Source organism: Garra rufa, chromosome 15 (assembly GCF_049309525.1).
Source record: "Garra rufa chromosome 15, GarRuf1.0, whole genome shotgun sequence".
Lineage (NCBI taxonomy): Eukaryota > Metazoa > Chordata > Actinopteri > Cypriniformes > Cyprinidae > Garra > Garra rufa.
Window position 1 is genome coordinate 12854152 of NC_133375.1, and position 72089 is coordinate 12926240.

At 34.8% G+C, this 72089-nt stretch overlaps 2 protein-coding genes across 5 annotated transcripts in view; both read right to left on the bottom strand.

Annotated features, from left to right (window-relative positions):
• msi1b (musashi RNA binding protein 1b) overlaps window positions 1-2402 on the bottom strand; it is a 28532-nt gene extending 26130 nt beyond the window's left edge. The window contains exons 1-4 of one of the 4 annotated variants that reach the window (XM_073818674.1): window positions 2173-2402; window positions 1889-1929; window positions 1116-1197; window positions 906-990 (exon numbers count right to left, since the gene is read on the bottom strand). In XM_073818674.1, the coding sequence (XP_073674775.1) occupies window positions 906-990; window positions 1116-1197; window positions 1889-1929; window positions 2173-2303 (339 nt within the window). In that variant the 5' untranslated portion in view covers window positions 2304-2402. The remainder of the gene's footprint in view (window positions 1-905; window positions 991-1115; window positions 1198-1888; window positions 1930-2172) is intronic. The other 3 variants (XM_073818672.1, XM_073818673.1, XM_073818671.1) reach the window with 3 other exon arrangements.
• A 12114-nt stretch (window positions 2403-14516) lies between these two features.
• Window positions 14517-54218, bottom strand: lzts1 (leucine zipper, putative tumor suppressor 1). Its single transcript, XM_073819073.1, has 6 exons — window positions 54073-54218; window positions 19787-20278; window positions 18273-19121; window positions 17741-17929; window positions 17087-17281; window positions 14517-16987 (listed from the first exon to the last, which is right to left on the bottom strand). Exons 2-6 carry the CDS (start codon window positions 20138-20140, stop codon window positions 16400-16402), a joined length of 2175 nt encoding a protein of 724 aa, XP_073675174.1. The 5' UTR covers window positions 20141-20278; window positions 54073-54218; the 3' UTR covers window positions 14517-16399.
• Window positions 54219-72089: the final 17871 nt, after the last annotated feature.

Below are 72089 nucleotides of genomic sequence, written 5' to 3' on the forward strand. Positions count from 1 at the left end.
CTTTTCCAGTCTCTTGCCTGTGTGAAATCTACAACTCATTTTCACTGGCAAACTGAGGATTTTTGAAGTACAGAAACACGCAGTTTCGTTGTGGTTTGCCGTGCACTACCTGTTGCCATAGTGCGAGGCGGTTTTTCACTCAAATGGGGAACTGGTGCAAACTTTCAGAAGAGGGAGAGAGAGAGATGAGAAAGTTTTTTTCTTTTCCTTCGAGCCTCACCCTCCCTCCCCACTGACCCCCTGGGGGGGTGACTCCACTGTTGTCATGGCAACCAACGGGCACCATTGTCCCAGGACCCGCCTGCTCTGCACAGCGACAAAGACTCTCACAAATAGATGCAGCGCAACACAAAACCTCGCATCAAAGTTTCCTATTGCGAACCGAGTCTACTACTCCATTTTGAAGCGAAATCATGTTTGTTTGATTTATCAGATGCATGTCAGATGAGATCATTCATAAACAAGGCCTAAGGGGCCTTGTACACCTGCACTGAAGCATCACAGGATTCAAAGCCTGGTTTCCACAAGGGAAAAATCTGAATTCCGCCTGAGTCTAATGTGTTTGGTGAGCACTCTTGAGACAAGGCACCACAAAGGCTTCCCAGCAACTCCCAGCATACCCTGTTCGGGTCCCCTAGTTACCATAGCGATTGACACAGAATAGGAATGCTTCCCTGACAACCTCATTGAGAAACGGCTGAGATGGGAACTTTTTCTCGCTCTCTCTCTCTCTCTCCAAATCTTCCCGAATTGTTTGACCAAAACCCAAAGTGAAAAGGAATGAAACCTCACATGCATAGCCAGCATCTGTGACTTTGATTACCACCATATCATGACATTTCAGTCAGTCAGAGTGCGCTAGCACTCATTAAATCTAAATAAAATGAAAAATGAGTCAAACTCACAGTTTTCGAATCCAGCTCGTGTCTGGTCTGGGCCAGGACTTTGTCCACGCCAGCTTGGTCGACGAATGTGACAAATCCGAAACCCCTAGTGGAAACGGAGATCAAAATTACAACACCTCCACCCATTTGTGTAAAACAGACAATACAGGCAATAATAAAAGGCTTTGTATGTTTGTTGTCGCTTCCCAGTCAGGTTGGTTGTTCCCTTACCTCGAGCGTTTTGTAACTGGATCTCTCATCACCATGCTCTCTTTCACTTCACCAAACTTGCAGAAGTAGTCTTTCAGACCCTCTGAGAAATCAGGAGAAGATGAATTAGTTCACAACATTGTGGGAAAAACCTTGATTATTCAATGATGCCCTCAACGGTGAATGGATGACATCACCAGTGGAGATGATCTAAGGTGAGGTCACCGTCACATAGCGAAAGTCTGTTTACGCTTTAATGGTGTATTTTGGATTTCTAAAAACAAAAAATCTCTAAACAGCCACAATTACGATCCTTTAGTGAAAAGAAGGTGCTTGCTATGCAAGCTGATAAAGACTAGTGAAAATGTTCATCTGTTAGATGATCATAATAGCTGGCAGAATCAGATGACAGGAAGGCTATTAAGAGTTCTGTGCTGTGAACAATACCTCTGCGTAATACAAAACAACAATGTGTCCTACATACTGAGGACAGCCTACAGCATGACAGCAGTTGGTGAAACTTTCTCCATTCACTCAGCTAAACCTGTTGTATAGGCTTTGCACAAAGGATCAAGGCAAATTACAGAGCAACCCAGAGTTTTTTTTTTCTCTTCCAGGGCTACTTGCTTATTAGTTGCTTGCATATGGTGAAACATTCATCATTAGCTATACCATCTAATCTACTTGACTTGTTTCAGTCATTTCTACTCACAATTTCATTGATTTTACTCTAGCTACTGTGTAGTTTACTCGCAGTATATGAATCAGATCTCTCTTAGTAAAGAGTTACTCACCTTGCGTAGTCTGCCAGCTCAGACCACCAATGAACATTTTGCTGTGAAAACAAGACAAACAAGTGATCAACAAGTGCGTGTAAATCAGAAGAGCCGCGTCCAGATCTTCCGAGATTCAAAATAACGGCAGTGATTCTTCAATGATTCAAACTCATCCGAGTGGATGAGAGGTGCGCTGGACACCGCCAAAACACGATTCCCTCTTTGTTGAGTTACTTTTCAATTGATTATTGTATCTGTCCTATGTGTAAGTTTTAAGATTTGAGGAAAGATTTTTTTTTTACCAGGGGTCGTGCGGTGAGTCCGAGGAGGACAGGTTACTTTGGCTGCCTTCCGACTCCATTGCGCGGCTGTGTATCCCGTCCGAGTACGGTGCGAGAAAGGAGGCAGAAAGTGTGGAGAGGGGGATTGGCATGGGGTGAGTTAGAGCTCAAAGCCCAAAGACTCCACCTCTCTCTTGGTCCAGTCCCGGCGTGAAACACGGGAGCCCTCGAGAACTGACCGGGAGTCAGTGGATTTACCTTCCTCCGTGACACGAATGATGACATCAGAACTGAAACGACTCTGCATCACGTTAACTGTTAGAGCTGACAGTCTGTGTCTGTTTGTATCGATTCACCGATGTGCAGAAGTAACCGTGGTTATTCATTCATTCATTCATTCATTCATTCATTCATTCATTCATTCATTCTTCATTCGAATTATTTTATTAAAGAGTATGTATTAATTAATTATTTATTTGCATTGCTTTGTTTACTAGTGAACATGTGTTTATTTATTTATTCGAATTATTTTCATTAAAGAACATTTATTTATTTGTAAACACTGCTTTATTTACTAATGAAAATTAATTTATTTATTAGAATTATTTCATTAAAGAACATTTATTTATTTGTTCGAATTATTTTATTAAAGAACATTTATTTATTTGTAAACACTGCTTTATTTACTAATAGAAATGTATTTATTTATTAGAATTATTTCATTAAAGAACATTTATTTATTTATTATAATTATTTTATTAAAGAACATTTATTTATTTGTAAACACTGCCTTAATTACTAATGGAAATTAATTTATTTATTAGAATTATTTCATTAAAGAACATTTATTTATTTGTTCGAATTATTTTATTAAAGAACATTTATTTATTTGGAAACACTGCCTTATTTACTAATGGAAATTTATTTATTTATTAGAATTATTTCATTAAAGAACATTTATTTATTTGTTCGAATTATTTAATTAAAGAACATTTATTTATTTGTAAACACTCCTTTATTTACTAATGAAAATTTATTTATTTATTAGAATTATTTCATTAAAGAACATTTATTTATTTATTATAATTATTTTATTAAAGAACATTTATTTATTTGTAAACACTGCCTTAATTACTAATGGAAATTAATTTATTTATTAGAATTATTTCATTAAAGAACATTTATTTATTTGTTCGAATTATTTTATTAAAGAACATTTATTTATTTGTAAACACTCCTTTATTTACTAATGAAAATTTATTTATTTATTAGAATTATTTCATTAAAGAACATTTATTTATTTGTTCGAATTATTTTATTAAAGAACATTTATTTATTTGTAAACACTGCCTTAATTACTAATGGAAATTAATTAGGGGTGGGCATAGATTAATTTTTTTAATCTAGATTAATCTAGATTAAATCTTGGAATTAATCTAGATTAATCTAGATTAAAATGGCTAATTTGAATTCTGCTGAAGGCATTCAGAATATGTGTGCTACCCAAATAATGACTAAACATGTTACACCATACTTTTATTTTGACAGGTTGCCGTGAAGTTTCTGTGTATACAGTATGACATGATGCGAGTTTTCTCAAATGAAATGGTATAAGATAAGTGACACTCACAGCAGTTTTGGAGATTGCGTTTATCTGTTCATGTCAGATGCAAATGCCAAAAATTACCGGGAGCGTCACGTGTGTTTCAGTATGCGTGTAGTAAAAGCGCGTCTCCACCATTCATACTATGAATTTCATACATACAGCTAGGCAAACGGAACATACCGGATTCATATTAAAACGGTCTTTTTGCATTTCAGTTTTCACAGACACTAGTCCATATCGCGATTTGAATTAAGTGACAGACCATATTTGATTTATGAATCCAAAAAACGACGAATTTACGTGGCATTTCGCGCTATAGTAGATTCGGTTTTTATGAATGGAGGACGACGTGATCCCGTCTGTGTTTTGGCGGAGGAGACATAAACGCGCGACCATATTCTATAGTCTTTGGTATATATCCGCGTTAAACTATCAAGGTGAAAGTCATCATAGCTTGCGTAGTTTAGTCCCAGCTCCCAACCCAATTTTGAGAATAGATTAACGGCGATATTTTTTTTATCGCCCGATAAAAGTCTCACGTTAACGGCCCACCACTAAAATTAATTTATTTATTAGAATTATTTCATTAAAGAACATTTATTTATTTGTTCGAATTATTTTATTAAAGAACATTTATTTATTTGTAAACACTGCTTTATTTACTAATAGAAATGTATTTATTTATTAGAATTATTTCATTAAAGAACATTTATTTATTTATTCGAATTATTTTATTAAAGAACATTTATTTATTTATTCGAATTATTTTATTAAAGAACATTTATTTATTTATTCGAATTATTTTATTAAAGAACATTTATTTATTTGTAAACACTGCTTTATTTACTAATAGAAATGTATTTATTTATTAGAATTATTTCATTAAAGAACATTTATTTATTTATTCGAATTATTTTATTAAAGAACATTTATTTATTTGTAAACACTGCCTTATTTACTAATGGAAATTTATTTATTTATTAGAATTATTTCATTAAAGAACATTTATTTATTTATTCGAATTATTTAATTAAAGAACATTTATTTATTTGTAAACACTCCTTTATTTACTAATGAAAATTTATTTATTTATTAGAATTATTTCATTAAAGAACATTTATTTATTTATTATAATTATTTTATTAAAGAACATTTATTTATTTGTAAACACTGCCTTAATTACTAATGGAAATTAATTTATTTATTAGAATTATTTCATTAAAGAACATTTATTTATTTGTTCGAATTATTTTATTAAAGAACATTTATTTATTTGTAAACACTGCTTTATTTACTAATAGAAATGTATTTATTTATTCGAATTATTTCATTAAAGAACATTTATTTATTTATTCGAATTATTTTATTAAAGAACATTTATTTATTTGTAAACACTCCTTTATTTACTAATGAAAATTTATTTATTTATTAGAATTATTTCATTAAAGAACATTTATTTATTTGTTCGAATTATTTTATTAAAGAACATTTATTTATTTGTAAACACTGCCTTAATTACTAATGGAAATTAATTTATTTATTAGAATTATTTCATTAAAGAACATTTATTTATTTGTTCGAATTATTTTATTAAAGAACATTTATTTATTTGTAAACACTGCTTTATTTACTAATAGAAATGTATTTATTTATTAGAATTATTTCATTAAAGAACATTTATTTATTTATTCGAATTATTTTATTAAAGAACATTTATTTATTTGTAAACACTGCCTTATTTACTAATGGAAATTTATTTATTTATTAGAATTATTTCATTAAAGAACATTTATTTATTTATTCGAATTATTTCATTAAAGAACATTTATTTATTTGTAAACACTGCTTTATTTACTAATAAAAATTATTTATTTATTTATTAGAATTATTTCATTAAAAACATTTATTCATTTATTAGAATTATTTTATTAAAGAACATTTATTTACTTGCTTATTCAAATTATATTATTACAGAACATTTATTTATTTGTAATATAAATTATTTGCTTTATTTACTAGTGAGCATTTACTTATTTATATATTTATTTATAAACATTGGTTTATTTAGTAGTGAAAATATATTTATTTATTCAAATTATTTTACTAAAGAACATTTATTTATTTACTTATTCGAATCATTTTATTAAAGAACATTTGTAAACATTGCTTTATTTACTGATAAAATCGTTTTTATATATTTACTTAAATTATTTTATTAAAGAATATTTATTTATTTGTAAGCATTGTTTTATTTACTAGTGAAAATTTATTTATTTATTTAAATTATTTTATTAAAGAACATTTATTTATTTGTAAGCATTGTTTTATTTACTAGTGAAAATTTATTTATTTATTTAAATTATTTTATTAAATACTATTTATTTACTTATTAATTTATTATTTATTTATTTGTAAACATTGCTTTATTTACTAGTGAAAATGTATTTATTTATTTATTAGGATTTTTGTATTAAAGCACATGTATTTATTTACTTTCTTACTTATTCAAATGATTTAATTAAAGTACATTTATTTATTTGTAAACATTGCTTTATTCACTAGTGAACATTTACTTATTTATATATTTATTTATTAACATTGGTTTATTTACTAGTGAAAATGTTTTTATTTATTCCAATTATTTTATTAAAGAACATTTATTTATTTATTCAAATTATTTTTTTCAAAAATATTTATTTATTTACTTATTCAAATTATTTCAAGAACATTTATTTATTTATTTATTTGTAAACGTTGCTTTATTTACTAGGGAAAATGTATTTATTTATTTATTCAAATTATTTTTTAAGAACATTTATTTATTTATTTATTTACTTAATCCAATTATTTTATTAAAGAACATTTATGTAGTTATTAATTTGTAAACATTAATTTTTTTACTAGTGAACATTTATTTATTTGTTTGTTTGTTTGTAAACATTGCTTTGTTTTGTAGTGAAAATGTATTTATTTATTCAAATTATTTTATAAAGAACATTTATTTAATAATTTATTTACTTACTTATTCTAATTATTTTATTAAAGAACATTTATTTGTTTACTTATTTGTATACAACGCTTTATTTTCTAGTGAACATCTATTTATTTATTTTAAATTAAACATGTATTGATTTTTTTTTTATTAGTTATTTATCTTATTATTTATTTGCATTTTATGTATTAATTTCAAAGTACTTAAATGACACAAAGTTAAATGCATACAAAATTACCAAAGCGTCAATAACAAAAGTGTCAGGGAAAAGCCACAATAATAAAATAAAAATAAAGTAGGCCTATCAATAATAATAATAATAATAATAATAATAATAATAATAATAATAATAATAATAATAATAATAATAAAGAAAACAACAACCAAACAATAATATTAGAATAAACAAACAAACAAACAAATAAATACATTTTAGCAAGATATTATTGAATATTAACCCCTGGTTTAACAGACAAGACTTAAGCCTATATACAGTCCTAGACTAAAATGTAAGTCTGAGCTGTTTCAACTGAAAGAAACTTGCACTGACTAATAATCTTAAAATATAGCAGTGCCTTTGTTCTGTCTCAAGATGCACACCAGTAATGTTTTTTTTTTTTAAACATGTTTATAAAAATGACTTAAATTTCCTAATTGAACTATGGCCTAATCCTGGCTTAGTCTAAGCCCTGTCTGTGAAACCGGGCCTAAGAGTTATAACATTAAACCAATGAAACGTTGAAATGAATTTCATGCACAAATGCCCTCCTCTATAGTACCTGCATTTGATTTCTGACAGTTTAGAAAAACAAAAAATGAAAGTTGAGAGTTTTCCTCAGAGTATGTCTCTCTTATATCTCTTACTTTAAAACAATAAAGTTGGAAATTTGCCTCTATCTCAACATCACCAGAATCACAGACTCCTTCTTTTCAAATCATGTTTGTACGTGTTTGACTTTTCTTTTGAGGATCTGTCTCTGATTCTGATAAATCAAACTTTCTGTTTAGTTTCCCGGTAACATTCCAGGTTCCTTTGATTTCCACTTTCATTTTCCCAATGGTGTGATTAGGTTTTTTGTGATTTGGTTTTGTTCAGCAGAGCTGTTCTGAAACTGATCTCTCTCTCTCTCTCTCTCTCTCTCTCTCTCTCTCTCTCTCTCTCTCTCTCTCTCTCTCTCTCTCTCTCTCTCTCTCTCTCTCTCTCTCTCTATGCCATTTTCTTTCTTTCTGACACCTGTTGATGAAACTGCTCTGGTGGAAACACAGTCCACTCTGACCTTCTCTCCAGGGGAAGCCCATATCAGCACAGCATATCACCATCACTATAACAACAATTTCACAAATAGAGATGCAGTTAGCAGGAGTTTTCTTTCTTTACAGATCCAGTGACCCCCCACCCAGAAACTCAGAGACCCCCAGTATAAAAAAAATATCATTTTCAGTCACACTTCATCATGAATTTTATTAGGAACATTAACAGTTTTACATGATGTAGGTTTAAAATGAAACATTTTTCATGAAAATTATGGCTTGATACACACATTATTTCCACTTCCTGTTATTTGTAACCAGAACATGGTTTAAAACTACATTTGATGAGTTTGGTCAGATTTCAGTTCTCCATACAAGTCACAGTAGTATAATCTTTTCAAATTGTCCCTTATCCAAACGCTGACTGTGTGCAGTGTGAGCAGGTGGTATCGGGGGCCATCTTAGATCAATACAGATTTATCTGGCCGTATGGCCTAATTTGACATGTATGAGAGGTGGTAAAAGGCCACTGCACATTGCCAAGTGGCTCTCTACAACTAGCCAGATCTTCTGGAGATTTATATGTCATAATAGGATTGTGGGTAAGCGGTGCTTGGCTGTGTGAATTTATGTGCCTGATTTGTCTGCCCCACTCATAGCACTCATTCTATCTAATTCACACACTTAAGGGCCTGCAGTGGACAAATGTAATTAGAGCGGAACATAAACATATTAACTTTAGCACAATATACTATAATATAAATAATATTATAAAACGGTTAGTTCCATTCCTCAATTCTGATTGGTCAGCAGCTGTGTTTTATTCACGATACAGCACGGCTATGACCGCTTCACTCAACGTTCTGTGTATCATTGAACCTCCTTAGCAACCACCCTTAGCAACGTAAACAAAGCTTTAGCAGTTAGGGACTACTTTTTACAGCGGAAGGCAGTTAATGATTTTACTTTATAAAAAAAACGTACAACCTAATATATATATATATTAATATATATTTTTGATATTAATGTTTTTATTGTGTGGTAACCATTTTATAAAAGCAATAAGGTACTTGAGGCCGTGCTGTATCGTGAATAAATCACGGCTGAAGGGGTTGCAGGTACTCCGCTTCGCGTCGTGCCTAACAACGCCCTTCAGCCGTGATTTATTCACGATACAGCACGGCCTCTCGTACCTTATTGCTTAAATAAATGTTTTCTGAGCAGCAAATCAGAATATTAAAATGATTTCTGAAGGATTGTGTGACTAGAGTAAAGGTTGTAAAAAAATCGACTTTGAAATCACAGGAATAAATTACATTTTAAAATATATTAAAATAAAAAGCAGTTATATTTCAAATATTTCAGAATTGTACTATTTTCGCTGTACTTTTAATAAAATAAATGCAGGTTTGGTAAGCTGAAAAGGGTTCTTTAAAAAAACATTAAAAATCCTACTGTTCAAAAACTTTTGACTGGTAGTGTGTGTGTGTGTGTGTGTGTGTGTGTGTGTGTGTGTATATATATATATATATATATATAGACACAAAATATTAGATAAATTATAACAAATTAAATGCATTCTAAAAATTTGACTTCCTTTAGAAGTCAAATTTTTAGAATGTCAAACTGTTAAGATTTTATTATGCAAAACAAAGAGATTTATTTAGACAAATGTAGATTTCTTAAGTTCTTGAAGTTGCTTCAAGTATGTGGCATATAAATATGTTCCTTAAATACTTAAAGTAGCTGAAAAGGAATACCTTCAATCTTTTAAGTTGCATTTAATTTGTTATAATTTATATATTTTGTATTTATTTCTCAATTATAATGTTTATATATATCTATATATCTATATATCTATATATCTATATCTATATCTATATCTATATATATATATATATATATATATATATATATATATATATATATATATATATACGCTACCAGTCAAAAGTTTTTGAACAGTAAGATTTTTTATGTTTTTTAAAAGAAGTCTCTTCTGCTCACCAAGCCTGCATTTATTTTATCCAAATTCCAGCAAAAATAGTAAAATTTTTAAATATTTCCTATCCTAAAGAAAGATATATATATACAGACTCCAAGCTTTTGAATAGTATAGTGTATAATGTTACAAAAGCTTTTTATTTCAGATGAATGATGATCTTTGGATCTTTTTTTTATCCTTTTAATCTAAGAATCCCCCATAATATACTTAACTGTTTTAAATATTGATAATAACAATAATAATAAATGTTTCTTGAACGGCAAACCAGCAAATTAGAATGATTTCTGAAGTGTGACACTGAAGACTGGAGTAATGATGCTAAAAATGTAGATTTGATCACAGGAATAAATTACGTTTTAAAATATATTCAAATAGAAAGCAGTTATTTTAAATGGTAAAAATATTTCACAATATTACAACTTTTGCTGTATTTGGGATCAAATAAATGCAGGCTTGGTGAGCAGAAGAGACTGACAGTAGAAACAGTAGAAATCTTACTGTTCAAAAACTTTTGACTTGTAGTGTATATATAATGCTTGTTTATTATTTGAAGAGGTAAATTATCAAATGCTTAATTCATTGAAATACTTGCAAATACTTTATTGAGAAATAGCTTATTCTCCCGCCCACATTAATGTGAGTAATATACAAATAAACCAATGTTAATATTTGTATGGGATATGATTTTATAGCTAGTGTGTTGCTGATTTCTTCATGGAGTCTCAAAATGTTGCTGAGGTTTTAGTCAGCATGTTCACTGCTTATGGCTGAGTCTTAAGTATTTAATTAGTGCCAGCCATGGCTAATCTCTTTCTACAGCACACACACACATAAACACACACACACACACACACGCGCACACACCTCAACATGTGACCCCATCACCGATCACTACAGGATTACCCAACCTCTCTAGCACGCTTAACCACATGGTAGCCTAGTGTACAGAGGAGGACTTGTATGAGCCACACTACTGCTTTAAATACATAGTGCACTGTTGCTCTAAATAGTGCTGTTATCTGTGTGTTTCTAAAGACACAGTATAAAATAGCTGAGAATTTCTGTGCATAAAGATAAAAATAACATATGCAAACAAGGTTTTAATGTACTAGTCAATGAAAAAAACTTTGTTGTCTAAATGTTTGTTGAACTTGGACATTTTAAAAAAGAAGTCTGTAGACTACAGCAGTGTTGTTTGCAGTCAAAGCATCTTAACTAAGTATGTAAATACTTCTATATATAGTGTATTTTTTATTAAAACTGTATGTCACAGTCAGACAGGATCAATGCTTCGTTTCTATCATTTCCTCCACTAGAGGGCAGAATCTCGTATCAACTTGAACAACTTCAGAGATTTGTTCTCAATTACAGAATGTTAGTGGATTAGTGCGCTCTCTAGTGGAAGAGTCAGAAACACCTGAAATACTAGTAAACAACGAGTAAAGTAACGAATTACTGTTTAATTGACAAGAAAATATCTACTAGTTACTTTTTCAAATAAGTAACGCCAGTTACTTTTCTCCCACATTTATTGATTAAAAGCTCCCCTGTTCCCATGTTGAGAGAAATTGTGAGGAGCTAAAATGTTAATTTAGTTCTAGAATAAATGTGAACATGCATTAATTAATCTCACTCACTAAAAAAACAAAAAAACAAAAAAAAACCAGATACAGTATTCCTCAAAATGAATAAAAACAGTGGAATTCAACGCAAACCTGCAATAATTAAATAAGTTAAATAATACAAATATCCTTTCTGTATTTAATCCCATTTTATTAACCAATGTCGGCCTTCGATGATCCAATTCATCTATTCTAATAAGCAAAAACGACTTAACATTTGTTTTCCTTTTTTTATTGCTGAAGAGTTGACATTTTTTCTTCCGCGGTCTACTGTACAGACGTCAATTTACTTACAATTTACTTCTCTAAGCCTGAGGCTTTTAGTGTGAAAAGGCTTTTACCAATTATATATTAAAAACAAACAAGCAAGGGAGTAACTTAATATTGTAATGCATTACTTTTAAAAGTAACTTCCCAACACTGCTTTTGAAACTGAAACTACACTAACTATAGAAATACAGCATACTAGAAATACAAATCTGTAATAAACGACTTCACGAAAAAATACTAATATAGGCTACACAATGTACCTTAAGTAAATTTAAGCAACCAAGACTTTAATAATAATAATAATAATAATAATAATAATAATAATAATAATAATAATAATAATAATAATAATACATTTTTGGAGCATTTTTCATTAATGTCTTGTATTTTACACAACATTTGTGTTTTTTTTTTCAGTCGGTTACAGGACTAAAAATGTATAAAGTCCTGATAATGAGCTACTTTTATTTTGTAACTTAGCAATATTTGCATACAAGCTTCCTGTCTTTGGTTTGGCGGGCTGTTTGGATTCCGCTTGACAGCGGAACAGTAAACATGACATCCACGTGGAGGAACAAGAAAGAGGAACCGCCTCCAAACAAACGGTTTGTAATCATTTCAGAAAAGCCAGTCATGTTTATTTAATGAATATAATTTCATGTATCCATGCAGATAAAGACTTAAGTCAGTGAATTCTGGTCTCGTTTTGGGCTCATTTTGGCATTTATTGTTTGATTTTGGCCAATGGTTGTAGATAGGTTACATTACTATGCTGCACACTTAAGAAATCATGTGCGTTCATCATGGTTCATGTCATGAATCAGTCACACAGAGGACAATACTGAGCAGCACTTTAGAGGAGATGGAGCAAAAATACATTTTATACAATACTATGCTCAGTCTGGGTCAGTGTAATAACGTACTTTTGCCACAAGATGGCGGCTACACAATATGAATTAGGACAAGCTTAGACAAAATTCTCATTGTCATCATAAACTACTGATAAAATTAATTTGCCAAACAGTGTTAACATACTTGACTATGGTTTTTTGATACACTACCAGTCAAAATTTTTTGAACAGTAAGATTCTGCTCACCAAGCCTGCATTTAAATGTAGCAAAAGCAGTAATATTGTTTAATGTACCATTTTAAAATAACTATACTTCCTATTTTAAAATGTAATTTATTCCTGTGATCAAAGCTACATTTACAGCATCATTACTCCAGTCTTCAGTGTCAGATGATCCTTCAGAAATCATTCTAATATGCCAATTTGCTGTTCAAGAAACATTTTTTTTATTATTATTATCAATATTTACAACAGTTGAGTACATCCCCCCCCCAGGATTCTTTAATAAATAGAAATATCCAAATATCAACATTTATCTGAAATAAAAAGCTTTTGTAACATTATAAACTATGCCATTCAAAAGCTTGGAGTCAGTATACATTTTTATTTAAGAAATGAAATTAGTACTTTTATTTAGCAAGGATACTTTAAATTGATCAAAAGTAACGGTAAAGACATAAATACTGTTCGGTAACGGTAAATACTGTTCTTCTGACCTTTCTATTCATCAAAGAAACCTGAAAAAAAAATCTAATCAGCTGTTTTCAACATAATAATAATAATAATAATAATAAATGTTTTTTGAGCAGCAGATCAGAATATTTAAATGATTTCTGAAGGATCATGTGACTGAAGTAAAGATGCTACAAATTCAGCTTTGAAATCATAGGAATGAATTACATTTTAAAATATATTCAAATCGAAAACAGTTATTTTAAATAGTAAAAATATATCAATTTTTTTTTACTGTTTTTGTACTTTGGATCAAATAAATGCAGGCTTGGTGAGCAGAAGAAACTTCTTTAAAAAACATTAAAAATCTTACTGTTCAAAAACTTTTGATTTAATTAAGTTGTAGTTCTTGTGTTTCTCTTTCCAGTGGTCATTCAGCAGGTGTTCATCATTAATGGTCAATCATCACATGATGATTTCCTTAACTCCAACACTGTGTCAAAGCTACTTGAACACACTGTAGTGTGGAAACACATGAACACTGAGCAGCGCTTGTTTAACACTGGGGAATATTACATAAATCTTACCTGTTTCATTCACGTAAGTCTGATGCATATGAATCACATTAAGTTTATTAATATGTTTATATTAAAACTATGTAATCCAAATGCATGGAAAAACTGCATGTAATTGAATTACATAAAGTTTATGTTTAGACCGAAACTTTTTTTTGAGTGTACACACATACTTCTAAATGTGTTTTAGCTGCACAACTTTTGTGTTATTTTGTGTTGAATGGACCTGAAGATCGTTGGAAATTGCTGCTACATTTATCTGCTTTTTGAGATGATGCAACATAATTCCATTTCTCTTTATTCTCTCTGGTAGCACGAGAATGCTAAATGCGGGATCAAATGCAAACAAATACAACAAAGAAGCTTATTTGTCTTTTTTGACTTGCGTACCTGTGTTGCAGATTGATGTCATCATCCCCTCTAGCAGTTGCATCGCTTTTACCAACTTTGCTATTGAATATTGTTTAGGCATCGTCCCATATGTCAACTATAAAATAACAGATTGAAAACCAACTGCAACATTATTCAGAAAAAAATCTTAATTTATTTAATTAAAATAAATAAGAAATATACAACACATACATGCATTCAAATGCACCGAGAGACAGCCTTACATCCCACAACCACCCTGTACCATCAATAATATGATTATCAGTTTGTTGTTATCAAATCAAGACTCCTGGAAGCTCTAGGGATGATAACTCACAAGGCAGCTTTTTGGAAGTTGTTGTATGATGAAACATTGGGTAACAAATTTGCACAATGAAAAACGGAAACAGTCTCAGTGCTGCCCACCTCAATCTATCTGTTTGCTGTTTTAAACAACATTGCTAGGAAAAGTCCTGTGAATTGATAAAGAAAGTATTGTATTACATCAAAGTGCTATAAAGGAGAACACACTACTCTGTGATGGCCACCTTGTTTCATCACCTGGTTTTCTCCAGTGAATGTAAAAAGAACTTGTTTCATTTGTGTATAACATACCGTTGTACCGCCAGGCTTCTCCTAGCTAGACAAAATCGTTTTGATAGCATTTTGGAATGATACCCAATTAAATTTCTGTACTTCTACGAAGTGTAAAATGGATCACTGTAGGAGTTTTAAAAGAATAAATATGAGTGAACAACGTTTGTGGCTTTTAAAGAAAACATCCACTTTCCTTGAATGTAAAACAAAAGTACAAAAGAGTGAGTAAAGTAATTGTAGTTTTCCTATACAAATCAGACATGTCTGCGAGTGAAAGTGACTTGACCATACTTCAGCAGAAACTGTACAATGTCTATGGTTCAACGTTGATAGTATAGTACTGGTAGCACAAGAGTTCAGTTAAAAAGCTGCAAAGGAAGTATGAAATACTTTAGATGAACAATGAAATCTGTATCTGGACATTTGTGAACAGTGCATTTGCATTTAACATCATATCGTCTCCCTGTATGAGCCACTATATTCCTCTACACAGATTGTTTCTATGAGCCCATCTGCCAAGACATTGGTGATAAAGATTCTTGTCATATAAAAAGAAAGAGAGAGTGCAAAGCTAGCAATTACAGCAAATGAAACATTCATATCACTTTTTCACCCTGTAGTGAGACTGTACAATTGTTTGAGGTTTAGGCAAGAAGCGCTGGATTGTTTGAATTAGTGGGAGGTAAAGCATTCAGTTGGATGTGCACAGATTAAAGGTGCTGTAAGCAATGTTAGCCATTCTGGAATTTCTGCTGAATTAATCTCTAATTTAGACTTGCACAAGCTTTTCGTAACTCTTACCATTGTAATCAGAGATTAGCAGGAAAACAATAGCGCATCTTATTGTTGCCAAGCTAAATGCTAACGAAATCGTATTCTTGCATGGTGAACCAACAACTGTCAACTGCTTATGAAACTTAATGTGGTGCTTAACTTGAATTATTTAAGTTAAATTATACAGGTCTTCAACTGCCAAACTCCTAGACACCTGCTTCCTATTCACTGCCTGCTCTATGAATGCACAAAATGACTGACAGGCAGAAAATGCTTAAATGGCTAAACAAAGAATCTGACCGTGGTCAGTTATTTTGAGTTTACAGAGTTTGCGGGTGCCACAGAAACAGATGTGATGGTTTATGGGAACACTAATTCAGACAAGTAAGAGTGTCATTCTAATAAACAAAATTGCTTACTGCACCTTTAATAGAAAGTTATTCAAAAATGCACATGGCTAACATCCTACGATTTTAAGTTAAGTGGTTGATTTAAAAGGAGAAAAGATTGGGTGGTATGTACAAGTGACGTTACACTCTTGAGTTTCTTAAGACATCTTAAAATCTCCTGTGACATCTTGTTTCTTCCCTTTACTCCACCCACTAGTACATTCACCCTTTTAAGACCATTCGGTTAATTGTGAAAACATTCCTCGTCTATGACCTTATATCTCTGTGGCTACAATTTTATCAAAGTTCAGGTCAGAGCTATGGCTGTCCATGTCAATCTCTGGCCGACTGTCCATCTCCGCCGTCAACTCCCTCAGAATCTTCTCCAAGTCCTTGTTCTTTCTGTACATCTGTAGGTAATTGTACTGCAACTGCTTTTGGTATCTGATTACTTTGTCTTTCTCTTTATTCCATGTTTGTCTCTCCTGCTGGAAGCTGTTTATCATCTTATGTTTCTTTTGCTTCTCTTCCTTCAGTTCCCCTCTCAGCCTCTCTACCTCCTTCTGTAGGGCATCCAAGTCTGCAGTCCCTCCATTATGATTCAGTGTTTTACTGGCACTTGTTCCATCCTGGGCTTTGGATTTGGCTTGACCAGTCCCAAAGGCCTCCATTCGGGCTTGGCTTATCTGCAGTTGCAGCTGTTGCTCCTCAACTTTGGCTCTCATGGTCATTAGCTGCTGTTGCTCCTCTTTGGCCATTGCTAAGTCCTGCTTCATGCCCTTGATGTCCGTTTCCAGCATGTTCACTTTCTCTCTGAGGAGGTCAGCTTCGTTCTTCTTTCTTTGAAACTCATTTTTAGATACCTTTTTTAAAAAAAAAAAAAAGGAAAATATCAAAGTCAGTTATATGAGATGGTACAGCATGCAGTAACAAATGTTAAAGTAATATCAGTGAACACTGACCTCAACCTCAGCACTCCGCTGGTGAAGTGCTTCCTCAAACTCCTTGATCTTCTTTTCCAGTTCTTCCATCTTGCATCTGGAATCCTTCAGAGAGGCTTTGAGACTGACAATCTCACTGAGTTTGTTTCCGACATCAGCCTGGGAATCCCTAAGTTGTTGCTTTAGCAGAGAAATCTCACCTGACTTCTGGCACACCTACACAAATAAAAAATCATGAACATATATGTGTTAAGTAGTTTATGTAACAAGTGCATTGATTTTCATTATATTCACATTTTTCATTATATGATGTTCCAAACGTGAGTTCAGGAGGAGCCTAATCATTATGAGCCTATATAAGCAGCACTCATTGCACCGTCCCAGGGTCAATTCTTCCAGCATCCCTCCACCTCCCCATCTCCTCCTCTATTGCTTTTATTCTCCTTCTAGGTTAGGGGTGCCCAAACTAGGTTATGGAAGTATGGCCTTTCATGACAGAATGTGGGCACCCCTGCTCTAGGTAGTACCACAATAGGGGGTTGAAATCTGAGCTCAAGTTGAGCCTCAGGTTCGAGCCTCCATTGAGGACACTGAGCCAAGTTCGTTTACCATTAACCGTCAGGACTGGATGGGCAGGCAAACAAGTCAAACAACAATAAATTCTTAGGGACTAACCTCCCACTGTGTCTCTTCTAGAGTGGGTACTAGGTTTTTCTGGCTCTCATAGATTTGGAGTCGGCTTTCTGCAGTGTCACGGTCCCGGTTAAGCTGGTCCACCTCCTCCTGCAGACGTTCCTTGTCCTGTTGAAGCTGTATCACCTGAAGCTGCAATAACTGTTGGGCTCTCAAAGCCCTCTGAGACACCTGCAGGTTACACAAACCATCATTAAGATCTGCCTGGATAAAGGTGAATAGTGTACTTCAGGGGTTCTCAAATCTGTCCCACAAGATCCATTTTCCTGCAGAGTTCCCACCCTAATCAAACACACCTAAACAAGTTCACTAGAAAGTTACAGGAAGGTGAGTTTGGTCAAGGTTGAAGCTAAACTTTGCAGGAAAATGGATCTTGTGGGCCAGAGTTGAGAACCCCTGGAATACTTGGTTAAACCGTCAAGCCAAGATAAGGCACTATTATGGCTTTTGCAATCAAACTAAACTTCATATATTCACATTCCCTTCAAACCTATGAATATTGTAAACCACTTACTTGACGGAGTTTTGTAGAACAGCGTTGTTTCAACCCCTGCATCTCCTCAGCACAGTAGCGTTGCTTCTCTTCAAATAGATGACACGTGTCTGTCTCCTTCTCCTCAAGGCTAGTTTGTAACTCCGCCAACTCGGTTTCACGTTCTAGAAGCTTCCGCTCCAGCTGCTGTATCAGCGATTCATCCATTGAAAGTGGTGATCGAACACAGCCCCCAGTAGATGATGGTTTTGTTGGGCTTTGCTCTGAAATTGTAAACCTGTGTTCCAGAAGCAGCTCTTGGTTTCCAGAAAAATCCATCTTTGGCTCAGTAGATGAAACCGTTAGTGCTGCAGCAGTTATTTCTCTGTTCATATTTATTGCTGCCGCCACACTTTCACTCAGAACACCAATGGATCTTGTATTGACATTCGTCGACTCACCATTTCTGTTTGTATCACAAAATCCATTGGTCCAACTGTTTCCACCATTAGTCCCACTAAACATCCAACTGGATCCAGAGTTTCCATTCATCCCTGCTACACCCCCCTGTGGGTTCTGAGATGTGTCCATGTTTTGGGCAAGGCCTCCATGTCGTGCCATGTGGTTAGTTGAAGTGCTTAGGTTGTCCATCTGGCTGCTGCCACTGGTGCTGTGAGTGGGCAGGCTGGACATAGAGTTCCTTCCAGAGTCAGAGAAGGTACCAGAATTTGTCTCCAGCTTGGGATCCTGAAGATCTTTTAGCCTGTCTATAGGACTAATTCTTTTGCCCAGAATAGTGCTCAAGTTGTTATGAGTCTCCACCGAGGAACTGCTGCTTCGAGGAAGAACAGGCTTGAAGGCGGTGGGTCGAATTAAAGCATTCTCTATACTCTAAAAGAAAGAGGACAAAAAAAAGTTAGATGAGTGTTTTTGTGATTTGGAGTGCACTACGACCAAGTGATCATTCACTCATGCTTATGGCAGGATGCTCTTCATCTTAAAACCTATTGATCAGATGCTCTCAAAGCAATTACTCTCACTCGAACTGCCAGGACAATTTCAACAACATCAAGAATCCTTCTTTCTTATTCCACTCCTTTTTTTCCCAGCTATTTCCTCTTACATATGGTTATGTTTAACCCATGGTTTAGCATTAACTTCCTGACCTAGTACAACTGGGCTCATTTTCCTAGCTAGATACTTCATAAATAAGGCTATTCAGGGAAAGAGGTGCTTGCCTGCTTGCAAGTGCCACACCGCCATTGGACCGAATCTCTGGAGAGATCAATGCATTCTTACCTCGTCAATCTGGAGGTTTAATTAAATGGAGCAGACACTGCTAAGCTCTTAGTGAAAGTGTCAGGGACTGTTGGGGATTACTTAACATCAACTATACTTGACTGTTGTTTGATTTTGTGTGATAACAATGGCAGGGGGATGGGCCTTCTTTTGGTTTTGGCTGCTTTAAAGCGAACTGCTTCCAAAGCTTCCATTTTGCTTTATTATTACCGTAATACACAATACGCTTTGTTTATTCTATGGCTAACTCTAGTTACCTTTTCTAGTTTTCCAGACAGTGGAACTAATTCTGGTGGCCCTCCTCTCCTGTCCATCTCATTGTCCATCTCAGCTGTTCTTCCTTGACTGTCTTCAGCTGTATTACTGTTAGCAGTTCGGGGCTTGTTGCTGACCTTGATGTAAAAGAAGTCGTCGTTTTTGCCTGAATGATAGCTGACTTTTGAGTTGTTGTTGGTGCTGCAGTGGTCCTGAGAGAAGCCATACTTCAGAAGGCCATCCAAGCTACGGCCTGTTTTCTTAGACTGAAGCCCCTTTTTGACTTTGTTTTCAGAGGCTTTGCAGTGTTTGCTGTGGAGGCTATGGCCTGATATCAAACTGCTGACACTACCCATGTTTCCTGGGACATCTGGAGAAAGCAGGTGGTGGTCTTGGTGGTGGCAGGTGTATAATTACAGAATTTTAATGATGGAGGAAGGTCTGATGGACTCATAGCCTTGTGTGGAGATCCTTCTTATTCCCATTTGGGAAACCTGGTAAAACATGGATTTTAAGAAATGTAGTGAGATGTCTCCTGTTGTTATTTAAGCAGTACAGCACCAGAGTTTATGCAGAATTTGTCTTAAAGTTTACTTTACTTAACGTTCGTTAGGTCAGCAAACAGACAAAAACAGGAACTACAGTATGTTTTGTTGGCTCTTTGCCCACATGGGCAACAATAGGGGTAGCTAATGGCAGTTACCCTGAATATCCTGATTTACAATATGGAGACCACACTTTGAACAAGTACCAAGAACACCCTCCTCTTTGACAAACAAAGGCAAATGCCAGCTTGAAATTAGTGTGACTAGGTCAACATCTATTCATATTACTTGGTCAGTAGGTCAAAAGACCTGCCAATTACTTTTTTTTTCTCTCTCTCTCTTCTTGTCAGGCTATCGAAAACAATGAGTATGTTTACATGTGTTTTAAGTGATTTCTGCTAGGCTAAAACAGTGTTTTCTTACAATATTATGTAAATGCTTAAGTACAGTCAAACATACCGGTCCGATTTTTGTGAAGTTAGACAAATAATGTGATTGAAGCTCTGCTTCATTCAGAATGTACACACTTCAATCCACTATGGTTGGCATCTTCCAAATATATATATTAAATATTCAATCCTTTTAAAAATATTTTAGTTGCCATGTATAGTTAGCTCAAACATAACGGTGCATGTAAAAATACTTAACATTTTTGCATATTTCATTAAATCAAACAGGTATTATTTGGGACATTCTGACTTGCTTATGAACTAACTTACAGTACATATTAGTGTGCATATATAAGACTCCATATGTTGGACATAATATTGTAATCATGGGGTCCCACTAGGGAGACAGGACCTGTCAGTCACCTGACAACAGTTCAAGAGTACCAAAGCTCTGTCACCAGCCACTCAACCTTCTTTTATGATTCATATGTGCCTAAAGCATATATTGCACATCCATAATCAACACATCATGCCTTCCATCTGTCTTCCAGAGCAGATAGAGAGGGGCTTTACGAACAAAAGACCTGCCACGATTATCACACGTGGCTTTGTATAACTGGCCTAATTGTGATGGCTGATATGTTAAAGGCTTATTAGCTAGAAAGAACACAGCAGCAAATGTGCCAGCTGTTTCTTAATTATTAATATCACATTATGAATTCATGCATTCCAGAGAAATTATATTTTTTTGTTAACTTTGCTGCCTCGCAGCTGCTTTTAGAGAAAAGCATATATGCAACCACATCTGGTTGTTTCTATCTCTTTCTATACTCCTTAAGTAGCATGCTGTTTCAGAATCAAATAAAACAGATATTATAGAGGCATAAACACTGATTCAGCTGTTTGTACTCTGTTACCATTGCCAGAAGGATGATATTCCACAAACAACTCAATTATCATTCATGCGGTTTTCAAATAATTAATATTGTTGAATACTACTTTTGCATACTTAGAAATAAACACATCTGCTTCAGCAGAAGGACTTAATGGCTTCAGGCAGCCCTTTGGCAGTCCCTTCCAATGAAAAGCCATCTCATCAGTGCCTTTGTTTAAAGGAGTCACACATATTTTGTCCTCCAGGCATGCCAAGCAATGATGTAATGCTAATGCTCTTCTTTTATGCAGCGCTACAAATTAATCGCAAGGCTTGACATTATTATCAATTCAGACGTTCACCTAATATGTAGTTGTCATGAATTGAAAGTCCAAGGAAACCCATTTAAAACAATTGCCATAAATCACTGGAACATGCAAAATGTTTTGTGTCAACAAACAGAGGGAGTATTTTTTGTGGTAAGTTTGCATTTTTTATTTTGTATACTACATAACACGCATAATCGAGAAGCAAGCTGTATGCACTGCACATTATTACTATTAATGCATTTTTTTTCAGGTACAAAACATTCAGCAAAAGTCAAGTCAGACATTGCATTGTGCTTTGACACATGCACAGACATCACTTCCCACCATGTGCTGCGGGTAAACAATCTCACTTGGAGCGTCTCAATTTCTGTCTAGCATCTGTAACCAAAAATTGCCTCTTTACTATCAAGTTCAAAGGCTTACCGGAATAAAATAGATGATAAGATGGCACTTACTTTCCAGACAAATAAATCCACAGGCGCTGTGTTTGTCAAATCTGAATCAAATCTCCTTTGCATGCTCTCCGTAGCGAGTCAGAATGTGTTTGTCCTTGAGTGAACCACCGAATACTCTATAGTCTGCTTGTAGACAAGAGTCTACCATGCAAAGGGGGCGGATCTTATCACTATTCACCAGTTTTTTTCCCCCTCATATCTTTTTTTGGAATAACCGACATGCAAATGTTGCTGGGAGACGGGACCCCAGTGTCCCCTGGGGTCCCATGGGGCAAGGAGGGGGCAGAGACCATTACACCTCTTTACATAAGACGTGTGCCGCTAAAGAGATTAACTCACTGCTGCTTACAATGAGCTGCGTGCCCCCCTCTGTCACACTTACTTTCTCTCCCGCTCTTACTCGGTCACACACCCTAACATAACACATTCATACGCAAACCAATGCACAAGTTTTAGAAGCTTTTCTGACTCTTGCTAATTTTGTATTGGTAATATCTTTCACTGTTTTCTGTACAAACAAACACACACACACACACACTTCTCCCACTTGGCTCCCTTTGCCGCTTTCCCCTCCTCTCTAAACTGCCCTGCACCCACTCTGAACAAACACCCCTCCAGGAAAAGAAAGAAGAGCTTGATGTTCCCTCCCTCCGTCTGTGTCTTTGTCCACTGAAGTGTGCCTGTTTTGTGTGAGGTTCAGTGAGCTTGAACATTTATTTAGGCTGAGTGCTACATTTACACCATAAAATAAATGACTCTCTAACTGCCTCTCAAAAAGAAGCGTGTTGCCGTAAAGTGCAGAAGGTGTCTTTTTGGGCAGATGCTTGTGTTTATAAAATCAACATTAAAATGCCAAAGCAGTCAAATATTTTAATGGCCTCCAAAAGCAGTTGAACATGTTTAGATGACCCTCTTGATACTTTCTTATTGTAGTAGTCAAACACAAGTGGACCTTCGGCTTGAGTGCTGACTACAGTAATAACTCTGTCATAATCAGATTTTTTGTTCCATTTTTCAGGAAAAAAAGAACAAAAAGCTGTCTTAAAACAAGATTTTTCAGTACTTTATGTGTAAGTTAATAAGTTTATAACATCTATCTATCTATCTATCTATGGTTCTATCTGTCGTTCTATGGCTCTATCTGTGGTTCTATCTATCGTTCTATCATTCTATCTATCGTTCTTACATTCTATCGTTCTATCTATCGTTCTATCTATAGTTCTATCGTTCTATCATTCTATCTATCAGTCTATCTATCATTCTTACGTTCTATCTATCGTTCTATCTATAGTTCTATCGTTCTTATGTTCTAACTATCGTTCTATCTATCATTCTTATGTTCTATCTATCGTTCTGTCTATAGTTCTATCATTCTATCATTCTATCTATCGGTCTATCTATCATTCTTACGTTCTATCTATCGTTCTTATGTTCTATCTATCGTTCTGTCTATAGTTCTATCATTCTGTCTGTCTGCCTATCTATCTATCTATCTATCTATCTATCTATCTATCTATCTATCTATCTATCTATCTATCTATCTATCTATCTATCTATCTATCTATCTATCTATCTATCTATCTATCTATCTATCTATCTATCTATCTATCGTTCTATCGTTCTATCGTTCTATCTATCGTTCTATCGTTCTTTCTATCGTTCTATCTATCGTTCTATCTATCGTTCTATCTATCGTTCTATCTATCTATCGTTCTATCGTTCTATCGTTCTATCTTATGTTCTTTCTATCTATCTATCTATCTATCTATCTATCTATCTATCTATCTATCTATCTATCTATCTATCTATCTATCTATCTATCTATCTATCTATCTATCTATCTATCTATCTATCTATCTATCTATCGTTCTATCTATCGTTCTATCTATCGTTCTATCTATCGTTCTATCTATCTATCTATCTATCGTTCTATCGTTCTATCGTTCTATCGTATGTTCTTTCTATCGTTCTATCTTATGTTCTATCTATCGTTCTATCTATCGTTCTATCTTATGTTCTATCTATCGTTCTATCTTATGTTCTATCTATCGTTCTATCTTATGTTCTATCTATCGTTCTATCTTACGTTCTATCTATCATTCTTACGTTCTATCTATCATTCTTACGTTCTATGAAAAGTAAATATTCTAAGAAATAATTGATGAAAATAATCTTTATATTTACAATATCTTTTTATAAAAATGTTTTTTTTTTACTTAAGTCATTGTAAAATATAAACTCGCAATTCTGAGATGTAAACTTCAGATTCAGAATTTTTTATCTTAATTTATATATAAAATTGCAATTGTGAGTAATAAAGTCAGAATTGTGAGACAAACTTACAATTCTGACTTTTTTCTCAGAATTGCGTATTATTAACTAACAATTGTGGGTTATAAAGTCATAATTGTAAAATATGAACTCGCAGAGATATAAACTTGCAATTGTGCAGTAACAAAGTCAGAATTGTGAGACAGTCGCAATTCTGAGACGTAAAGTTAGAAATGTGAAACAAGCTTGCAATTCTAAGAAGTTGCAATTGCGAGCAGTGAAGTCAGAATTGTAAAATATAAACTTGCAATTCTAAGAAATGAAGTTGCAATTGTGAGATATAAATTTAAAATTCTGACTTTCACATAATTGCGAGTTTATATCTCGCAATTGTGACTTTTTTTTTTACTCAGAATTTCAAGTTTATATCTTTCGTATTTCTGACTTTTTTTCTCAGAATTGCATGATATAAACTCAAAACTACGGTAAAGTCAGAATTGAGAGATACAAATTGCAATTCTGACTTTTTATCTGAAAATTGAGATAAAAACTTGCAGTTGTGAGTTCTAAAGTCAGAATTGTGAGATAAAGTCGCAATTCTGAGAAATAGTCAGAATTGCAAGATATAAACTGACAATTGAGTTATAAAGTCAGAATTGTAAACTACAAACTTGAAATTCTGAAAAATTAAGTAGGAAATCTAAGAAATGGTCACAATTGTGAGATATAAACTTACAATTAGGAATTTTTATAAGCTTTAATAAGAATATTAAACCTCAGATGGTAATAATAGATTTCTACAATACAAATTAAACTCAGCACATTTGTTTTAAGTCCATTTGTGGATTATATTTTTGTGCCTATTCTCAGATTTCTCAGAAATTAACATAAGCATTTTCCCCCAACAATTGTTCTAAACTCTTGTTCTAAAGTCGTCATATAACTGTCTCTGAAAACGATAAAAATATCTAAGAGTAAACTCATAATGTCATAAAACCCACTACACAGCTATTGCTCCTCTCCCAAGTTTCTGCATCTGTGTACATTCATCTGAAGCGCAAATTCAGCACCGTGGGGACCAGAACAAAGAAGGCAGACTTTCAGATAATCAATCTGGCTGTGAAACTCTATCCAAACTCTGCGGAAGCAACCCTTTGTCCAAAACACCAAGGTTGAAAGAGTTGAACTTTAGATTCAGAGTTTACAAAACATTTTACAAGCTAATCTTAAAGGGGAAAATGCTTTTTGAAAGCATTTGCATGGTTCTGTCACACCACGTCCCTTCCGAGTATTAATTTCATTGCACCCCGACAAGATGTTATTTTGGGGGTGAAGTTTGATTTGGCAAGACGGCAGCAGAAGGCACGGTATTGATTCTTCAGATGCTCTTTGTAAGTGCTTAGTGGAGGGATCAATGTAATCAATATGTAAAAACAGGCCGTAGCCGTGGACAATGGACTGGCACATTTGCAAGTGTGTGAGGAATCAAAGGTCCCCCAGTCTACGGCTGTGGCCCCTCGGGACAGGGCGCATAGACAACACGTTGAATACGTTTCTTTAAATTATGAATGTGGATTTAAGTGTCTAGGAGTTCCCTGAGGATTTGTTGTTTAATATGGTATCTTGCTATGAAAGTGAGAGTGCAGCAGTGTAATAATGAGATATGCATTTATGCATAATGTCATACACCCTTACTGGTCTCTTCAGGATAGGACCATTTTTGATTTATGACATCTTCAGTTGCAGTTCTTTATTTCAATCGGGCGAAGACTGATGTCATATGTGCCAGATGACTGTTGTGAACAAATAAAAAAACCTCTAACTGACTAAAAAAAAAGTATGTTTTGAACTATTTTTATTAAATTATTACTTTAGGTTTTTATTTTTATTTAAGTTAAAGGGATTGTGCACCTGTCTCAGTTGCATTGCTGTCTATGCAGGGTCAGAAAGCTTTTGGATTTCATCAAAAATATCTTAATTTCTTCTCCTAAGATGAGTGAAGGTCTTATGGGTTTAAAAGAAAATGAGGGTGAGTAATTAAAGACAGAATTAAATTTTTGGGGTAAGCCCTTTAAATCAAGTCCATTAGAACATTTTACTACAAATTTATATTTCCATCTCTGCTCACATTTTGGCCTGTAGAATAATCTATCACCAGATTCTCTTAAAAATAACTACCTGATCTCATGACCAAAATGTACCTTGTTATAAAAATATATATATATTTTTACTTAAAAACGAGACAAAACTATGAAAGCCAGTTTACGCCAATGAATAATAAAAAAAGGTAGTTGCAACTTTTTTTTCTTGCAATTGCGAGTTTACATCTCGCAATTCAGACTTTTTTTCTTAGAATTGTGATATAAACTCACAATTGTGGGTTATAAAGTCAGAATTGTAAAATATAAACTCTGAATTCTGAATTTGTATCTCAAAATTTAGATGTTAACTCGCAATTGTGAGTAATAAAGTCAGAATTGTGAGACATAAACTTATAATTCTGACTTTTTTCTCAGAATTGCATGATAAACTTGCAATTGTGGGTTATAAGTCAGAATTGTAAAATATAAACTTGCAATTCTGAATTTTTATCTCAAAAATTAGACAAACTCGCAACCGTGAGTAATAAAGTCAGGATTGTGAGACATAAACTTACAATTCTGACTTTTTTCTCAGAATTGTAAAATATAAACTCGCAATTCTGATATATAAAGTCCAATTTGTGAGACAAAGTTTTAATTCTGAGAAATAAAGTCAAAATTGGGTTATAAGTCAGAATTGTGAAATATAAACTCGCAAATCTGAGAAATAAAGTCGCAGTTGTAAGCAATAAAGTCAGATTTGTGAAATATAACCTTGCATTTCTGATTGTTTATCTCAAAATTGAAATATAAACTCGCAATTGGGAGTTATAAAGACAGAAGACAGTCGCAATTCTGATAAGTTGCAATTTAGAGCAGTGAAGTCAGAATTGTAAAATATAAACTTGCCATTCCGAGAAATCACAATTCTAAGAAATACAGTCGCAATTGCGAGATATAAACTTACAATTCTTACAATTTCCCATAATTATGAGTTTATATGGCGGTATGTATTTCGCGTCTCGCAAAAAAATTCCCACAGTTACGTTTTCGTCATGAGATCAGGTTGAAAATGAAAGACTCCAAAAGAGGGTTTCATGGTGATGCCATAGAAGAACCATTTCTGATTTTTAAAATGGCCATTTTTTTTCAATTCCAAGCAATAAAGTCAGATTTGTGAAATATAACCTGACTTTTGATCTCAAAATTGAAATATAAACTTGCAATTGAGTTATAAAGTCAGAATTGTGCGACAGTCGCAATTTTGAGACGTAAAGTTAGAAATGTGAAACATAAGCTTGCAATTCTGAGAAATAAATTTGTGATTTTGAGCAGTGAAGTCAGAATTGTGAATTATAAACTTGCAATTCTAAGAAATATAGTCACAATTCTGAGAAATAAAGTTGCAATTGCGAGATATAAACTTTTTGATATGACTTTTTCCACATAATTGCGAGTTTATATCTCGCAGTTGTGACTTTTTTTTACTCAGAACTGCAAGTTTATGACTCTCATATTTCTGACTTCTTTTCTCAGAATTGCATGATATAAACTCAAAACTGCGATAAAGTCAGAATAGAGAGATAAAACTGTGAGTTTCTAAAGTCAGAATTCTGAAACAAAGTCGCAATTCTGAGAAATAGTCAGAATTGCAAGATATAAACTCACAATTGAGTTATAAAGTCAGAATTATAAACTTGAAGAAAACTTAATTCTGAAAAATTAAGTTGGAAATCTGAGAAATAGTCACAATTGCGAGATATAAACTCACAATTGAGTTATAAAGTCAGAATTATAAACTTGAAAAAAACTTGAAATTCTGAAAAATTAAGTTGGAAATCTGAGAAATAGTCACAATTGCGAGATATAAACTCACAATTGAGTTATAAAGTCAGAATTATAAACTTGAAGAAAACTTAATTCTGAAAAATTAAGTTGGAAATCTGAGAAATAGTCACAATTGCGAGATATAAACTTACAACTGAGAATTTTTATAAGCTTTTATAAGAATATTAAACCTCCGATGTTAATTATAGGTTTCTACAATACAAATTCAATTCAGCACAATTGTTTTAAGTCCATTTGTGGATTATGTTTTTGTGCCAATTCTCAGATTTCTCAGAAATGAACATAAAATAGCCAGTTTTTTCTTAGTGTGAAGAACATTTCAATAATCAGAAGAACTATTTTCCATTATGCACAAAAAAATAAAGGTTTTTCATTTGATTTGATGGTTCCATGAACAACTTTCAACGTTCAAGTTTTTTCAAGGTAATAAAATGTTCATCACACTCAGAAAAACCTGGTTCTTTCAAGAACTGTTTACTAAATGGTTTTTAGGGAACCCAAAATGTGAAAACACCCTTTTGAAATATATTTTTAAGAGTGTAAAAAATGTTTGTGCAATGAAAAGTTTCCATGGATGTCAAAGGTTCTTCATGGAACCTTAAATGCCAATAAATAATCTTTATTGTGAGTTTAGCTTGAAGTTTATGGTTTGTGATTTGCATTTAATGTCTATATAATAACTGACTCTTTGCCCTGTTAGCGAAGATCTTTTGAGCTGAATTTTCAGATTTTGGCCTTTGTAACCCTGGTGCTCGTTCAGACACTATTGTAATCGGCCAGCAGTAGGACACATGATTTACAGTTTGTCGGAGAGCTGGCTTTGGCTCTTCATGCTCTCGGCTGTTGTGTCATTGTTCTCAGAGACAGATGAGAACGATATGACCTAATCATACAGTCAATGAGCTGAGCTCAGCGGGAGCTGCGACACAGCAGCCGCGCATGTGTGCGGGAGGGGCTGGCCGCTAATAGATGCTTAGATGTTATTGAGGTGGAAAGTCGAGCTGCTTTAATTGGCCATGAACAACCTTTATCACAGACAGTGGGCCTCTTTTGAGAGTGTGTGTGTGTGTGTGTGTGCAGGGTTTTGTTCCCCTCACACGTTCCACTTGTTTGTCAACCTATGCGGGACAAAGACGTCCTATGAGAAGTGTGGCCAGCAGACGTTACCCAACGCATGGCCAATTCATTACTGCATGCATGCATAGAGACTCGGTTCGGGCCGTTGTACTGTAGAAGATTTACTGCGGTCTAAACAAAGCGTACACTGCTGCACTTTACCACACCTGGGACTGCCAGATGGCATCCACAGACTTACATCTGCACTGTTAAGATTTTATTTTTATTTGTTTATTATAAAATAAGTGTCTCTGTCATGGTGTGTATGACCATTTTAAGTTGCTCTGAGCTGTTTATATGTGGTACTAGATTTCTTGCAGAAATGTACACATTATTTCTTATAATTAATGTTGGAAACACCTGTGCTGCTTAGTGTTTTTATGGAGGCTCTAATGACCCCAGACTTCTAATATATTTTGTATATTTTTAGGAATATAAATATATACACTACCAGTCGAAAGTTTTTGAACAGTAAAATTTGTAATGTTTATTAAATAGGTCAATAACTGCTTTCTAGTTGAATATATTTTAAAATGAACTAAGAAATAAACTTATTCCTGTGATCAAAGCTAAATTTTCAGTTTCATTACTCCTTCGGAAATCATTCTAATATGCTGATTTGCTGTTCAAAAAACATTTATTATTATTATTATTATTATTATTATTATTATTATCAATAGTTGAGTATTTTTTTTTTTCTCAGGATGATGAATAGGAAGATCCAAAGATCAACATTTATCTGAAATAAAAAGCTTTTGTAACATTATACACTATACCATTCAAAATCTTGGAGTCAGAATAATTTTATTTATTTATTTATGAAAGAAATTAATACTTTTATTTAGCAAGGATGCTTCAAATTGATCAAATGTGATGCTAAAAACATTTATAATGTTACAACAGATTTTTATTTCAGATAAATGCTGTTCTTCTGAACTTTCTATTCATGAAAGAAACCTGAAAAAAATTCTACTCGGCTGTTTTCACCATAATAATGATATAAATAATAATAATTTAAGTTTATACGTTTTTTGAGCCTCAAATCAGAATATTAGAATGATTTCTAAAGGATCATGTGACTGGAGCAATGATGCTAAAATTCAGCTTTGAAATCACAGGGATAAATTACATTTTAAAATATATTCAAATAGAAAGCTAGAAAAAACATTTCAAAATTGTACTGTTTTAGCTGAACTTTGAATCAAATAAATGCAGGCTTGGTGAGCAGAAGAGACTTCTTTAAAAACGTTAAAATCTTACATTTTGACTAGTAGTGTATTTCTAAATATTTTCAAATATATCTGCATAACTATGCATAGGTTTTATTTGCACTTAATTTTATCTCTACATTTTTTTTTTTTAATGCTCCTTTGAACCCCTGAGAAAAATCAGTATCTAGATGGTACTGATCTATAGAAAATTACAACGAGACTGTACACATGCAAACAACAATTTTAGTTGCAATTTTAATGTTTGATTGCAACATTGTAGTTACTGATATAATAAAATAAATAACAGTCAAAAGCAGCAACAAATTGAAACTAATATCAAGAAAGTTTTGAAAAGCATTGAAACATGACACTCACTGTGTCTCAATGAAACTGTACCAGTGACACAGTTGTGACAGGTGATTTCTGGGAAATACTGAAACGTTATTATACATTTAGAGACCGATCAGACCTGTCTATAGAGTTGTTCACAGCTGGTGTGAACATAGTATTTACACTGGAGAGCAGCCAAACCTGGGAGTCCCGTGGGAATAATGTTTCTCAATTGCACAATCGGCTATGTGCCATAATGTAAGACTTCTCCTGCAATTACTCTCCCAGCCACTAAGGAGCGCTCCCCCTTGCAATGACTCTCCCTGCCACCAGGGGGCACCACCTGATGTGAACTCTTTGTTAGCACTTCTCATTAAGTTAATTGGTATCACCTGTATTTTGTTCTATTTAAGTCTGGCGATTTCATTGAGCTGTGTTCAGTCTTGAGCCTACCTTGTTTGGATTTACACAGTTCTATAAGTGCTGTTCTGTTTCTCTATTTGCCATATGGCCTTCTTTATGTTCTTGTTTTGTAAAGTTATTAGTGCCTTTATTTCTGTTTGAAAACTGAGACCAAGTAAAGACTGACAGTTTCTTGAGCAATCTAAGCCTCCTGGTTAACTTCTTCTTCTGCACGTGGGTCTCTTACAGACTGTCTTCCTCAGTAGACCAGAGATAGAAAAGTTGTATCCTCAGACTGAGAGACCCGGGTTCAAGACCCACTTCGGGAACTTTATAACATTTCCCCCCTGACAGCAAGACTGAACCATGGAGATAGACCCAGCAGAAGAACAGACTCCTACCTCTAATGTGGATCGTATTCTATCTGAACTCTCTAGCCAAGCTGCAGCCATTCACAAGCATGAACAGATTTTAACTGAGATTCTCCAGCATCTAAGACCTCAAGCCTCTCCAGTCTCATCAATCCAGTCTGTGTCTGAAACTGCTCTATTACAACCAACCCAATCTCAAGTTGTCTTTCAGCCAGGTCCACCAGCAGGTCTTCTCCCTGAGCCTAAACTTCCAGCCCCTGAGAGGTACGATGGGAACCCAGAGAGGTGTCGGGGATTTATTACACAGTGTACCCTTGCTTTTCAATTGCAGCCTAACAGTTTTCCTACAGAGAGCAGCAAAGTGGCATATACTCTTCTTGTGGGAAAGGCGCTGGATTGGGCTACAGCTCTCTGGGACCGGCAGTCTCCTCTCACAACCAGCAGTAAGCACTTCATAGCAGAGATGAAGAAGGTCTTTCACCACCCTGTTAGTGGAGCAGAGGTTGATAATCGACTCCTTCAGCTCACACAAGGAACACGCAGTGTGGCAGAGTTTGCTATCGAGTTCCGCACCCTAGCAACAGAGAGTGAGTGGGATCAGCGAGCCCTTAAAGCAGCGTTTCATCGTGCCCTATCACCCGAGTTAAAGGATGAACTGGCCTACAGAGATCCAGCCCCTGATTTAGAATCTTTGATTGATGTTGCCATCAGACTAGACAACCGTATCCGAGACCGTCAAGGCGAACGTCGTCGCGAGACTAGACTGCCTGAGGTCCAGGCCTCCACAGGTTTTATGGAACCTTCCTCACTGATGGGCTGTTCTGAGGAGCCAATGCAGCTAGGGAGGACCCGGTTATCACAGGCAGAGAGAGACAGACGCATGAGAGAGAAATGCTGCCTGTATTGCGGTCAGTCAGGTCACTTCCGAGTCAATTGCCCAGAACTGATGGGAAAAGGCAGCTCTCGCCCAAGAAGAGGGGGCCTGGGACGAGAGTAATTTCTTACCCCCAACCGGCAGCCTCTGGACTTTTGATTGATGTCTCACTCTACTTGTGCAATAAAATTCATAAGCTGATGGCCTTCGTAGACTCTGGTGCTGCAGGGAATTTTATGGACTTCACACTGGCTGCACAGTTAAAGATCCAGCCCATCACTCTCCATGAGCCTCTGACTGTGACTGCATTGGATGGGAGGCCTCTAGGTTCTGGCCAGGTAAGCCAGTGCACCACAGTTCTCCACTTTCAAGTGGGTTCTCATAGAGAAAAGATACAGTTTTTTTTAATTAATTCTCATGAGTTTCCTTTGATCCTTGGGTATCCTTGGCTAGCTCTGCATAATCCACGAATTGATTGGTCTACCAATAAGATAAGTGAGTGGGGGCCTAACTGCTGTGTGTCTGGCTTGTCTCTTTGTCATTCTCTCGAGTCACAAGGAATCTTCTCAGAATTGCCTGAGTTACCAGCCCCATCGACAGAGATGCTGGCCGTTTCTAAAGTGAAACAACACTCTCCTAGTGATCTTGATGCTTCTCCCGAGTTATCCACTGTCCCCAAGGAGTATGCAGACCTCTGTAATGTGTTCAGCAAGGAACGTGCTGCCACTCTTCCACCCCATAGACCTTATGACTGTGCCATTGAACTGCTCCCTGGCACTTGTCCTCCTCGAGGAAGGCTATTCTCTCTGTCTGCCCCAGAAAGAGGCTCCATGGAAGAATATATCAACAAGGCCCTTGACAGTGGATTTATTCGCCCTTCAACTTCACCGGCAGGAGCTGGGTTTTTCTTCGTGGGAAAGAAAGATGGCAGTCTCAGGCCATGCATAGACTACCGGGGTCTAAATCGCATTACTGTAAAGAATCGCTACCCACTGCCACTGATGACTACAGCATTCGAACTCCTACAGGGTGCAACCATATTCACAAAACTAGATCTTCGGAATGCCTACCACCTGGTTAGGATCCGCGCCGGGGATGAGTGGAAGACGGCCTTTAATACCCCGACTGGCCATTATGAGTATCAGGTAATGCCCTTTGGGCTAGTCAATGCTCCAGCCGTCTTCCAGGCTTTCATTAATGATGTTTTACGAGACATGCTTAACAAGTTTGTATTTGTTTATCTCGATGACATCTTAATTTTCTCCAAATGTTACCAAGATCATGTCCAGCATGTCCGGCAGGTTTTGTCTCAACTGTTAAGGAACAACCTCTTTGTCAAGCTGGAGAAAAGTGAATTTCATGTACCAACTGTCTCCTTTCTTGGGTTCATTGTCTCCAATGGCAGCCTTCAGATGGATCCTGGCAAAACCCGTGCAGTCCTGAACTGGCCCCAACCCTGCTCTGTCAAACAGGTACAGCGTTTTCTTGGATTTGCAAATTTTTATAGGAGATTTATAAGGAATTTTAGCTCCATTGCAGAACCTCTTACAGCCCTTACCAAGAAGACCTCGAGACCATTCCAATGGACAGAAAGTGCTAATCAGGCATTTGAGCTACTCAAGCAACGATTCACCTCTGCACCCATCCAGACCCTCCCTGATCCCGAGTTGCCCTTTGTAGTTGAGGTGGATGCATCAGATGTCGGAGTGGGGGCTGTTTTGTCTCAAGTGGCCAGGAGTGATAAGAAGCTTCATCCTTGCGCCTTCTTTTCACGTAGACTCACACCAGCCGAGAAGAACTACGATATAGGTAACCGGGAGTTGTTGGCCGTAAAACTGGCACTTGAGGAATGGAGACACTGGTTAGAAGGGGCCAAACATCCATTTGTAATTTGGACAGACCACAAAAACCTCACATACATCCAGGAGGCTAAGAGGTTAAATCCACGCCAGGCCCGATGGGCTCTCTTTTTTAACCGGTTCGATTTTATCCTCTCTTATCGACCAGGCACTAAGAACTCCAAACCTGATGCCCTTTCGAGACAGTTCCACACACCAGAGATGGAAGACAGACCTGAGCCCATCATTCCTAGCTCAAAGGTGGTGGCAGGAGTTCAGTGGGGAATTGAATTGGCAGTAAAGAAGGCTCAACGACAACAGCCTGACCCAGGTAATGGCCCTCCAGGGCGCCTCTTTGTTCCAAGTGTTGTACGATCTGATGTTTTGCAGTGGGGACATGCATCTCTTCTTTCGGGTCACCCTGGAATTACAAGAACTTTGAAGCGTATCCAGACACGATTCTGGTGGCCCAGTATGCAGGCGGACGTCAAAAGATTTGTGTCAGGCTGTGTTGTGTGTGCCCAAAATAAAGAACCTAAGGCCCACCCTCAAGGTCTACTTCATCCTTTACCCATTCCGAGACGTCCATGGTCTCACATCTCCTTGGACTTTGTTACTGGACTTCCTAAATCACAAGGTAACACTGTCATTTTGGTGGTGGTGGACAGATTCTCTAAAGCATGTCACCTGATACCTCTGCCTAAGATTCCCACAGCTTGTCAGACTGCAGACCTCATGATGCAGCATGTCTTTAGAATCCATGGGTTTCCTCAGGACATGGTCTCTGATCGGGGATCACAGTTCACTTCTCGGTTTTGGAAGGCTTTTGGCCGTCTAATTGGAGCATCTATCAGTCTGTCTTCTGGGTTCCACCCTCAGTCTAATGGGCAAACAGAACGGGTCAACCAGGAGATAGAGAAAACCCTCAGGTGCCTGGTCTCCAATAATCAAAGCACCTGGAGCTCCCGGCTGATCTGGGCTGAGTTTGCGCATAACACACTACACAATTCATCATTGGGCATGTCTCCATTTGAATGTCAATTTGGATTTCCCCCACCCTTGTTTCCCGAACAGGAACTAGACGTCCAAGTACCAGCCGCATCCCAATTAGTCCAGAGGTGCCGTCAGGTCTGGCAGAGAGCACGTACAGCCTTAGTAAAAGCTTCACAACGGCAGCAGAAACAGGCCAACCAGCGCCGTAGGATCGGGCCATCATTACGTCAGGGTCAGAGGGTGTGGTTGTCAACTAAGGATCTTCCACTTCATCTAGAGTCTCGAAAACTTGCCCCCCGATTCATTGGTCCTTTTAAGATCCTTAGGAGAATTAACCCTGTGTCTTACCGACTACTTCTACCCAGGTCCATGCGCATCCACCCTACTTTTCACATTTCACGTTTGAAACCTTTTGTCTGCTCTCCTCTGTCCACAGCAAAGAAGTCCCCCCCATTACCCCAGATCGTTGGTGGGCAACCAGCATATACTGTCCGTCGACTGCTGGATTCACGTCAAGTCCGTGGAAGAGTCCAATACCTAGTCGACTGGGAGGGATATGGGCCAGAGGAGCGGACCTGGGTGCCAGCTGGAGACATCTTAGATCGAGAACTTATCAAAGAATTCCACCAAGGTTCCAACCATACACAACGGAACGTCAGGAGCCGTTCCTAAGAGAGGGGATCCTGTAAGACTTCTCCTGCAATTACTCTCCCAGCCACTAAGGAGCGCTCCCCCTTGCAATGACTCTCCCTGCCACCAGGGGGCACCACCTGATGTGAACTCTTTGTTAGCACTTCTCATTAAGTTAATTGGTATCACCTGTATTTTGTTCTATTTAAGTCTGGCGATTTCATTGAGCTGTGTTCAGTCTTGAGCCTACCTTGTTTGGATTTACACAGTTCTATAAGTGCTGTTCTGTTTCTCTATTTGCCATATGGCCTTCTTTATGTTCTTGTTTTGTAAAGTTATTAGTGCCTTTATTTCTGTTTGAAAACTGAGACCAAGTAAAGACTGACAGTTTCTTGAGCAATCTAAGCCTCCTGGTTAACTTCTTCTTCTGCACGTGGGTCTCTTACAGACTGTCTTCCTCAGTAGACCAGAGATAGAAAAGTTGTATCCTCAGACTGAGAGACCCGGGTTCAAGACCCACTTCGGGAACTTTATAACATTTCCCCCCTGACAGCTAAGATCATTATATTGCTGCTTCCTCCTACCACTCTTTATAAGCATGTGCTAATTAACTCAACTGATTGTCTTAATTTCACAATTAATTCATGCGGTTCATTTGGACAATTGAATGATCTGTTACATGCAAAATGAGGCTTGATTAAGCATTTGCAGATGATTCATAAACAGGCTTTGAGCTGAAATACATACAAATATTTATTTATTTATTTACCTTCTTTACCTTATTTATTTCAATCTATGTGTGTGTAATAAACTAATGTCATCATGCTTGTTTAAAAACATTAGATGTATAATGTTGTCTTATGGATTCATCCATCATCTAGTCAGGGAGACTTAATCGGTGGTATATTGTGTGCAGCTGCTAAGGGTCTTTGGGGGAAAGTCTTGTTAGGCCCCTCTTTCTCCCTCCCTGTCCACCAGCAGATGTGGTCTTATCATTCCTAATCAAGAAAAAAACTGAGCACAATGACCATCTGGAGCAAAGCCCATCATAGTGTCCCCAGCTTTACATATCGAACAATGTGCCCCTATTAATTTCCTCTTATTAGCTTGCAATTTATGTGTAATCAGTAATTGGTTTAAAAGCAATGGGTCGTTGTTGCTGTTGTTGTATTTATGCAGCAGTTACTTTTTTTTTATTTACATGTTGTTTATCACACAAAATGTGCTTCTATTGGGTGGCCTTCACAGGAGGAGTCACACTACAGGACTGCGACCCAAAATGTCTGACACAGTCAGAACTTAAAATAGATAATTTACATGGAATACTAACATGTTCACGGCCAATAAAGGTAGTAAGGACATTGTTAAAATAGTCTATGTGACATTAGGGCCTGTATTCACAAAACATTTTATCTTACCACTATGAGTTCTCCTAAATGGAGGTAAACATTTTTAGCAAACAGTTTTCTCTTAAAACCAATTCACAAAGCTGCTGAGACAAACTTTTACTAAGGAATAGAGAGAAGTATTAAGCTAAGAGTAAGGGCGGAGTTGACCTTGTTGCTATAGATGATGGGATATGCATATAAACAGCCTTTTAATTAACAGAGTAGAATAATCATGGCTGATAGTAAGACATACAAACGTAAAAGAAATCCAAACTGCACGCAAGAACAGCTTCTTGCCCAACTTGTTAATGAAAACAACCCTGATAGCACATGTACATCTCAGAGACATCTATTTGATGTCTGCATTTACATCTGCAAGACGTATTATTTACGTAGTTTACTCATCTGCAATATGTCTATTGGACGTTTCCTATTAGATGTCAAATAGACGTCTATTAGATGTCTTTAAGATGCTTCCGAATTAGAATGTATGTAAAACTGACATCTTACAGACGTCTGCCAGATGTTTGTACACAGTAGATGCTTTCCACATCAAGAGATCTTTAACAGACATCTTGCAGACGTGTGTGTGTGCTATCTGGAAAGGATACAATCAAAAGAAAATTTGCAATTAAGATAACCTCCAAAACCAAAAAATATGAGTGGGAAAACATATGTTTGCAAATAAATGTAGTGTGTTTCTAAAATGTTTATGTTATGAGGCAGATTGCTGGCAACAGCCATTTTAACCCTGCTGAAAAAAACAATAGAAACCATCACAGAATTTTTTTTGTGGTTTTACTGGTTATAATGGAAATTGTACTGGTTTTAATGGTAACTGTAATGGTGCCCGTTGGTCACCTTCTATTGGTGACTAAGTCTTAATGGAACATGTCCCAAAAACACACTACAGGAAACCATTTTTTAAATGGTTTAAATGGTTTTTAATGGTTTGATGACTTTGTGAAATACTCTTAGGGAAAATGTGATTGACACGCCCATTATTTTTAAGATTTTCTCCTAAATCTGCAGATTATGAGCTACTTTTAGCCTTAAGATTTTTTGTGAAAACGAGCCCAGTGGTTCAACCGTAATGTTGTGAAGCTACTTTTTCTTTGCAAGGAAAACTAAATTTAAACCAGAATGTACAGACAATGAACTAAGAGCACCATAGTACTCTCAAGAGCGTGCATCAGAGACTGACACTGAAGAGAAGAAATTGTTGAATAAAGTAAAAAAAAAAAGTTTTCTTTGTGCACAAAAATATTTTTGTAACTTCATAACATTAAGTTTGAAGCACTGATGTCACATGGACTATTTTATCGATGTCCTTACAACCTTTTGGGGCTTGAGCTTTTCCGTTCTGTTGCTGCCTTTGCAGGGTCAGAAAACTCTTGAATTTCATCAAAAATATCTTAATTTGTTTTCCAAAGATGAACGAAGGTCTTACGATGTTTATCTGCTTATCCCCAGGGTATCCAAGATGTAGGTGACTTTGTTTCTTCAGTGAAACACAAACGAAGATTTTTAACTCAAACCGTTGCAGTCTGTCAGTCATATATTGGCAATCAATGGGACCCAGTGTGCTTTGAAAGTCAAAAACACATACACAGACAAAACCAAATTAAACCCTGTTGCTCGTGACGATACATTGAGGTCTTAACACACAAAACAATCAGTCTGTGCAAGAAACTGAACAGTATTTATATCATTTTGGCTGTTGTGAACGCGCACAGGACAGTTGGACATTGCAGTGGATCAGAGGTAAAAAATGATATACCGTAAATCCCCTAATACAGGCCCGGGCCTTTATTTTACTCAAGTGCATCGCGGTCCAGGCCTTTATTAGAAGGAGGCCAGAATTAGAGACAGGCCTCAATTTCTATTTGAGCAAAACGAACTACCAGTAGAATAAAAAAAAAGAGATTTTGTGTCTATTTGAACCTATAAAATACTAGGTGCATTTAATAATCGCTCCGCTCTGGGTTCATAATTTCCCGCTCCACTCCTCGCTCACTGATATCAGAAACACAGCTCTTTTGAAAAGTTTGAAATACAACGGTCCTGTTCATAACACATATTAAAATAAAAAATACTAAAATAAAATAACAGGAGAGTTTGGAACACTAGTGTGCAAACTTTATTCTTACCACATACAAAGCTAATAACATTGTCAGCATTAAAAGAGTATAACTGCTTTATGCCGTGCAAAGTTTGTAATGAAAATAAAAATACATTTTCGTCAGTTATTTTACCTATGAATCCCTGCATTTCTTACAGATGTCTGTTTATTCGAAATCAGATACCACTAGATTTGTTTTAATGCATTATTGACAGAGCGATTGCATGTGAATAAGTGTTGTACCTGTTTAAATCATGCTTTCACCTGAAAATATTCATTATCTAGGAACAAACTAATGCCTTGTGAACTATAATTTACCGCTCATCCATTGCCGTCATCATAGCCTTTACATTCTTTCTGATTTGAGTGATCCATCTCTATCAAGCTATCTAAACATGTTTAACATATGAATTCTTGCTTAATATGCAGTTATATTGCGGACCGTTGGCATGAATTGTACTCATGATGGAGAGGTGGCGGAGCACTCTTGGAGCGAGTGAAAACCACGACGCTCCGACTTTTCAAAGATCCGCTCCTCCCTCCAATCAAAATTACACCGCTCCACTCCGCGCTCCGCTCACATACTCTGCTGCCCAGACATACGTTGTTTCTAATAATAGCCCCGGACGCTATTAGAGACCGGCCATTATTTACCTCAGCTGACAGCGAGACCGGCCAATGTTGGAGACCCGGCCGCTAATGGAATACAGGCCAATATTAGAGGATTTACGGTAAATACTGTTTAGTTTCTTGCACAGACAGATTGTTTTGTGTGTTAAGACCTCATTGTATCATCACGAGCCGCAGGGTTTAATTCAGTTTTGTTTGTGTATGTTTTTTTGACTCTCAAAGCCGTGGGTCCCATTGACTGCCATTATATGACTGACAGACTGCAACGGTTTGAGTCAAAAATCTTTGTTTGTGTTCTACTGAAGAAACAAAGTCACCTACATCTTGGATACCCTGGGGGTAAGCAGATAAACATCAAATTTTCATTTTTGGGCGAACTATCCCTTTAACTCTCAGTTCTGAGGTTAAAGATCAGACTTGTGAGATAAATTTGCAATTGCAAGGAAAAAAGTCGGAATATCCCATAAGAGCAGGCGCGGCCATTTGTAAATTTTATGGTTCTGGCTTCCGGCCTCTTTTGCCTCTAGCTATTTTTAACTGTACAAAAACAGCTTTTTTGCTGCTTAATATTTAATTGGTGTGTCTTATCATATTATTTTAATGTATCATCTTAATTATTAACATAATTTACTGTATGTTCTTTTTCTTCTCGTTATTTCCCTGTAGCAGCTAATCAACCAGAAGTCTCATCCATAGGATTACTTCCACATTGAAGAATAAGGTGCATAAAAAGTCCATGTACAAATAGACATTATGTGCACATTTTACTGTAAATAATGCTATTAACAGAAATCTCCATTGCAATTCTGTAAGTGTTAGTGGTTAGTGGAAAGTCAGTTGGCATAAATAATCCACCAATAAAACCTTTACCATGCGGATAATCTCTTGTGATTGGACACTTTCATCCTAAAATGCCTTATGTATTCAACTGCAAGTCTCCATGGCAACAATAAATTAATGCTTTTGTAGGCCATTATTGATGGTTTCAAATTCTGTGCATTACCTTTTTTTAATATACACCCCAACAGTGCACTTATCTCATGCTGGAGTCCTGAGAGAAGTAATCAAATTGTACATAAAATAGGTTACCGAGGGAAAAACATTCTAACAGGATTTTTATATTAATTCTTAAATTGGACCGAGAGCAGCACACATATATGCAGGAATCCCATTGGTCTTATTTTTCAAACTCCAGCTCTCAAGCCACATCTGGAGCAGTAGAGAGTAAATGCACTCTTGAAATAAGAACTCTCGACATGAAGGGAGATGCATTACAGCGATGGAGTGAATAATTCAAAAGGAAGGACATCTCCTCTCCAACACCCCCACAGCACTTTCTGACCCACTCTTTTATGCACGCCAACCACTTAGAGCGCTTAAGTGATACGCCTTCCTTTGAAAGTTAGATTTCGGGTATAATTGTGCAGAGGAGTCATAAATCACAGCCATTATCTATGAGAAACAGCGTTTGCTCTTTCTTTTAGTTCTAATGACTTTAGACACTTTGTTTCTAATATTATGGTCTAATCAGAGCTGTCAAATTTTTTAAAATTCATAGATATTTGTGAAATCATTGTATCAGCATTACACAAAGCAGTTTTGATATTTAGTGTATTGTCTGTTTTATTTCCACATCATTGATCTTAAGCTTATCACTAATACTGTTGTAATGTCACTTTTCACTGTTTTTTCAGCATCATGCCATGGCTGTAGTATTTATGACACCAAGACAAATTAATAGTTTTTCAATTTTGACAAATGTGTCTCAATCATATGTTCTGTCAATAAGCTGTTTTTGCATTCCCCATTTAATCACTGGAATGTGGTAATAATAATAATAATAATAATAATAATAATAATAATAATAATAATAATAATAATAATAATAATAATAATAATTTATTTTATTCATACCAGTTTAATGCATTACACTTTTATGACCTAATTCCCATTTAGTTATTGCAAGGTAGTAGTAGTAGTCGTAGTAGTAATAATAATAGTTTATTATTATTAAATAATAGATTTTATTTCATTATCATACCAGATTAATGCATTACACTTTTATGACCTAATTCCCGTTTAATTATTGCAAGGTGGTAAAAATAATTTTATTTTACTTTATTTTTTTTTTATTTTGTTGTATCATACCAGATTAATGCATTATACTTAATCATTTAATTATTGAAAGGTGGTAAAAATAATAATTAATAATAATAATAATAATAATAATAATAATATATATTTTTTTATCATACCAGATTAATGCATTATACTTTTTATGATCTAATTATAGCAAGGTATTACTACTAATAATAATATTTAATTTTATTTAATTTTATTATTATTTTTTTTATCATACCAAATTAATGCATTATACTTTTATGATCTAATTCCCATTTAATTGCAAGGTGGTAAAAATAATAATTAATAATAATAATATATATATATTTTTTTTATCATACCAGATTAATACATTATACTTGTATGATCTAATTCCCATTTAATTATTGCAAGGTGGTAACAATAATAATATTTTTTATTTTATTTTATCATACCAAATTAATGCATTATACTTTTATGATCTAATTCCCATTTAATTATTGCAAGGTGGTAAAAATTATTTTATTTTACTTTATTTTTCTGTATCATACCAGATTAATACATTATACTTTTATGTTCTAATCATTTAATTATTAAAAGGTGGTAAAAATAATAATTAATAATAATAATAATAATAATAATAATAATAATAATAAATATATTTTTTATCATACTATAGATTAATGCATTATACTTTTATGATCTAATTCCCATTTAATTATTGCAAGCTAATAATAATAATAATAATAATAATTTTTTTTTTTTTATCATACCAAATTAATGCATTATACTGTATGATCTAATTCCCATTTAATTATTGCAAGGTGGTCAAAATAATTTAATTTTACTTTATTTTTTTGTATCATACCAGATTAATGCATTATACTTTTATGATCTAATCATTTAATTATTGAAAGGTGGTTAAAAAAAAAAAAAAAAAAAAAAAAAAAATAATAATAATAATAATAATAATTTTTTTTTTTTATCTTACCAGATTAATGCATTATACTTTTATGATGTAATTCCCATTTAATTATTGCAAGGTAATACTACTACTACTAATAATTTATTTTATTTTTTTATTTTATTTATTTATTTTTTTATCATACCAAATTAATGCATTATACTTTTATAATAATAATAATAATAATAATAATAAACAATAATTGAAAAATATAAAATAAATAAAAAATAAAAATAAAAAATATTTTATTTATGACCTTATTCCCGTTTAATTATTGCAAGATGATGCTGATGATGATGATGATAATAATAATAATAATAATCATAATAATAATCATAATCTTAAATAAATATATATATATTTTTTAAACCTTTCATTCTAATTTCTAATTCATTAAATCAATTTTATTTGTTTTATTTGATTCCAAAGTTAATGTATCATTTAGTCTCAATTAACTGTAGTGAAATATTATTATTTAAAAATATTTAACAGTGTTACATAATTTTTTTTTAGTGCAGTTAAGTGCACTTTCTAGTGGCACGTTCATATTTTATGCAGGTGGGCTAACTTTCAAATTTTATAATATACCATGCATCAAAAAAAAAAAAATAATAATAATAATTTGCAGCCATTTTTATTTCAAAGTTAGTTTTGGAGTCATGAAAATGTATGTAAATATTTGTTTCAGCTTTTCTCAGTTATTTTATGGAAACTAAATTCAAATACATTTTAGCAATGGCAGTGCTAAACAACAATTAGTAAAAAACAGGTGCCAGCTGAATTTGACCTAGTCTTACCACATGTTGTGTGAGAGAAAAGAAAATAATGATGGTGGGTTAAATCAGAGACCCCCAGCAGTGGCCTTTGACCTTAGCTGTTTTGGATAAAGGTGTGTAGGAAACTGATTGAAATGCAAGAATAAAGACAGAGGAGGGAATGATGGAGGGGGAGTTAAATGAAGAGTGAAAGTAAGCTCAGCTGATTAAACAACACAATACTTTTGCCAACAGCAGCACTAAAAATGAAACAGAACTGTAATGATGAATCATAAGGTTATCATTAACAAAAGATGAGAAATGGAATTAAAAATCATTGAGATAAATAAAATGCAACAAAAACAGGAGGAACTGACCAAAACTGTAAACGTGGAGTACAATATGAATGCAACCTACAGAGAAAATGACTTTGGCTTTAGTTTTTTTTTTTTTTTTTTTGTCAGTGCTGGACGAGCTTGTCTTCTAACTGCAAATTCTGCTTGTAACAGCCAGATGGTGTAGTTATGATATCAACCAGCAGGGCCTAACAGAGCCATGGTAACCAGACGACCCTTGACCCCTTGATTTATTCTGTCAAAAAGACCAGTCCAATTAGACAGGAAGGCAGCATCATGTAATTAGCATCGTCATCAAAGTATTGAACCACAAACTTCCAAAGGGCGACGGATAATCATCTTTCTCGTAGCAGATTCCACATGGGCCTGCTGATAACTGAAAATTTTTCTGAAGTAAAATAGTTCCATACTACTACTTCTAGTAAGAAAAGGCCTTATATGATTTGAAGAATGCAAAGATGGCCATTAACCATTTATTTCTATGATCATATTTCTGCTTTGCTAGACTTGGATTGTCTTGGAAAAGTGATCGGATGTCATCAAGCATCTAGACTCCGGTCTCTGATTGATCTCTGTTGTCTGGCTCCTGGTACCGTCAAAGACTCCCTGAAAGCTTAGAAGCCTCTGGAAGCTGTCCAAAAGAAGTTTTAGAGCCCAGTGTATCTGGGAAATATACGCTTCATGTCATTTTCATGAAATATTTACTGATATGCTCTTCTCTCTGAACGAGCCCTGACAGATAGACAGTACAATGCCATTTCCATTTCTAGATATTATTTTTTAAAAGATTCTGTTGGTGACCTTCATGAACCCGTGGAAATAGCTGATCTTGGGTCTCATCACTGGTGTGTTTGAGACAGCAGAATGCTCATCGTGTTGGAAGATTTAATTACATGCGCAAAACTATATTGTCAAAATCAGCTAGTCAGTGGGTTTCCTGAACTGATTATTTAGGCTGGTTTAAGGTCGTGTCCAGCAGACACCAATGAGAAAAGTTTCAAGTTTCCTAGGCAGAATTATGTGTGTTAGTCTTCTATCTATATCAGTATTAGGGCTCTCAGTATAACTTGTTAAATTTAAGTAATTGGTTGTGATTTTATACAACATTTTAGTGTGTTATATTTTAGACACAATATAGTCTGTTTTTGCCAACCAAATATTATCTATTAAAGCCACATCAAAACTGTTTTGTATTGAAAAGCCTGTTTCCGCCACTGAATAAAAAAGGTAATTGCGACTTTTTATCACAATTCAAATTTTTTTTTTTTTCACAATTGTGAGTCTACAACTTTTTTTTTTTTTACAAACTTTTTTTTATAATTGCATAATGTAAACTCACAATTGCAAGTTATCGGTCAGAATTGCAAGATATAATCTCAATTGCATGTTAAGTCAGAATTGCGAGATATGAACTTGCAGTTTTGAGAAATGAAATCAGAATTGCATGATATAAACTCACAATTGCAAGTTATACAGTAAGAAATCTGAGATATCTCACAAATCTGACTTTTTTTCAGAATTGCTTGATATAAATTTGCTGTTGCAAGGTATGAAGTCAGAATGGTGAGACAAGCTTGCAATTCTGAGAAATAAAGTCTGTGAGATGTAAACGTACAATTCTGACTTTTTTTCTCAGACTTAAGATTTTATATCTCGCAGCTGTGACTTTTTTTCCAATTGCATGTTATTAAGTCAGAATTGCAAGATATGAACTTGCAATTTTGAGAAATTAAATCAGAATTGCTTGATATAAACTCACAATTGCAAGTTATAGTCAGAATTGTGAGATATAATCTCACAAATTTGACTTTTTTTCAGAATTGCTTGATATAAATTTGCAGTTGCAAGGTATGAAGTCAGAATGGTGAGACAAGCTTGCAATTCTGAGAAATAAAGTCTGTGAGATATAAACGTACAATTCTAACTTTTTTCCCCAGACTTGCAAATTTATAGAGTTGGGGTACTCGGACTTGTACTCGGACTCGAGTCCGGTCTCGAGTACAATTTTTAGCGGACTCGGACTTGTCACGGACTCGGATGCATTTTGACTCGGACTTGACTCGGACTCGAGCTTTTCGGACTCGGGAATTATTGCCGAGTCCAGCCGAGTCCAGGGACAGTTGATGGAAATTTTACTGACTCGATGCATTATTACGAAAGTGACATTCAGTATTATTGGCATGTGTTTTAAAGTCTTGCCGGTACTTGAAAGCCTGCCTCTCAGTCAGCGCACAATGCTGAATTAAACTCTTTCTCTATTGCTACACACTTACACGAAAGGTAATGTCAAAATGCATCGTCTTGGAGAGCATTCATGTTAATGCTATCGGTTTTGTGTTGAGTTAGAAATACAGATGTGTCAAAATATATGATCTGTGCGTCCGGTCTTAAAGCGACAGCAGTGTAAACCTGCCACAGACTGCGTCATAATCAAACAACAAAAAAAAAGAGAAAATCACTCACTGCTCTTGATTGAAGCAGTTTAGCAATTTTAATAAGAATCATCTATATTTATTATATACGGTGAAGATTGTAGATAGTTTTATTTTTACATTTATTACTTCATTAAATGTTTGTAGTACACTATTTCTGTGGTATACTTTACTATATAGATCAATCTGAAAAACGTATAAAACTATTTCATTTGTATTTTGATTATTATATTTATTTATGCTTTTGCTTGTAATTAATTATTAGACTGTTTATTTTCCTTCAGTAAGCTTGAGAATGTTTTACTTACTTACTTGGGTGTGCATTATTTTCTAATAATTCAATGGCCCGTTGTCAATAGACCAATTTGGAGTAGACGTTACAGTTATGTCAGTAAAAAAATACTATTTAAACCTATAACATTTTACATTTACCTATTTTATCTCAGAATTCAGAATTTTTTTATGTCGTTTATATGTTGTATTTAAGACTTTAGAACTCAATTTAACGCAGCAATAGCAAGTTTGTCAGTTCTGAGGGAAAAAATAAACTCATGACTTTAGCTGAGAGGAAAAGGGAGAATGTATTTTCTTATCAGAATTGTGAGATATAATCTCGAAATTGAGAAAATAAAGTCAGAATTTTATTCTTTTATTCCATGACTTCCATGTCATTAACCCTCACAGCCTCATTTTCATCTAAGAAAAATATGTCACTAGCTGTCCATCTCTTCACCTACCCCTCCCTTTATCACAGATTCATTCTTTTACTCGTAGGTACAGTCCTGTCCTTCCCTTATAATTCCCACATTGTCCTTCCCACATTCTAAAAGCTGTTTCACTCTGAAATATGTCATAATATCAAGTCAGTCACAACTTCTGTTACATGACTTTAAGTTTGCTGAGCAGGACACTAATGAGATGGTGTGAAATAAAAAAATCAAAATGGCAATATGCAACAGAGGTTTCCTTTTGTTACATTTAAATTGTCATTGCCTTATTGTAGTTGTACAAATTAAAACAAGGTTAAGATACTGACAAACAGTAGTTTTTAGTTGGACTCGGTCGGACTCGACTCGGACTCGACCCATTTGGACTCGGACTTGAGTCCGACTCGCCCCATTTTGGACTCGGACTTGACTCGGACTCGACTGGTTAAAGACTCGGACTCGACTCGGACTCGACTTAAGTGGACTCGACCCAACACTACAAATTTATATCTCACAGTTGAGAATTTTTTCCAATTGCATGTTTTTAAGTTAGAATTGCAAGATATGAACTTGCAATTTTGAGAAATTAAATCAGAATTGCATGATATAAACTCACATTTGCAAGTTATACAGTCAGAATTCTGAGATATCTCACAAATCTGACTTAGCATTTTTCAGAATTGCCTGATATAGACTCGCAATTGTGAGAAAGTCAGAGTTGCAAGACAAACTCACAATTGTGAGAAATAAAGTTGCAATTCTGAGAATTTTTTCTCGAGTTTATATCACGCAATTCTGACTTTATAACTTGCAATTACGAGTTTATATCTCACAATTGTGAGAAAAAAACCTTTTTTATTTTTTATTCAGTGGCGGAAACAGGCTTCCATAGTTTTGTGTCTCCAAGCAACACACACAATTTCTGAATGAATACACAATTTGAACTAATAGGGTGAATCAATTCCCCAGTGATTCTGTGGCCCATTATAAAGAGTCATTTACTTCGTTCCTGAATGAACAAACTGTTTGAACTAATCGATTGAATGGATGAATGAATGAATGACTCAATGACTTACTCATTAAGGCATTTACCACCACCTACTGGTAGTTAGTTTCTTATTTAGAGTATCATTTTATTATAAATAATTTCATGTTTTCACAATAATAAAAAACATATTAATCAAAACTAATTATCAAAAGTAAAAAAGAAAAAAAGAAAAATTCTTTCTAATGATACTTTTTGTAATATCTATTTCATGATTTTCTCATGTAACACAATAATGGCTTTAAATTATATTTTGTGGGTGATATCTCATCCAAATTTGATGTGTGTATAGGTAAATGCATAAGAAATAGTCTTAAGTTCACGTTAAGTTCTTTCTTTCTTTCTTTCTTTTTCTTTCCCATGTTATCAGATACAACTCTAAAAGTATTCAAAATTAAATTTTTTTGGATGTTTAAGAAGTTAGACATTGCAATAGATGCATTTTTGTATGCTTGAAAATGCTTGTTTTATGCATAAATTTATCAAGGTAAATAGATAATTCATTTTCTAAAGTACACTTGGGCAGCTGCTCGTACCAAAGCAAATGTCAGTGTTGCGAAAGATCAGTGTTTAGATCCAAAAATACCTTTAATTCTCCTCTTGAAAGAATGTCACTGCATGACACCTTGCTCAGTGCCAGTGCTCCACACCCCGACTGCATCTCTCACCCACACAAGATTTCATAAGCACACATGAGTAATTTCTGGAGGCAGGAAAGAACATGTCTCTCTCTTCAAAGGATTAACTGTATACAAATGAAAGGCCATCTCTAATACCTCTGAATGCTTTGAATACTCGGAGGTGCCAAACTGGAACAAAATCACTCATGAGGTCATAATATGCTCTAACCGTCTGTGTAGTAGACACAAGATTGTCAAAAACACTGGAAAGAGCTGTGCACCATCTTGAGTTATTGATCTTTTTGGAGGGAAACAGGTGTCTCCAAGACCCTTGCTGAATACGTCTGGCATGAGGACAGGGGAGTGAAACGTCTTGGACTTCCAGCGAACTGGAAAATAACTGACTCTCTGTTAAAACTGGATGATAAACTTGTCTAGGGTGAAGTCGTACACCAACTGTTCCTCCCACATGCAGAGACAGCAAGAGAGTGTAAAATACAAGGAAACAGGAAGCTCCGCTTGTACGGTTAGGATACAGTCTCAAGTTTCATACAGCTCTGGTGCTTATGTGTGTGTGTGTGTGTGTGTGTCAGGGGGAAAGCCAAATAAAGGCCAGTTTAGCTCTGCCTGATGGGTCATAAATATCATAAATTATTCATTCATAAACATCACGCTTTTGTGGAGTTGCACCACATGATATTTTACAACCGGAACTGATCCTGCCTTGACATTGCAAGGTGAAATGTTCTTATATTTGAAAAGACAGATATTATATCAGGGCAGTTGTATTACACTGACACAGTATTATTTAAAATATTTTAAAAGAGCTTTTATTTTTCAGTTTAGTTGAAAGGCATAGTTCACCCAAAAATGAAAATTTGCTGTAAATGTACCCTTAGGCCATCCAAGATGTAAATGAGTTTGTTTCTTCATCCGAACAGATCTGAAGAAATTTATCCATATATCATTCACCAATGGATCCTCTGCAGTGTATGGGTGCCGTCAGAATTAGAGTACAAATAGCTGATAAAAACATCACAATAATCCACAAAATGGACATGAATTAACGTCTGAAGTAAAAATATCCGTTTTTGTAAGAAACACTTCCATCATTAAGGCGTTTACCTTATATTTTTCTTGGAGTCTATAGTCCAAAACGCCTCCTTCTGAAAAGGGCTTGATCTCTTCATATTTCTCTCCTGATTCAGACTAGATTACTTTGGAGGAAGTGTTATTATAGATTAAGAGTTACTATGTTTGTACAGCATTTAGCCGGAAGCAACGCTTTAAAGTTAGAAACATTTTAATGATGAAATTGTTTCTTACAAACACTTTTTTCTTCACAAGATGTTAACTGATGGACTGGAGTCATGTGGATTACTTGTGGATTATTGTGATGTTTATATCAGCTGTTTGAACTCTCATTCTGATGGCACCCATTCACTGCAGAGGATCCAATGATGAGTATGTTTTACCGACGTGTCATTAATCCAAGGTTATTTTTGTAAACAAAAACTAAGACAAAACTATTGATCAGAAAACATTTTCGTAAACTGAAATAAAATAAAAACGTCAAAATAAACGGAAAAGTAAAACGAAACGAAACTAACAAATTTATTGAAAAACTAACTGAAATGAAATAATAATTATCAAAAATAAATAATCGTTTTCATAATCATTATGTTCTCACCCTAACTAACTAACTGTTAAAACAATTATTTGTCATTGAATAGAGAGATTCTTTCAAAATGCTGCTTCAGTCAGTAATGTTTTTATGAGTAAGTCATTTATTCATTCAAACCACTTTTTCATGAATTTAATATTAAAAATTGGTGGATTAAATATATTATATATTAAATACATATGTATTAAATGTTTAATAATTCATTCAAATGAATTAAACACTTTGCAATAGACTGCAGCAATTGATATTTTGTCTCACATTATTCTGCTTAGTTTAGAATTGCAGGGAAATCATGATCTCTATTCGATCTCTAACTAAAACTGAAACTAAACTATATAAAAACTAAATAGAAATGTGTTCACAAAATAAAAACTAAACTAAAACTAACAAAATTGATAATAAAACTAATAAAAACTAAACTACAATGTATTGCAAATTTGAAAACTATATTAAAATAAAACAAATTTAAAAAAGCAAAACTAAACTGTCCTCCAAAGGCAAAGTGCAGTAACTACGCCAACACTGAAACTGAGAAAAATGCCTTTAAAGGTTTTACGCCAGCTAGTCAAACATGTTGACACTCTTGTTTCTCTGAAACACTCTCGTTTCTCTGGGACAAAATTGAGCCAGGAGACTTTGCCACAAGACAAAACAGTTGTCGCTAAGTCCATTTTAACTATTTTAACTCAATTTTGACCAAATGTGTAGTTACTGCGCTCTGCCTTTGGAGGGCAGTATAATAACCTTACATTAATCAGCCATATTGGTGGTACTGAACTTAAACAATGCTACTGAACTGAATGGAACTCACATATTTTGCTGATAATTTCTGTTGAATATGGTCATTTATTATCATGTTTGGGGCTGTGCTAATCGTTCATACCATGAAAAACAGAGTAAAAGTTATAACAAATTGAGGAGAAAAGTTCAAAAAACTGTCTGAGGAACAAAAGCCGTTTATGGTTGGCCAAACTGAACCAGGATTTCCAGGTTAAAAATCTTAACATTTGTGTTTGTTCTTATTTCCAATCAGGTATTTTAATTAATACTGCTTGTATGTATCTGATTCTTCACCACCTATTAACTTTGGTTTGTCAAAATATTGTAGTCTTTCCTGCTTACCAAGTCCGTCTCTATATGATTTAGCAGCTTCCGCACATATTTTTTCTGTCATTTAGACAGCATAAGTTAGCAGAACAACGAACTGAGTAGTACATTAATTGTGCAATCAGTGCTGTTGTTTACGTCCGCGTATCTCCAATATGGCCGCACATCTGGGTAACTGACCAAACCATGACGTAAGTGCAAACCCTCTATTGCTAAATTTCTCAAAATTTGCTCTAATGAAGAAACGAGTTGGGTTAAAAAAAGGCATCATATCACTGACCCAAATAACTGTTACTTCAACAGCTCTACATTAGACTTTGTAAGATGAGCTAATAACATACTTATTCATATTAGGGCAGTGGAGGTCCACCCTACTTCACTAAAGTTCAAGTCCATGGAACTTTCTGACTTCTCCACTTGTGTGTATATGAACACACATCTTGACACACATCCACACACCCACTCTCTAAAACTTGCCTGTGCAGATGCCCTGTTAAACCCTTACCGCCGACAGTAAACCTATGTATCTGTTTCCTTGCATTTTCTGAGCTCAAGGACTTATAATAAATGAACTGGTTTGAAGTAAAAAGATCCTGCGCTCCCACATGTCTCCGAGTACTTGTGTATTATCTGAACTTGTCTTGGCATGTAACAGGCTCTTGTATTCACATTGTTATTCTCTTTAGACAGCATTACCTTCCCCCAGTCTGCAGTTTCTTTGAAACCCATGAGACAGGATGAGACATGCTCATTTACCTTATTTATGTCAGATTATCGTCATCATCACTGACTTTTAACTTTCTAATTAACATGTGCCGAACTCATATTGCCAACTGGTTCATGACATCTTTATGCTTCAACAGGCAAGTTTGTGCTGTAAAAACGTCTGATTTATGAGAAGTGGTTACCTAACAATAACAGTTCATGGTGTAAGGAGATAAAAATTGCATGGTTAACTGAGACAAAAATACATCTTGTTTTTAACATAATTCATCTCTGTGGTAGCTATAATTACGTTCGTTTTAAGATTTTGTCTCTAGGGGTTTTGCTCATGAGCTCAGCGAGTTAGATTTAGGTACATGTTCCTCACAAAGAACCTTATTTTTATTAATTTTTTAATTGATTGTTTATCCTTTTTTGTCCTGTTACTTTATGTTCCTTTATTTTCACCATAAAACCCTCATATGATCATGTTGTCATATGCATTAAAGTTCAATTGACTCATTTTATTTGATCAGCGTTAGTAAGTCATTATTAAGAATGTTTACACACATAGTTTTGAACTGTCCTACACTGCAAAATTTTTTATTTTTTAATGAGTATTTTATCTTCTTTTACAGTAAGAATATTTGACATAATACATTTCACATCCTTAGATGATTAAACAAACATTACCTAAGCAAAATTATATATTACGAGACTTGCTTTCAGGTAGTATGTCTCACTTTTTGACACTATTATTAAATTAAATTTAAAAAAAAAATTAAACCATAGGCAATTTACGTTTGTTAGAATCATGCGTAAAACAAATATAAACATCAAAAGGGTAAGAAAAGTAAAGTTGTATTCTCTCAAAATAAGTTAACTTACACGATTTAACTTATCAAGTATTGATTAAGTAACTTATATTGGCAAATACTAAGATGATAATAACTGTGTAATAATTATGTAATAACTGTATGATAATACTGATAGCAAAAGCAGTGATAATATGAAAAATACAAAAATCTATTTTTTATCGTTAAACTGAAGAATGAATACAACAACAGCATTTCAAATCCTCCAAAACCCACAATGAATATAAAATAAGTAGTGACTCACCATATTTCATTGTGTTTTCCTTAGTGTGTCTTTGCTGTATATGTGCTGTATTAAGTGCCCAGGGTCTGTTCGTATTTTAATGGATAACAGGAGGTTGCAAGCATTATCTCTCTGGTCTCTTCTCTCTCGATCTTTCCGTCTTCTGTACTGTGGGTTGAGTCTCCACAGACTGCCATGATGTGGGTGTTTTGTATAAAACCCACAAGCGCTCAAACCCTCCCTCTCCTTTCCCTCCCTTTTCGGTTTATCTCTTTCCACAAGTTCCTGTTTGCAAAAACTGCAGCATTTCTATTTTGATATCTGCAATAAATCTTTCATACTTTTGCTGAATGTCTTATGTGTCTCATATCACCCCATGCATGCATTCGTTCCTGTCCTGTCATGTCATCTATACAGTGCGTTCAACCGCATGTGCATTTCTACAGGTCTGCCAGATGGTGATCGAACATAAAACAAGCTGCGTTAACATGAACCTCAGGAATCCCAGCATAAGCACTTGTTAGACGGGATCACATCCGTCCTACATAAGGGCAGTGACAGTTAAGAGGGATATGATACTTCAGACCTCCCAAGGGCTGGCTTTTAATGGAGCCATTCTGGCCCTTGAGTCCAGTGCCATCTATTACAGCTGTGACCTCCAAAGAACATAAGGGTGTAGAGGATACTCTTTCTAAAACATCTGTGTCCTTGTGCAGTGATGCTTTCTTCATTCATGTGAATGAGACAAGTGTGATAACCGTTTTTCACCTATTAGCCCACAGGTCGCTGAAATGAATGACGTATTAAGCCCAAAGTGTACTTCACTTTTTACACGTACACAAGGTTCAGCGTACTGTGCACATAGATTTCTTCATCAGAATAGTACGAGTGTACTGTGCGCACCACCTGAGTTTTGTGCTTTGTAAACGCAGGTTGCATTTAAATGCGCATTTAATTTGTTTTGTAGTAACCAGTTGTTCCACAAGGTGGCAACACTTTCCCGGGACATTGTTTCACAGTAGAAAACTAAACTAAAGAGACTGAACGACTACAACAAAATAGCAAAGACGACAACAACACAGATGCTCACATTGACAAAAATGAATTATACTTTGGGCTTTACCATAAAGTCAGTTTCAGCAGCTATTTCCAGTAATGCAAATGCTGCTCATATCTTTTTGATCAGCGGAGAGGTCAGAATATATCGGTTTGTCAAAAGTATTTTAATAATATTTCACATCAGAAATTAAATCTGACATAGATTTTTGAGATGCACATTATAAATAGCATATCTGCAGATATTAGATATGTTATTTTCTTGCATCAGTCAATATTGGATACTTGTATTTTATACAAATGCTCATTTGCCTTTTTTCCTGTCATCTAACTCTTACTTCATCTAAAATATGTAATAATTGAATTACACCTTAATTTAATAATTAAAATAATTTAATAATAACACTCAATTTAACTTTAGTAACACAAAATGAGCATTATTTGTGAACATTAGAACATGTCTCCATCTCTTTTAAAACAACAAAAAAATTGTTTTTGGCATTTTATTTATTTATTTTATTTACTTGGAGAAAATATAATTGTATTATTGGCCTTTTTCGATTATTTGCCATAAAATTTTTGTTTTATAGAAGTTAACACTTTCAACCAGCAATGATTACAAAGGATTTCTGTTTGGAATAACTATTTATCAGTAATCCTGAAAAAATGCATTATGGTTTCCACAAAAATAATATAGCTGCAAGCAGCAAATACTAGGGTTCAAGTGCTTTACGGCATTTAAGCAAATATCAAAAATAAAGACATTACAAAAATATTTAGCAAGCCAGTACCTATCTAAATCAATTATTAAAAATGTAATTTCTGGCCATTCCACGTATAATTTACCATAGAAATATGTTTCTTTCTTTCTTTCTTTCTTTCTTTTTCTTTACCTGTATAACTGTTATAGTGCTGCCAACAGTGCAATCTCCATAAAAGTTGCCATGCTTTTTTAGAACCATCTGCTGAATGTGCTCACCTCACATAAAGTTTTGCATTTTAGTTTATTTATAGACTTTTGGGTATATTTGGCCATAACCCTTTCTAAACGACCCTGTTATCTACCTTTTCTTCTATGCGGATGTAAACGTATGGGCGAGCCGCTATAGAGAATTAATGAGAAGAAAAACAACTTGCAGTAAACAGTAAAACGGTGTGCACTAAAAAACAATGTGTTTATAATTAAGATAATGCATTAAAATATTATGGTAAAACACCAATTTGCAATATCAAGCGGCAAAACAAGCTGTTTTCACAGTTAAAAATAGCTGGATGTGGATGTGACCAGAAGACAAACCCATAAAATTTACAAATGGAGAGCTGAAAAAAAGTGGATATCTAACCAAAGGGTAAAGTTCAACTAGAGAGTCCAGAGAATTGTACTGCAGTACAGTGATTTCCTGATTTTTAGAGTTAAGCTAAAAACCCAGACTAGTTTGCAAAATTAGGTTTTTCAAAAAGTTTTGAATAATTAACAAACCATTTGACTGACAGCAGTGGTTCTCGAGGCAAAGTTGTTTGGAATGAGGAGATTTATCATATGAATACAGTGTGTATGTGTAAAAAGTTGTGAAATTAACAATTGCTTACATGCTTGAAAATATGATATTTCAACCCCCAGTGGCCGATTTCCTTTGAATTTAATAGGTGCTCAGCAAGTTTTCCCAAACTATGTGAATCTTCTCATGTTACCTCAGGTTGTGGTCTTACATGTGCGTATCGAGTTTGGTGCAAGTATCTCATTCAGCTGAAAAGTTACAGCGTTTTAATTAGTGTTGTTTTTGGCGGCCGGTTTTAGTTTTAGTCTAGTCTTTGTGTGAAGCTGTCATTTTAGTTTTTATTAGTTTTAGTCACGTTCATACTCTTTTTAGTCTAGTCAAGTTTTAGTTAACTAAAAGTCTGAGCATTTTAGTCAGAATTATCCATGACTATTTTCGTCTAGTTTTAGTCGACGAAAGCAGATGACATTTAGTCTAGTTTTAGTCAATGAAAATTGTATTTTAGTCTCTTTTTTCTTTTTTTTTATTAATTCATTTATACCTTGTGTAAGTAAAATAAAATTTTTATTTTAAAATTTATTTTCTTATGGGTTTCGTAGCACAAGTTGATTTATTTTATGAAACTGTCTAAAAAGCGCTTGGACATCTGAGACACAAAAGCAACTTTTTCCACCTTTGACCAGATGTGATTAGTGTGCAACGTGTTGAAAAGCTTTGAGTAATGTACCTTTTTACGATACAGTTGAGGGGAAAGCCTCGGTGCTTCGAAAAGCTTCATTTTCCCATCACTACTAAAAAGTGCAAATAAAATGTGTGTGTCGTTTCTTCTTTTTCTCCCATGAAAAGATGAACCCCGGCTGGCTGGCCATCGGTCCCTTCATCTGTGTCAGACTTAACTTTCTTTGTAGTCGTCTTCTAGATAACTCCGCGAGTGTGGCTTGAGGAAGTGACGTCGCCTGAGTCCGCATGAAGGGATACAGCTCAGGCTACTGGGCATGCGCACATTAATCTAACATCATAACATTTCGTTTCATCTGGTTTTCGTCAACATAAATAAAGAGACATTTTAGCATAGATTTTATTTCGTAAACCACATTTAGTCTTGTTTTTATTCGTCAACGATATTGCATTATATATTTAATAATAGTCACAATCACAATTGACCCTGATGTGGCCTTTGCAAGAATGCACAACCAAACAGGCAAAAAAAAAAAAGAACAAAGATTCAAAATCACCTTTGCTCTGGCTTGGCATAAATTCTTTCCATCTTGGTCAAACACTAAAAATGTAAATGAGAAAAAAACAAAACAAAAAAACAAAACAAAACAAAACAAAAAAAACGTTACATTCCCTGCAGATGTTACAAGTTCCTACATGACTAGAACCAGAAAGGATTTTCATATATTCACCACACATTTACACACGCACCCTTTGCCCTTCTTTTGAACCCAGATTACAGTGGATAAACATTTGCAACAAATACCTTTCCCATAATGCAAATGAGAATTTAACTGCTGTTCGGACAGTTGTAAGAGAACTCACAGTATTTTCACAAAGTTTATGATACAGATTATATGAAGTGCTCACCATCCATCAACATGCACTAAAAGTGATGCAAATGCCACAGTGAATTAGTGCTTATATTTGAATGCCTGTTGTTAAAAAAGTGTGCTTTTTAGTGTCATTTCAGATGTTTGCATCAGAAACGACAGTGTTGTTTTGGTTGCTCTGTATCAACACTGATTATTAATTCAGTTGCTCTGTTGCATAACCATGGGCTGAGGGAGCAAGAAACAAGTGTAGGATGGAGAAAAAGAAAAAGAGAATCAGAAGGACAAGGCTAAACATCAAGCACTTTACAAGTTTATAATACAGGAGAAAATGAATAAATAACATAATCGACCCTCCATCAGCGGTACAAGAAGGACTTTTGACAAGTGTTTGCCTGTCAAGTGCAATAGAGTTTAATGTGTGTCACCCCTTTCCACTTCCCAGCAGAGCGCACCATTAACTCGTTTAATTCAAAGCTAAACGTCATCGTTTCAGCAACAGCAATGGAACAAGAGACTGTAAAGGGCAGAGATATTCCTCTCATACATTTATGAATGGGACAAACCGTTATAGTCTGTAGTCCTGTTTTCCAGTTGAAAGAGCTAAACAAATTTTTGATCTAAAGTACAGCAAAAACAGTACAAATTGTATGTTTTACTTTTATAACTAACTGTTTCCTATTTGAATATATATTAATTGAATAATAATAATAATGAAAAATGTTTATTGATTATTATCTATTTATTTTAAATAGTAAAAATATTTGACTGTTTTTGCTGTACTTTGGATCAAATAAATGCAGGCTTGCATTTAGAAGCAGAAGAGACTTCTTTAAAAATCTTTTGACTGATAGTGTATTTAACATGGAATCTTTTTCATTGGACAAAAGGTTATTTATAATGGAAAAAGGTTCTTTAGTTTATTAAAATGTTCTTCAAACTAAATGGAAAAAAAAAAGTTTTTTAAGGAGCTGTTCAGTTTTTTTCTTTTTCTTTTTTTTGGGGGACGTACAGTTGAAGTCAAAAGTTTACATACACCTTGCAGAATCTGCAAAATGTTAATTATTTCACCGAAATAAGAGGGATCATACAAAATGCATGTTATTTTTTTATTTAGTACTCACCTGAATAAGGTATTTTATGTAAAAGAGGTTTACATATTACAAAATTACCCTGTTCAAAAGTTTACATACACTTGATTCTTAATACTGTGTTGTTACCTGAATGATCCACAGCTGTTTTTTTTTAGACGCTTCAAACACTCACTTATGATTCAGAAGGAAACACAACTCATTAAGAGCTGAGGGGTGAAAACTTGTAAGTATCTTCTGTAGCTTCAGAAGGGCAGTATTAAATGAAAATAAATATGATATTTAGGTAAAATAAGAAAATATGTACACATCTTTATTCTGTTCAAATGTTTACACCCCTGGCTATTAAAGGAGTAGTTCACTTCCAAAACAAAAATTTACATAAAATGTACTTAACCCTTGTCATACAAGATGTTCATGTCTTTTTTCTTCAGTTGTAAAGAAATTATGTTTTCTGAAGAAATAATTTTAGGATTTCTCTCTATATAATGGACTTCTATAGTGCCCATAAGTTTGAACTTCCAAAATGCAGTTCAATGATGTGCTAAATGATCCCAACTGAGAAAGAGGGTCTTATCTTATTATTTATATGATCCCTGTTATTTTGGTAAAATAATTAACATTTTGCAGATTCTTAAGGTGCATGCAAACTTTTGACTTCAACTGTAAAATGGTTCTTCTTTGGCATTTCTGTGAAAAAAAAAAAAAAAAAAAAACTCTTCTGGAACCTTTATTTTTAAGAGAAGACTTGAGATGCACTAATATTAAAATTCTGGCTGATACGCTAAAATGATAATTAAGATTCAACACAATTATAATTTAATAAAACACTAAAGGCTAGTATCAGTCATTTTAAGTGATTTTAGGTATTGTAACATTATATTGTACAGTATGAAAAATTAATATCCATTTTGAGATTTTCACAAGATTATTAATAAAAGTTATTCAAAATGTAAAATGAAGGGACATTAGCATGTACAGATAAAATTTCAGTTATGTCTGATAAGTCCGGTGACAATGTTTCAGATATTATGGGATAATATATTGGTGCCAGAACCATCACAAGGGCTGTACAATGTGAGCAAATGTAAGGTTTATCATTTTATAAAACTTGTATTATTTGAACACCTTTTTTTTTTAAGTCATTTTATATTTCTGGATGTTACCATAGCTCTGTCATACCATTTTTTTTTTAAGAAATATGGCTTAAATAATAATAGAAAACAACACTAATTACAGATAACAAACATGAAAAGAATTTATATAAAATATAATCATATGTGATATGTATATGTAATGTGGGGAATATTTTTATGTAGTTCATATTTTTAATTTGTAAAAAAAAATGACAGTATTTTATAATAAACTTACATATAGTACAGTTTTTAAGTTTTTACTGTAGCATTTTACAATGTTTTTATGTAAAAATTACAATCTTTTTTTAGTGTAGAGGAAACAAAAAGCAGACAAAAGGAACTGGACATTTTTCACATTATTTTACAATATGTTTATGTTAATGTTTTAAAATAGATTTTTTATGGCTATATAACAGCGTTCCTCAAATCTTGCCCTGGAGGGCCAATGCACTGCAGAGTTTAGCTCCAACCCTGATCAAACTCATCTATCTGTGTTTTTCTAATGATCCGAAAGACACCGATTAACATTCTCAGGTGTGTTTGATTAGTGATAAAGCTACACTCTGCACGAAAGTAGAACTCTTGGGCCAGATTTGAGGATCCCTGCTATATAATGTTATGTTAATCTAACAGATCAGTGGGCAGCTTGCAGTGAGTGGCCCGTTACTCAGGCTCAACATTACCTGCAGTCCCATGTCCTTGTGTGTCCATATTTGTATTTGCATGCATGTACAAGGTTATACCTCAAAACTGATAATTTTAAACCTTTAGACAAGATGACCTAATCAAACCATATGTTCACCTTCAAGAAGCACGCTTGACTTTTTCCCTTCTTTTTCTGTCTCTCTCTCTGTTATTCACAGGGTCCTTTATTAGCTATTTGGCAGTGACATGCACTGGCTCACCTCATTCCCATCTGTTCTCTCCTTAATGCAGTTCACAGTGTTGGGGGAGAGAGGGAAGTGACCCCTGCTCACCTCTACTCAATACTCTACAAACACATCCATGCTCCTGACCACATCCTCCTGCTGAGCAACCCCAGGGGACGCGTGCAGAGCTGAAGGCCACATCAGGTCAAATAACTGCTGATCTAGAGCCAGTGTGACGCTCCCTGCCACAGATTCGAAGACCTTTAGTACTGCCAAATTCACTTCATGTCCCTCTGCTGAGGTTAATACACTGCTAGCTGAGAGTATCAACTGTGATCATGAATGTAAGACATTGAGACAAAATGTGAGCTGATGTCTGATGTTTATCTTGGAGTTCTAAGGCTATGAAAGCAAAGCTGCGTCCCAATTCGCATACTATCCGTCCTAAATAGTATTCGAAAATAGAATTAGTATGTCCCAAATCGTAGTATGCTTAAGCCTCGTTCAGACTGTCAGCCCAAATCCGATTTAGTCCATATCTGGATGGAATCTGATTTGAATAACTGACTGTCCACACAGTCATATCGCAACTGTTCAAATCCGATTTGTGTGTCCATAAACGCTCTTTTGTTTTACGGGATGTGCATTGGTTTCTGTGGCAATGCCGTTGCGTTATTATGCCAACGCTAAAAACAACAATAACAGCAATACAGTTTGCAATATAGATGCTGTCTTGCTATATGACAATGTTGCCGTCGTGCTGGATTATATTTCGTCTTCTAAAGCAGCGGCAGAAACGCAGGAAGCTGGAATGTGTGACTTTATTCTGTGCTGCCGTCTCTGCTGGTTTCAAAACTCAAAGAGGTGCGTATACTAGCTGTATAGTTTTTTTCCCACTTGATTTGCAGTTCGCAACAACTCAGGCTTGTTTCTGCAAAGACTTTGTTATGTTATGTCTGACGTGTTTACGTTTTACGTGGCATGAAAACGTGAAAAAGCAGAAATCCGATTTGAATAGGATTCCAAACCACATACGAATGTAGCTCGAAACGGATTTGACCAAATCGGATTTCATGCAGTTCGTTGCTGTTCAGACTACCTAAATATGATCGGATTTCAGTCGGATTTGCATAGAAATCGGATTTGGGCTGACAGTCTGAACGAGGCTTTAAAAAAGTATTCCAAAGATTCCCGGATGGTCTACTACTTAACTTCGGAATTCGAAGTGCGGATCAATGCACACTCTAACGGCTAATATTGCCCACAACACATTGCGCGGTCAACGAGGATTCGATTAGAACTACAAACACGCATAAAAAGTGTTAAAAAACTACAAACATGGAGGATATGCGCGACCAACGGACAGGTAGAGAAAGGGGTTTGAGTGATAAATAATCAATGTGTAACCTGATAAAAAATACATTTATTTAATGTTATCCGTGTTATATTTCATGTGCAGCAACATTATGAAATTTTACAATGATAGGGTTGGTCATTAACGTTTAAATGCATAATTAAGCAAACACAAGAGCAGAGTTCTCGGCATGAAAGACTCGTGGAAGAAAGTGCCTCTTCATTTCTCTCTAATACGGTAGGAAAATAAATGAAACAAAATGTATATAAATATTAACTGTGATGATTGACAGGGTAGTTTAAACCATAGATATATATACATAGATACCGCATTGGACCGCTCCAAGCACGTAGATGCGTCCGCCATATTGGAACGGTCCACTTGACGTCATTCACCATACTGTAGGTTAGCAGACCAACGACCAACGGCAGGACTGTGGCTTTTTGAATTTTCAGTGATTACTATGAGATCTATGGGTGAATGACGTCAAGTAGACCGCAGTGAAATGGCGGATGGCTTACGTATAACGGCCCATAGAAACAGTCGCTAATGAGGCATCTACGTATATATATCTATGGTTTAAACAGTGACAGGATTCAGGTAACTAAGCAACAGAGCGTCCGTTAAAGACGCAGTTATGACGAAGTAGTATGTCCCAAAGCTTGCCTACTATTCTGCTACATACTCAAAAGTATGTACTTTTTCTTCACAAAAAGAGTACATACTTTTAGTGCATAGTATAAGTAGGCGAATTGGGACGCAGCACAAGTTTTTTTTGGGGCATAATTGTGCAGCCAATCAGCACCTGTGGTGATTAGTGATTAGTCACATGACATATACAACTCCTGTGATTGGCTCAAAAAAACCTGAGTGCAGAACTTTGTGCCCATATATGGTGACTTGAGTTTCTGAACATGGATGATGCAAATAGCGGTTTTAGAATACAATATCAAAACCACTTGCATACCCCAGTTCCAAACAACTGAGGTAATAAGAGAAGTCAGCCTCCTCTCAGATGCTGATTATTTCATAAGAATTTCACTGTTGTCTTGCCAAGATGGAGCGTCTCTTTCTCTCATTATGTCAGATGGCTATGTGTGTGAGCTGACACTGGGTGTACTGGCCCGTACAGATGCAGATCAACTGTCAGGATGGGGAAAGATTCCCCACTGAACTCTGTGATTGTAGTTTTGGCTAGCGGCAGGCATTAGGACATGATCTGGATCTATATTGATTCCCTCTCTCTTTCTCTCCCCTCAGGACACATGTGGTATTGAGTTCCCCTGTGAAGGGATCAGACAGCGGGCAGAAAGTCAGCTCAGGAAGCCATCCCTGCAAGCACAAGGGTGAGTTTCTGATTACTGTACTCTATATTCACATTGCGTTTGGCTAAAAACTACAGGCCTCATGTTGTTTCAGGTCTGGCCTTTACTCTGTTTTCTGTCAAGCATCTAGATACCCACAAGTTGAATAATGGTTAAGAGGTATTGGTTATAACATATTATAATCAATTCCATTTATTTCGGTATAGCCTAGGGTTTCTCAAATCTTGCCCTGGAGGGCCACTGCCCTGCAGAGTTTAGCTCTAACCCTGATCAAACTTACTTGCCTGTGATTTTCTAGAGATCTTGAAGACATTGATGAGCTGGCTCAGGTGTGTTTGATCAGGGTTGGAGCTAAACTCTGCAGGGCATTGGCCCTCCAGGGCAAGACTTGAGGACCTCCGGATTTGCCCATTAGCTAAAAAGTGGTGAATTATGGTGAAACGCTGCCCCCTTGGGGTCACACTGTGTCAATAGCACTGACTAACAGCTGCAGCAACATTCATATTATTTGAAATTTATCTTCATTTATCTAAATGTCCTAAAGGGTTTTGTTCACTTAAAAATGACAATTCTGTCATTATTACTCATCCTCATAACATTCCAAACCCGTAAGACCTTCTTTCATCTTCGGAAAACAAATAAAGATATTTTTTATGAAATCTGAGATGAAAACCCTGCATAGACAGTAAGGTAACTGACACGTTTAAGCAGCTCCACATGCATATGTCGTGGTACTCTAGTGATCGTGCGTCGAAGACTGACACAAAATTGTTGAATAAAGTTTTTTCTTTGCGCTCAAAAAATATTCTCATAGCTTCATAAAATTAAGGTTAAACCACTGATGTCAAATGGACGATCAATGTCCTTACTACTTTTCTGGGCCTTGAACATGTCAGAAAGCTCTCATAAAAAATATCTTTAGATTTGAAGATATTGATATTTATATATTGAGATATTTGAAAATGATCTCAATTTGTGTTCCTAAGATAAATGAAGGTCTTACAGGTTTGGAACGACATAAGGGTGAGTAATAATGACAGAATTTTCATTTTTGAATAAGCTATCTTTGTAATGTTTGACATCATAACATAATTTTTTTTTATTATGTGAGCATACAGAAAATAGATATTGTATTATCGATCTGGTTTATTGTTAATTGCCAGAGGCCCATTGTGGAAAAAGTGCATTCAATAAAATTAAATGTACTTCAAATCTATTATATTATATTATATTACATTTACATTTAGACATTTAGCAAACTCTTTTATCCAAAGTGACTTACAAGAGGAGAATGGAAGCAATCAAAAACAACAAAAGAGCAATAACATGCAAATGCTATGACAAGTCTCATTTAGCCTAACGCAGTACACATATCAAGTTTTTTTTAATTGTAAAATAAATAAAAAGAAAATAGAATAAAAAAGAAAAAGCAAGTTAGTGTTAGAGGCCTAAAATAGATTTTTAAAAAAAGAAAACAAGCAGTAAGTAAAATAATTATTAATAATTATAATTAAGAATAAGTCTAAAAAGGCAAGTTTTTTTTTAAATAGAATTAGAATAGAATGTGCTAGAGTTAGAGGGTCAAATAAAGATGGAAGATTATAATTATAATGAATACATTTTTTAATTAATCAGTTTTTAATTATATTTTATAGTACATTACATTACAAATATGTATTACTTGCAGATAATATACTATTAATGAAACTAAAATTAGCAGAAAATTCAGTCATCCTTGAGTAGTATTACAAACAACCAAATTAGATATCAAACTGTGAAGTACTGTATAAGCCATATGGTTTTTTTCCCTCAGTGTTTGTCTTTAACACATGATTCTGCTGCATGTTCAAAACCTTCAATCAGCTGTTCATGACAGATGGTTTGCATTTCCTGTTTAGTCTGCAATTCCTACTTCTGTCACAGCATACTAACTAACTCTCAGGAAGTAGCACAGCTCGTCTTTGAAATCAAACTTTTCTTTCTCCATTATCAATACAGTTGTCTTAATCAGGTTTAAAAAACAAAAACAAAAAAACAAACAAACAAACAAAAAAAAAACTGCCTGTTTAATGCTCTCCGATGGGAAATCGGAAATATTTAAAAAAAGAATAGATTAATAATTTGAAATAAATACTCAATATTTTTGCAGAACGATATGCTTATTTAAAGGGTTATGAAAATGAATGAATGAAAATTCTGTCATTAATTACCCACCTTCATGTCGTTCCAAACTCGTAAGACCTTCGTTCATCTTCTGAACACAAATGAAGAAATTTTTGATGAAATCCGAGTGCTCTATGAGCCTCCATAGACAGCAACACAACTGAAATGTTGTGTCCAGAAACATAGCAAGGACATTGGTAAAATAGTTCATTTGATTTCAGGGGTTCAACCTGGACATGAACATTTCAGTTGTGTTGCTGTCGGGGTCAGAGAGCTCTCAGATTTGAAGTTGAAGTTCTTACGGGTTACGGGTTTGGAATGACGTGAGGGTGAGTGATTAAAGACAGAATTTTAATTTCAGGTGAACTAACCCTTTAAATATTACTGTTATATGATACATATTTTGTACATTTTTTCACAGACCCACTAGCACCACCTTGTGGCTTTATAGGGATCCCTGGACCCCACTTTGAAAATCCCTGGTCTGAAAAATAGTATTACAATTTGTTTGCGATACAATATATCAACCATGCACTGCAGTAACACCTGTCAAGCAAATCCTTCCAATATTACTCTAAATTATATCAGCAATCATAAATCACAACACTCGATAAGACATTCTCTAATGATGAAGATTAAAAATCAGACACTGAAGCAAGACAGAGGACCAATTTAAAGTATTTTGTGTGTTGTGTTTTTTATTTATTTACTTATTTACTTACACAGTTAACATTTTTAATAGTGCTAAAACATTCATTTGCAAGAATTTCTCTATTTCGGACTTTTCTACTTGTCTCTACTTGACTTTTGACCTCTCTCTCTCTCTCTCTCTCTCTCTCTCGCTCTCTCTCGCTCTCTTTGTAAGGCAGAAACAATATATTTAATTTTCCAAAGTTAATAATTGATTTTTAGTCAGTGAAGAATTGAAGACTCCTACTGTGGTGTCAGGAAAATTGATAGGTATTCTGAATTACTGTCATTACATACTAGAAAGGCACTGTCAGTGTGTACAAAATATAATAAAAAAAGAAGGATTGATGGGGTAAACTGGTCTTTCAGTTATAGATTTCACAGCGTATTCAAAAGTGGCCTGCTGAAATATCTAAATGTCCACTAAGAGGCACTGTTGATCTTTTTTTTTATATGAGGTTTGGCAAGAAAAAGGACAAATCTAAATCTAAAGAAGAAAAAAACATATCAGTGCACTTCAGCAGAATCAACAATATGTGATTTTTAAATGGAGAGGCCATTAAAAGGCAGCCTGCCGTTTACTTGGGTTGTGTTAAAGAGATTGAGAGATTGAACTTCAGATGCAGCTAGTAATTAGATGACGGCATCTAAAACCCTTTTCTTCCTACGAAAAGGAGTCATCGACAGCAATGCAATTATGAGGAAATCTGCTGCAACAGGTGCCATTAAATTCAAACATACTATAGACGCCGAACTTCACTTTGCACATCAACCTCTACAGCCACTTTTTGGATTCATGTTTAAACTGTCTCCACCTCAAACCTGCTCAAAAGTGCCTATTATGCTGTAAACCAGATTTCCCGTCAGACAGATTCTCATTCAGACTACCTAAACAGCACACCCACGTCATCTTCACTGAAAACATCACGGCAATCAGTAATAATAATAATAAAAGCACACAGAGTTTGAAGATTAGACACGCCGCAGACACACAATCAGCACCTTGGCCCTAAATGTCAACAAGAGAAACTGAATGCTTTCGGGCTGAAAAGAAAAGCGCTTACAGAGACAAAACGAGGCGCACATAGCAGTGCTGATGATGTAACGGTGGAAATGGCTAGCTGCTTCAGATTCCTTGGTCTACTGATCTCAAGACCACACTGAAAAGGTGTTGTGACAGCTCCGCTTTAGGTGCTGTTTGAGAATGTGTATGATTTTGACAAACAATGGTGAACCACTATCTCAGAAAACACTCTTACTGGCACTGTTTACTGTTATCAACCAACAAAAGTGAGGAAGAACACTCATGGGCAGCAGGTACAAAACACTTAAAGAGATAGTTTACCAAAAAATGAAAATTCTGCCATTAATTACTCACCCTCATGTCATTCCAAACCCATAGGGACTTCTATTCAGGACACAAATTAAGATATTTTTGATGAAATTAAATAGCTTTTTGACCCTGCATAGACAGCAGCGCCCAGAAAGGTAGTAAGGGCAGTGATAAAACAATACTTTTCTGAACATGTACTAAAAAAACTGACATGGAGGTGAAGGAATTGTTGAATAGAGTCATTATTTTTGTTTTCTTTGTGCACAAAAGTATTCTCGTAGCTTCTTAAAATTACAGTTGAACCACTGGTGTCACATAGACTATTTTAATGATGTCCTTACTACCTTTCTGGGCCTTGAATGTGTCAGTTGCGTTGCTGTCTATGCAGGGTCAGAAAGCTAACGGATTTCATTAAAAATATCTTCATTTGTGTTCCAAAAATAAACGAAGCTCTTACGGGTTTGGAACGACATGAAAATGAGAAATGAATGACAGAATTGTCATTTGTGACCTTGGACTACAAAACCAGTCTTAAGTCGCTGGGGTATGTTTGTAGCAATAGCCAAAAATACATAGTATGGGTCAAAATTATTGATTTTTCTTTTATGCCAAAAATCATTAGGAAATTAAGTAAAGATAATGTTCCATGAAGATTTTTTGTAAAATTCCTACTATAAATATGTCAAAATGTAATTTTTGATTAGTAATATGCATTGCTAAGAACTTAATTTGAAGAACTTTAAAGGTGATTTTCTCAGCATTTTGATTTTTTTGCACCCTCAGATTTCAGATTTTCAAATAGTTGTATCCCGGCCAAACATGGTCCTATCCTAACAAACCATACATCAATAGAAAGCTTATTTATTGAGCTTTCATATGATGTATACATCTCAGTTTTGTAAAATTTGACCTTATGACTGGTTTTGTGGTCCAGGGTCACATTTTTTGGGTGAACTATATTTAACTTCCTTTAAATATAGTGTCTGATTGATCATATATTTGTACACAGGCATAACTAATATCTCACAATTTATAAGTCAAAATCTGTTCCCTAGAAGGAAATATTCTTATGTAGGAGTAACTTTTACCTTTATAGTGAATGTGAAGTGACTATTTGTCCTTGTTGTTATCTTGTGTATTTCTAAATGAAACAGGATGTTCAGTGAAAAATTTAAAATGCAGGATCATTGCACTTTTAGTGAAATTATATATATAAAAAAATAATGTTTTATGGATAAAATGGATTACATCTGGGGCTTCGATCTTTGTACAATAAAGTGGAAGCAATGTTGTTTTGGACCTCAATAATGGAAAAACTCTCCCAAGTTTTTCAGAAAGGAGACATACCTTGGCAGTCAGCAGTCATTTTTGACGAACAGCAGTAATTTAATTTCTTTTAAAGAAATTATATTGCACAATTTCTCTGAAGCAGTAAGAATAACATACGTCTTTGGGAATTCTAGGTCATTATATGCATATTTCTCCCCATAGTTTGTATAAACAAATATGCAAACTTTTGGATTTTCACTATGGCAAAAATGATCACTATGAGCTGAAGCATGAAAAAAATATGAGACTTTATTTTGTATTTGGGCCAGATTGCTGCCATCTGGTGTAAACAGAAAAATAAAATGACTTTTTGTCAGGTCAAAATCGTGTTGTGACAATCATGGCCAGTAGATGTGTTAAAATGATCTATGCACTCACCCTTTGCACAGGAATTCTTGATTGTATACTTATAAACATTTCAATATTTATTTAGACATTATCCAACTATTATTTGTCAAAGTTTGGACATGTCTATAAATCAATTTTAGCTGTAATTTGTGCAGTTATCATAGATTCCTATTCATTTCACTCTCTTTGTCCATCTGCGTAAGGGTGTGTGCATACACAAAAATCCTGGGTTAAAAACAGCCCAACCTGGGTTATTTGGCAACCCAATACTGGAAAAATTTTGGACAGAACACATGCTGGGTGGTTTTATTTAAGTCAACTATTGTTTAAAATCACTATATTGCTGGCTTAAAATTAAAAACCACACACAGAATTACTAGACACAACAGCAATAATCAAAAGATAAACATTTATTAATAAACAAGCAACCATGGACACAAATATAAGACAAATTGAATTTATTTGGGTGAATACTGCATAATTTACAATATTACATTACAATTAAACTCATTTAACAACCATCATAGAAAAAAATATATAATATTTAAAAGAAGCATTTTAATTTAAGTGTAATAGTGCTAATTCTTGAGTCGGTGTGTCGCCAAAATCTGAGCCGGTGATGAGCTACATTTTCGCTGGGGGAACAATGAACCTCAGACCACCGACTGACTCCATAACCTGCCCTTGAACAAACACTACAAAGATTAGAGAACATATTTTAACATAAAATTAAATTCAGTATTATATCAAATAAAATCTGTTTGTGTTATGCAAGGCAAAAGGTGTTTCCATCAGGCAAAATGACCGCTTCTGACGCATTTAACCGACTAATAACTCGTCCTTATTTGTTGCGTTGCAAAAAATAATATAATTAATAAAACTAATGTGATAAAATGTATAACAAACCTTTATTACGATTTTTATTTGACCTGGGTAAGAAAAAAAAAAGAACCAAATAAAATGACCCAACAAGCTGAACCCAGCATTTGGGTTAAAAAAAAAAATAACCCAGCATTTTTTAGTGTGCACAAAAACTACCCAGCATCATGAGTAAAAATATCAAAAAACAACTCAATAAAATGACCCAACAAGTTACACATAGCATGTGGGTTTAAAAACATTTTTTTAGAGTGTAGGTGTGTGTGAATCTTTTGTTTAGTTTAGTATTTTTGTTTACAGGGGCAATACACATTAATAAACATGGCTGTAAATGTGCCAGAATTAGCCAAAAAGGCAATTTTTTCATCTGTATCCTTGACAGATTGTAAAAAAATCACCTTAAAAAACAAAAACAGCATCTTACACACAAATGCACACCTACAAAGAAGAAGGAATACTAAAAAATACAAATACACAATTGCGCATAAAAATCGAACTAAAATACAGTAATAGGAAGTTATCGAAACAAAATAAAATAAGAACTAAGAGAGAGAGATGGCGACGAGAGAAAGCAAATGGCCAAGAGCAATTGGTATCGATAGAATAGTCTGGATGTTTTACAGTATCAACCCTTCATTTCTGAGTGTTCATTCAAAGCTAGTTGATACAGTTGTGCTCATAAGTTTACATACCCCTTGCAGAATATGCAAAATGTTAAAATAGGAGGGATCATGAAAATTGTTAGTCTTTTAGTACTGTTCTGAATAAGTTACTTCACGTAAGAGATGTTTATGTACTCCACAAAACAAAATAATAACTGAATTTACAAAAAAAGGACCGTTCAAAAGTTTACATACCCTTGAATCTTAATACTTTGTGTTGTTTCCTGAACAATCCACGACTGCTATTATGTTTTGTGATAGTTGTTCATGAGTCTTCATGAGTTCTTTTTTCTCCTGAGCAGTTCAACTGCCTGCTCTTCTGCAAAAAAATCTAAAGTCAAGAATACTCTGGATGTTTTACAGTTTCCGAGTGTTAGTTCAAAGCTACAGTTGATACAGTTGTGCTCATAAGTTTACATACCCCTTGCAGAGTATGCAAAATGTTAATCATTTTAACAAAATAGAAGTGATCATGAAAATTGCATGTTATTCTTTTAGTACTGTCCTGAATAAGTTACTTCACATAAGAGATGTTTGTGTACTCCACAAAACAAAATAAAAGCCGAATTTACAAAAAAGGACCCCGTTCAAAAGTTTACATACCCTTGAATCGAAATACTGTGTGTTGTTTCCTGAACGATCCACGACTGCTGTTATGTTTTGTTATATTTGTTCATGAGTTCTTTTTTGTCCTGAGCAGTTCAACTGCCTGCTCTTCTTCAATAAAATCATCTACCTCCTGCACATTCTTTGG

Excerpts from the sequence above, each read along its gene's own strand:
- lzts1 (XM_073819073.1), bottom strand. The coding sequence starts at position 20,140 with ATGGGTAGTGTCAGCAGTTTGATATCAGGCCATAGCCTCCACAGCAAA. Across the intron at positions 17,930-18,272 it reads GTTCTACAAAACTCCGTCAA|GTGTCTCAGAGGGCTTTGAG; the intron begins GTAAGTGGTTTA and ends TGTAACCTGCAG. Across the intron at positions 17,282-17,740 it reads TAGAAGAGACACAGTGGGAG|GTGTGCCAGAAGTCAGGTGA; the intron begins GTTAGTCCCTAA and ends TTATTTGTGTAG.